This window comes from Fulvia fulva, chromosome 6 (genome assembly GCF_020509005.1).
Source record: "Fulvia fulva chromosome 6, complete sequence".
Classification (NCBI taxonomy): Eukaryota; Fungi; Ascomycota; class Dothideomycetes; order Mycosphaerellales; family Mycosphaerellaceae; genus Fulvia; species Fulvia fulva.
Genome location: NC_063017.1, coordinates 2,286,314 through 2,358,402, shown reverse-complemented (window position 1 = coordinate 2,358,402; position 72,089 = coordinate 2,286,314). Strand labels below are relative to the sequence as shown.

At 44.6% G+C, this 72,089-nt stretch overlaps 2 protein-coding genes across 2 annotated transcripts; both read right to left on the bottom strand.

Annotated features, from left to right (window-relative positions):
• Nucleotides 1-10,997: 10,997 nt before the first annotated feature.
• On the bottom strand, nucleotides 10,998-11,502 carry CLAFUR5_07043 (Ecp15; the record flags this gene model as incomplete). The annotated part of the gene is made up of 3 exons (XM_047906191.1): nucleotides 10,998-11,173; nucleotides 11,231-11,320; nucleotides 11,373-11,502. 3 exons carry the CDS (start codon nucleotides 11,500-11,502, stop codon nucleotides 10,998-11,000), a joined length of 396 nt encoding a protein of 131 aa, XP_047763163.1.
• A 53,467-nt stretch (nucleotides 11,503-64,969) lies between these two features.
• Nucleotides 64,970-65,173, bottom strand: CLAFUR5_20227 (uncharacterized protein; the record flags this gene model as incomplete). The annotated part of the gene is made up of 2 exons (XM_059463063.1): nucleotides 64,970-65,119; nucleotides 65,165-65,173. 2 exons carry the CDS (start codon nucleotides 65,171-65,173, stop codon nucleotides 64,970-64,972), a joined length of 159 nt encoding a protein of 52 aa, XP_059319031.1.
• Between the last annotated feature and the right edge of the window lie 6,916 nt (nucleotides 65,174-72,089).

Below are 72,089 nucleotides of genomic sequence, written 5' to 3'. Positions count from 1 at the left end.
TAAGGCGGTAGTAGATAAGCTTCGGGGGGTACTTAACCGCGGATTTCGTAGCTAACTATTCCTTAGGTTGTCCCGCTAGCTAAGGGCGTCTACTATACCCTACACCCTAGTTGTTCTACCTCTCTTTCTATAGTTGCTCTATAAACGACTTCTTACCTTCCTACCGTATTACTAGCTATTCGTCCCTTACCCGGTAGTTCGGCTCGTTTCCGGGTCGAATGCCCTTATACGCTAGTACTGATTCGCGGGCCCTTACGACTATACTAGCGATAACCTTCTATACTAGGTACTATACCGACTTGCCTAAGTAGGAGGTCCGTAGTCCCTAGATATATAGGTCGATCGGCGGTATAGCGGTCTTATACTTAAGCATCCTTATTAGCGTCGACTTATATACCCCGGTAACCTTCCTTAGGCATTAGTTTTAGATCTTCGCTAGCGGCGCGGCGAGTCCCTTCGATAGGTAGGCCCTCTCGCCTAAGGACTATACTTAGCTACTATAGGTAAGGACTAGCCGTATAATAGCCGTATATAGGAGTCGTAACTACCGGAAGTCCGCGCTCTATATAGACGTAGTAAGCCTCTAGTATAATGCTATATTCTGTTTAGCTTTCCGTAATATTGCCTATACGTACTTCCTCTACCGTAGCGCCGGGTCTACCTATAGTCCGAGGATCCTAAGCTGATCTACCGGGTTAGTCGTATGCCCCTATATCTAGATAGAAGCTTATATATTATAGAATCGTAGCCGGCGCGTAAAGTGTATTAGATTATACTTTTCTAGGGCAAACCGAGCCCCGTGCCTCCTAGCCTAGTCCTCGTAGATCTTATGCTTCTCTTCTAGTAGCCTATAGTTCTCCTTAGTCGAGGAAGACTACGCTAGGATGTTCGTGTCGTCTACGAAGCCGCTCGTAGCGGTGTTCTAAGATTCTAGGGCTAGGAGTAGCGTCGCTATAAAGAAGAGGAACAGAATAGGTACTAGCGTTAAGCCTTACGGGATTCTAGTGTAGACTACTTAAAATAGGCTTCTATACTAGCCGACTAGAATCGACGTACTACGGTTTTAGAGGTAGGACCGTACGAAGTTAATAAGCTACTTAGGGAGTCCTTTCGACCTTAGGATATAGAGTAGCCGCGGGTATAATACGTAGTCGAAGGCTCCTAATATGTCTAGGCTAAGTAAGGAAGCCACCTTGTCCCTATTCTTATACTAGATAGCCTTTACCTAAGAGGTGATAAGTTCTATCGCGGATAGTATCGATCGCTATAGGTGCGCACCTATCTAGGTGTCCGGGAGTAGGGAGTATTCCTCTACCGCCTCGGAGAGTCTCGTTATAACTAGCTTTTTAAGCGCCTTCCTAAGAGTATTAAGGAGCGTAATCGGGCGGTACGACTTTACCTACGTATAGTCTTCCTTTTACGGCTTACGTAGGACTACTATCGTCGATTGTTTAAATACTATCGGGTAGTATCCGGTCTATAGGTAGGCGTTAAAGATCGCTACGACTACTAGGGCTAGTTGATCTCTATACTTCTTTAGTAGCTCGTTTAGGATCCTATCCGGCCCCGGGGCTTACTTCGCCGGTAACTTCCTAAGTATAGCGGTAACTTCTCCCTCGGACACCTCCTATCGGACCGCGATACTAGGGGCTAGGGGAGTAGAGCTATTTATGTCGCTTAGATTAGCCTCGACTAGGGGCGGGAAGAACTTACTAGCTAGTAGACGCGCCTTGGCCTCGGGGTCGCTAACCGGGCTACTAGGCGATTGTAGCGCTAGGATAGAGAAGGAGGGGCTCTGTATAGGGTCCTATCGGGCCCATTTCGCTAGCTTCTATATCCTCGCTAGCTTGCCGGCGATTTCCTCTACTATAGCCCTCTAGCCGACTGCTTTCTCCCTCCGTATTATAGCTTTCTTCTATTAGTATGCCTCCCTATATACGTTCTAGGCCTCCTCGCTATAGCTGCTCGTCTATACCCGGCGGGCTCTCCTTACTTCTCTTACTACCGTAGTGTACTTTAGCATCTAGTATAGTTTAGACTATATCGTTAGTTAGGTAAGCGGAACGTAAAGTAAGGTCGCTTTTCTTATCTCGTCTATTAACCCTTAGACTATCTCGTCTATCTCGTCTTTACTAATATATTGCTACTACGCGATCTAGACTAGCCTCTCGGAGTTATCGAGGTACGCCTAGATGTTAGCCTAGTGGGCCTTTCCCTAGTTTAGCTTAGGGGTTCTCGCTAGTGTACGTTGTATCTATGTCGTAATAGCGGTCCTGACTAGTATATAGTCTAATAACGCCTCGAGTATATATTCGATCCTATAGGAGGTTACTATATAGTAGTAGCTATCTAAGATCTAGGAGAGGTCGATCGTGCCTTAGAGTCCCCCTCTCTTCTAGGTGCCTAGGTCCTTCGGGGTATTAAGGGCAATTACGTTGCTCGCTATCAAGTCGAGTACTTCGTCGGCTATAGGGCACGGCTATATAAGGCTTTCCTAGGAAGGGTAGTATACGTTAAAGTCTCCTACTACGATGTAGTATCCTTGTCTCTTAAGCGCACTGTCTAGGTGTCTATAGACCCCTAGGTCGCGGCTAGACCTCGAGGCTAGCGGTTATATATATAGGTTGTGTATCTAGGTGCTACCTACGTAGAGGGAGGTAATATCGCCCCCGCCTTCTTCGTCTACGTAGTACACTACCTCCTAGTCGGATTCTATTATGTCCTTACTAATATAGAAGCACGTACGGGGTCTGCCGTCGCCTCGTAGATATGTCGTATAGCCTAGTAACTTGTAGGTCGTTAGTCTCTTATAGTACGGGTTAATCTATAGCTCCTAGATTACTAGGACGTAGTAGACGTACGGGTCCGCCTCGTATAAGAAATGGTTCTAGACTATGTCCTTGCTATAGTTAACGTTATACTAGATAATACTAAGCGTGTCGAGGCTAGTTATCGGCATCGATAATTATTTCCTCTATAGCGTCTAATATCCTACTACCTTGTACGTCCTAGTCTATACCTATCGGCTATATACTAAAGGGGAGCCGGGCCTAGTTAGATTCCCTCGCTGTAGCTAGTAGGGCACGTGGCCTCCCGTACGCCCTAGGTTACGTATCCTTTATATCGTTCTCGGCCCTAGGGCGCTTATACCCGACCGCCGCTAACTAGTTCCGGTATAGGCTAGCCTTACGGTCGCCGTAGAATCTTAGGGCGACGGTTCTGTTTGTAATTGCCTTGTTTTTCGCTAGTTTCCGCTATAGGTATTCCGCGCTATACGATAGGTAGTACCCCGGACAGTTCGCGTACCGTCTCGTAGCCGATATATAGTCCCTAGATATATAGTCTCCTATATAGTTCGAGTAGGCCTACTTGTTTATATACGTGTAGGTTTAGTGTCTATACTATTGGCATTTAAAGCATTAGAGGACACGAAAGGATAAGGAGTACTTTTCTACTATCTTAAGGCTATATTACTAGATCAGGCCTTGTTCTATCGCTAGATCCGCCGCTTTCGCGTCTTATAGCTATACTATTAGCGCCGAGGCCTTCTTACCTTCTAGCTATTTCCTATAGAGCCAAGTCGCCTTCTAGATTAGAGAGTTAAGAGTGACCGGGTTGTCCTCTTAGAGAGTACGTAGGTGGCCTTAGTTAGTTAGGTCGAACTCCTTAGGTATGTCGTAGACTAGGATCGTGAATTGCTTTATTAAGACCTTCGCTAATACCGTAACCTTAGATACCTACTATAGCTATACCTCTAGGTGCCTCCTAGTAGTAGTAGAGCTAGTATAGATCTATAGAGTGCCGTTAGACTATTAGTTCACTACGACTACCCCTAGTTAGTTAATTCGTTAGGCGAGCTCCTTGTTCGATAGCTTTATAACTTCGGCCTAGTCTTCCTTTACTACAATACGGATCGTGACTATATTATACGTTAGGCGGGGGCCTAGTACCGATACCTCGACCGATGCCTAGCTATAGGGGTGTTAATTCCGGGTGGCCTTACTAATCGCCTAGGACGTCGTTCTTATTTCTTATTCCCCTCGCTAATACGATAGTATAAGCGCCGTACGTAGCTAAGTAATCATTACCTATAGAGACCGGTATAGGAGCTAATCGTTAGTTCCTATACTTTTTACGTCCTCTATAAGTTGCTACTAGTTGTCTTAGGAGAGCTTCGCCTATAGAGCCGTAGGCGCCGTCCGTACCGTAGCCTAGGCTACTATTACCTAGGAGCTACCTAATATAGCTAGGCACCTCCGCGGCGTTTAGAGCTAAAGAAACAGGGTGAAGAAAACTTTAAGCTGTCTACCCTAATAGTAGGATATGGCCTCGAAGATAGGTACCTTCGGTAGTAGAATAGGCGACTTCCTCGGTCGCGCCGTCGTCGTCTAACATTAGTAAATATATTAGGGGCGGAGTGTTCTAATAATCAAAGACATATATTACCTTTCCGGATATAATATTACGTTCCTTCTTTATATCGGCGTACTTACGCTATATAACCTTGTTAGCCTTCTTTAGGGACTCGACCTAGTTAAAAAGTATAATAAAGTCTACCTATATCTAGCGAACGAGGTGAAACATTATCTCCGGGTATACTATAGTACGAGTCGCGAACTCGGCTAGGCTCTTAATAGTAGTATACTCTAAGGCGATTACCTACTCCTTAGGTTAGCGTATATTATTAGTTCTACTATCTTATATAGATATATTATCTCTCAACTCTATAATCTTATATACCTTAATTCCTCCTTCTTCTAAGATCTATTCTTCGTCGAGAAATTGTATAAAGTTAATAGGATCGGAGGTTAAGGTAAACTACTGTTCTTTAGGTAGTAGATCCTTCTCGATCTCTTATTATTCGGCGGCGAATACGTTCGAGTCGTCGTCGGAAGGGAAGGTACCTAGGGCGGTATTGATACCTAGGTTTTCGAGTATCTACGTTTTAGTAGAGCGGGTAGGAAAAGTTTAGCGCGTATAAGCAACTAACGCTTATACTTACTAAGATCTAGATAAAGAGGTTGCTTAGGTAAGAGCACGCCGTTACTAGTAATACCGGGTGTAGCTATATTATACTATTACGTAGTAGATACGACTGCTCTCTTAGTAGGTATATAAGGGCCCTATAAGAGTAGGGAGGCGCGCGTTTTACGCGAAGGAGAGAGGTAATCTACTGACTTAACTAATACGCTTATTTACGCGACTATAGTTATTATTAGTACACCTATACGCGCGACTCGACGGTTAGTAACTATAGTGAACTTGACCTACCTTAACGCGTACTTTACTAGTACGATTTGGTTATAACTACTAGCCTGACTAGATAGGCCGCTTATAAGACCGAATAAACTATTACGGGTAGTAATCTATAAGACGATAGTATAGGGTTACCGTAAAATAAGCGTTATTCGGTAAGGCTACGAAAGAGAAGCGCAAAGCGCGCGAGATATATAACGAAGCGCTAAGGCGCGCGACGTCACGGTAGTAGTAAATCGTAATACGACTAACCTAGTAACTATAGGAGGGCTACGCAAATTAATTACGTAGGTGCCTATAGCTCTTCTATAAGTTAATAACTACGAGCCTAAAACTAGTACTTATAAAGACCCGTAGGCGGCTACTTTAAGAAAGATAACCGACGGTTAGTAAGACACCGGTTATATAAAGGAGACGGATAAGATAGAAGATATAGAGGACGATATAGAAGATAATATCGTATTCGTAGTAGCAATAATACGAGCTTAAGGGACTAAGCGCAATTTGAGAGGAGGAGTAGTATTACGGCCCTAGGCCTAGTAAATAGACAGCTAGTACGTAGGTCACGTGACCGCGCGTACTAGCGTGACACCTCGGCTTATTTATAGCCTCGGCGTACCTCGCGCTCCTCTTTCCTACGTACCTAGCTACTTTATATTAATACGACTATAAACCGTTATAGCAGTCCTAAGAACCCTAATTTAAATAGCTCTTATAGCGGTCTAAAATAAGTACCCTATAGCTATCTATAGAAGGCGCCTCTATATACGCGTTAAAGTACTTCAACTACTCGAGGCTAAGTACGTTGTTTATCTATCTATTCTCGGAGACCGTAAGCTTCTAACTCCGCGGTATATCTACCTCTTCGTACTATACTAAAATATAGACGCGCCCTTTATAGATAATAAAGGGCGGGGCTCGAGTAGCTAGCGGTATAGATACTCTAAATAACTATAACCTACTCTCTATTACTAGGCTAAGTAGCCGTAGGGCGAGAGCGTTGTTCTAAGCTAGTAACGACTTTTATAGAGCTAATTACGCCTATCTAAAAGCCCGTCTTATCGAAGTTATAGATATCCTTATTATATACGCTATACTTAGTAATTGTCTCTTATATAAGCTTTAACTAGGCGCTTATAACTTCTAGATCTTCCCAGAGTATTCTCTAATAGTCCGTCGCTCGGTTAAAGGCCGTTTTAAGCTTAGTAGAGCGCGAAACGAATCTCTCTACCTAGTTCTTACCTACCGGATCCGCGTCGCGTTTATTAAGTAGCTTATCCGCTATATCTACTACCTCGCTAAGGGTAGGCGCGAATCCTCGCGAATCGAGGTCGAGGATTTCTCGAATAATTGTCTATTCTTTAGTTAACGTAAGTTTATACTAGATAGGGCGAGTATCGACGCGAGGAGTAATTTCGTAGTACCGGCTCGATAGCGTCGAATAAGGTACGTAATATACTATAGCTACGCGTTAGAGACTCGGAAATTAGCCCTAATAATAGGTAAAGTAGGTAAGAGTAATTCTGCCTTCGTTATTAGACGATTATATATTATACTATTAAGATATAGCACGATAATTAAGAAGTTGGTTATACTAAGACAAACTTCCTAGCTTACTAGTATTCCTAGCTTACTAGTATTCCTAGCTTACTAGTACTTTACATTATAGTTAGAAGTAATAATATAAAGGAACTTCTTACCTTACTAAAGTAGTAGGAGAAAGAGTTTAGTATCTAGGTAGACACGACTAATACCTATAACTCTCTTTAAAATAGAGTTATAGAGACGTTAATTTAAGCCTCTAAGAATATAGTATAAGCAATACTTAAGGACTTAAAGATACCGGATAAATTCTAGCTAGAAGCCCTCGCTACTTAAACTATAGTTAGGAATAGGCTCCTAAATAGGCTAATTGTTAATAGTATCGCTCTTCTACCTAAAGAAGTCTTTACTAGCTAGGTACTATTAATAGACTGTTTTAGAGTCTAGGGATATAAAGTAGTAGTCTATATTAACGTGCTTTACTACCGAGCGGGCTATACTACCTAGCGGGCCACTTTTACTAAGAACTGTACTACTTCTATAGATATAGCTATATAACTACTATTATAGCGTATAGTGTCTTTAAACGAGGCCAAACTGACCTTAGCTGTCTAGGCTACGAAACGCGACGCGACAATCACGAATCGACTTACTATAAAGGTATACGACGCGTCTCGAACTATACTAGGGTATCGATTGAATAGACGACCTCCTCGAGGTGACTACGAGCCTAATTAGAAGAAGCTTATAGAGCTAGAAGAGAGGGTAATACTTAAGTATATACTCGAGCTAGATCTTAGAGGTTTCCCGCTATTAAAGGCTAGTATACGAGTAATAGCCGATTCATTACTATAAGAGAAGGGTCTTAAGCCCGCTAGTCTTAATTAGATAGATAGGTTTATTAGGCGGTATCGTGAGCTAAAGGTTCGTATAACACGTAGATATAATCGTTAGCGAGCCCTAATAGAAGATCTAGACGTTATCGAGAAGTGGTTCTTACTTATACGTAATATAAAGGAGAAGTATAGTATCCTTAACTAGGATACCTATAACTTCGACGAGATAGGGTTTATAATAGGTATCATTACGTCTTAGAGCGTCGTTACGGGTTCAGAAAGGCGTAGTAGAAAGAGGAAGGTCGTTTAATAGGGTAATAGAGAGGGAGTAGAGAGATAGCGCATTAGATAGCTCTTATACGAAGCGAGATTAGTAAGCTACGCAAGTCTAACGAGACCCTTATATAGCGGAAAGCACGAAAGCGTAAGTATATTTAGTCTAGAGGGTCTCTGAACTTCTATAAGGCGTCGTAATTAATACCTCTAGAGGATACTAGGAGGCAGGAAGTGAGTAGAGAGTCGCTAGATAGTGTTCGGCTAGTACTAAGGCTATAACGCTATAAGCGATATAGCGAGTCGGAGTATAATATACGTACCTATTAAGTAGACTTACTAGATAGCGAAGAATCTAAAGAGGAATTGTCCTCCTAGTAACGATTCTATAGGATGTCGTTATATTAAGATACCGTCGCAATTAAATTAGAAGTAGTATAGTTCTTAGTAAAAGTAGCCCGCTCGGTAGTATAGCCCGCTCGGTAGTAAAGCACGTTATGCCTAGGTCCTAACCTAAAGGCTTTAGAAAAGATAAATTAATAAACAGGGGAAAGGAAGTTGTTTTTGTAGGATATACTAATTCTATAAAGCGAGGCCCGACAATACCGGGTCCGGACTCGGGCGCAGCGTCCCTCGTCCGATCGGGGCAGGCGTGGCGCCTGAATTTGGGGAAAGGTTAGTGTGCGAGACCCAGTTTTGCGACGGACCTCTCGATAATGCGGAGATGTTTAATATCGTAGAAGCTTTGTTGCGGCAAATGCTTCGATGTAAGATCATCTTCGGGTGCCTATGTTGCCTTCATCAAGTAGTATCGAAGTGTCGCAGCATTCTACGGAGGGCAAGTCTTCCAGACCCAATATTGAATAGTTATTGCTAACGCCTCAACAACTAGGTCCAATAACGCAGTACTAACGCCAGAAGCAGTATCATGTTTTTGTAGTACTTTAAGTGGAAGAAAGACGTGATTGACAAGGTCCAAAAAAGCATCGCGAGAAAGCATAATGACGGTCGGTATTGACAAGTTTTCTATAGGTTGCTATATAATTGAAGTCTTAGAAAGTGCCGTGTCATTTGAACGAGGTAGCACGAAGTAATCGATGTTAAGCAGTAGCAAAGTCAGCGATCTGCAAATACGCTCTATATCTACTAGCCGTGTCGGTCCCTATGCACCCGCGAAGCGGGTGTTGGACAACCCAGTGATATTGGACACCTCAATAAAACCACGCTTTTCAACACGCGTATCTTCGATTCAACACGCGTTATCTCGTCAATATGGTTGCTTCCATCTATCGTGAAGAAGAGGAGCTCATCAGTGAGGCCGTGCAGTGGTACTACGACGCGTCAAATCCAGGTCCTGTTAAGCAGGTAGCCGCCAACTGGGGTGTCGATTACCAACGCTTCAGAAGACGACTTCTCGGTCACAACTCACGCAGCACACGGCCGCGTACGCACACGGTGTTGACAGACGATCAAGAAGCTGTTCTTGCAACCTACTTAAGGAGGTGTGACAAGATAGGCGTATCCGCGCGACTCCGGATAGTCCAGATCAGCGCAAATTCGATCCTTAAGCGATACTATACTGGACCTAGATCACCTCCAATTGTGAGCTCGAAGTGGCCACAACGATGGCTTAATCGACATCCAGAATAGAAGAAGGTGAAGCAACAACCATTGGAAGCAGCAAGAGCAGCGGCATGGGATATTAGTGACCTTGAATGGTGGTACAGCAAGCTGTGGGAGACCTGTCAAGAGCATAGCATATTGCCTAAGGACATGTAGAATATGGACGAGACTAGCTTCCGCATTGGTGTTGCGAAGAACCAGTACGTTCTTACGCAATATCCGAAGAGGAAGAACTTCCTACTGCCAACAACCGTAAGAGCTGTACGGATGTTGTTGCTGTCTTAGCAGCTGGGCATGTGATTCCAGCCTTCCTCATCTTGATAGGGAAGATGCACCTGAATACGTGGTACCAACACCTTGAAGACGACACGGTTGTAGGTGTTAGTGATTCTGGATACACGAATGACCTGCTTACACTAGAATGGCTGCGACATTTTAACGAGCACTCTGCGAAGACATAGCGAGGTGCATACAGGCTGCTGTTGATGGATAGGTACGGCTCTCACTTCACGATTGAATTCATTGAATATTGTGACGAGCATCTGATGATCCCCTTTGCACTACCAGCCCATACAACACACTTTCTACAGCCCTTAGATGTGGTCCAAGCACTGGTACGCAGAGGCTGTGGATTCAGGTTCTCGCTATAGTTGTAGCGACTACAACAAGCTCGAGTTCTTGCATGACTTCGAGGCCTTCAGAAGGCAAGCAATGAAGCCAACAACCATTATAAGCGGCTTCGAGAAGTGTGGTATCTACCCCTTCAATCCGGAGCCAATATTGGCTCGTGCAAGGCAAGACCTAGCTGCTCTTCGATCGAATAAACGAGTCTCAACACCGGAGCCGATTGTCAACGATAAGCAGCTTCCAACAACAGCGAGGACCTTCGGTCGATACACTGCTGCGCTTATAGCTGATCCATTGATAGATGAGTCTATTAAGCAGCGACTGGAGCCACTCTTCCGTAGAGCCTAGATTGCTATCGTTAAGGGCGCCGAAGCAGTAGCTAAATTGAACAACACCACGGTCCGCCAGAACGCTCGTAATGCTCGCAACACTCCGAAGAGACGACACCTTCAGCGTGGAGGTGTCATAAAGGCTATCAACGCAAGAGCTGCTATACAAGAACGTGAAGAGAACACAGTAAAGCAGCTTGAAGCCCAGCTAGCACGTGCAAGAACAGGTGAATTGAGACACCGGATAAGCAAGATTATGAGCTATATCAAGGGGACATACAACAGACCTGCTTATCCAGTGGAGAGACGGAAGATTATGCCAATATGGCTTGCCTGTATGGACGATATAGCCAATAGATAGTTGAATACACCTCATTGATATCGTTGAGGTGTCCAATATCACTGGGTTGTCCAACACCCGCTTCGCGGTTGCATGGGGACCGACACGGCTACCTAACGGTATAAAATGGGACTTCGGATGTTTGATGCCTACGGCTAAATGGTAGATACCTCAGCATGTTCCCCTGGCCTGAGAACTGACGGTACCATGATCAACACCGGGGTGCCGTTCAAAGAAGGCGCAAGGAGCAGTATCCTGAGCGCATTCTGCCTTTGAATTGATATCACCATGATAACGAGTGTTGTAGTAGCAAGCTGAAATCCCATGGTCCCAAAGACAGCAGTAACCTTGTAGAAGAAATCGTAAGTACGCTAATATATGTAGAAAAGAAAAGACATTCTTACTATTGTACGTGATGAGCGGCTGGCTGGGGCTGTGAACGCCTACGTCGTATGGCCCGGCGTCGAAAGCGAGCCACGCACACCGATTGTCATCTGCCGGATATTTAGCTCCATGGTCGACGAAAAGTGTCGATCTATAACGTACCTGGAAGCCACGTGCGGCCAACGCCATCCGTAGTACCAGGGCAGCGGGAGAATGTAGCGGCGTACTCGGCTGCTCCTAAAACGGATGCTGGAAGCATAGTAGCGGCAATGAAGAACCGGAGATAAGCCATTGAGATAGGGTGTAATTTGTAGCGAAGGATACTGAGCTAGGGAAATAGGGGTAAGAGTAAGAGTCGCTAGTAGTTCGAAGAGTATAGGAGTAAGAAAAGAGGAGGGAGCGTATGTATAGGACATGTTTCTATTTCGCGCTAAAAGTTTTGCTAGCTATACGGTATTACAGGTTATGTCCTAGCTTGAACCCTTTTCGCTATTTCTAGCGCTTTCTAGTTGCGCCAAACTCCAGTGCTTCCGGGCTAGGTTACGATATTGAAGCTTGATCAAAATATACTACGAGGTAGCGGTACTATGCCATAAGCTTCGCCGCACCCTAGCAATCGCCGCACCCCAGTGACTTTTTATCATCAACACCACCAATAACGTGCTTCACTACCGAGCAGGCCACACCACCGAGCGGGCCACTTTTGCCAAGAACTGTACCACTTCCACAGATACAGCTATGCAACCACCATTACAGCGTTTATTGTCTTCAAACGAGGCCAAACTGACCTTAGCTGTCCAGGCCACGAAACGCGACGCGACAATCACGAATCGACTTGCTGTAAAGGTATACGACGCGTCTCGAACTACACTAGGGTATCGATTGAATAGACGACCTCCTCGGGGTGACTGCGAGCCCAATTCGAAGAAGCTTACAGAGCTAGAAGAGAGGGTGATACTTGAGTACATACTCGAGCTGGATCTTAGAGGTTTCCCGCTATCAAAGGCTAGTGTACGAGCAATAGCCGATTCATTACTGCAAGAGAAGGGTCTCAAGCCCGCTAGTCTCAATTGGACAGACAGGTTCATTAGGCGGCATCGCGAGCTAAAGGTTCGTATAACACGTAGATACGATCGTTAGCGAGCCCTAATAGAAGATCTAGACGTTATCGAGAGGTAGTTCTTGCTTATACGTAATATAAAGGAGAAGTATAGTATCCTTAACTAGGACACCTATAACTTCGACGAGACAGGGTTTATAATAGGTGTTATTACGTCTGAGAGCGTCGTTACGGGTTTAGACAGGCGTAGTAGAAAGAGGAAGGTCGTTTAAGAGGGCAATAGAGAGGGAGTAGAGAGATAGCGTATTAGATAGCTCTTATACGAAGCGAGATTAGTAAGCTACGGAAGTCTAACGAGGCCCTTATATAGCGGAAAGCACGAAAGCGTAAGTATATTTAGTCTAGAGGGTCTCTGAACTTCTATAAGGCGTCGTAATTAATACCTCTAGAGGATACTAGGAGGCAGGAAGTAAGTAGAGAGTCGCTAGATAGTATTCGGCTAGTACTAAGGCTACGACGCTATAAGCAATATAGCGAGTCGGGGCATAACGTACGTATCTATTAAGTAGACTCGCTAGATAGCGAAGAATCTAAAGAGAAATTGTCCTCCTAGTAACGATTCTATAGGATGTCGTCCTATTAAGATACCGTCGCAATTAAAGTAGAAGTAGTATAGTTCTTAGTAAAAGTAGCCTGCTCGGTAGTAAAGTACGTTAGCTTATATTAATTGCTATATACGCTTAAAATATACGATATATAGCTTAAATTACTTAGAATAGTATCGTAAATATAGAATTTAAGAGACTATAGGCACTATAGTAGGCTTTATAGTATATTGTTATATATAGTAAGGTAGTAAGAAAGTAAGAAACGCGTAAATCTCGATACGGGCGTAAAAAGCTTTAGTAGGGCTTTTACTAAAATCCTATACCGAAGCGTTAATACTAACCTCTTAGTAATATAACGTGTTTTTATATAATATAACTATATAGAATATAGAATCAGATAGCTACAAATATATTAGGAAAAGAATCAAGTTGATATAAGCAATATTAATAGTATTAATAATAAAAAGTTACTAGGGTACGGCGATTACTAGGGTACGGCGAAGCTTATACTATAGTTAAGTAAGAATTATAACGAGGTACCTAGTAGCGGACGCCTAAATGTTAAAGTATCTCCTAAGTACCTCTTTACCTCCTAGCCTACGAGCCGGTTATTAGCCTACGAGCCTATTAGCCTTCGAGCCTATTAGCCTAGCCTTCGAGCCTATTAGCCTAGCCTTCGAGCCTATTAGCCTCCGAGCCTATCAGCCTATATATCGTATACTTACTCGTAGCGCCTATTTTAAGCTACTCCGAGTAAGTACTACGTATCCTAACGAGTTTATATTACCTAGAGTAGAGCTAAATTAGTACTATACTTACTCGGAGTACGGCTAAAGGTAAATAGACCCTTATATTACGTTATTTATATAGGAAGTTATTATACGGGCTTATATAGGGTGTTTTAAAAGTAGGTTATATATTATATATATCTATCTAGAATAGATAAGTATTACTCCTAAAGAGGCTATAGGTAACTAATTAGTTTTCTTATTCTTAGCGTATATAGCTTTAAGTTTTAATAATAGGCTATTACCTATATATACGCTTAGATCGCGATATACCCCCTTAGCTCGTACGCTAGAGTAAATAATCTAATCCTATATAATTACGTATACTCTATTATAACTACCTATTACGGCGGTACTTAGGGTAGTCTCTTATCCGAAGTAAGCCTAGATAAGGCTCCGCTAGTATAAAGCTTACGAGCTTTACGACCTCGTCTTTTGCCTATTTAGGTAAGCCGGTAGCGCGGGTATAAGCGGGCTGCTTACGTAGCCGTAATACTACCTCCCTATCTATAGTAATAACGTTAGGCCCTCGGTATTACTACTACTATAGTAAGGGTAAGCTAGTTATTTTAGGTAAAGTAAGCTAAGATAAGTAAGGTAAGCTTTATACCCCTTCTTTATTCCTTTATATCTTACTTTTACTACTACTATTATCACGTATATAATAAGGTATAGATTATAAAACTTTTACCGGTAAGATAGCTTAGGTAATAGTCCTGTTATACTGTTAAACAGGTACGAGTTGCGCAGCAGTGGAAGACGGCGGATCACACCAAAGACGAAGAAGGACCCAATGGGATAGCGTGTATCTACATACAGTATCGCCGGTGTTGGTGTAGGTAGATGCTAGGTGTCCGGATGTTGGCCAGCCTATAGGCTGGCAAACCCTAGTCACGTGATCTATCACATGACACACCCACACCTACATGCTTGTCCTGCGGCCTGTATGTTCTCAACACTCCCACTCAGGCCACATGGTCTCCTACAATCCCTTTACGCAAGCTGGAGCTGCCTTACAAAGTTTTGGAACTGCTGGCCATTGAGGGGCTTTGTTAACCCATCAGCAGCCATGTCCTTTGTATGGCAGTAGTCCACTGCAATCTTCTTCTGCCACCAGAGATGTCTGACATAGTTATATGCAACATCAATATGCTTTGACCTTTCATGCACATGGGCATCTTTGACAAGTGTCAAAGCGGCTTGGTTGTCACCCATGAGCTTGACTGGCCTTAGCTCGTCAACAGTGCCCTTGCTTGCCCTTACACTCGGCTGGAAAGAGCTCTTTCCCACCAGTTCTGGGCACCCCATTTCCCTGAGGACAGCAGCAAGAAATTGTGACTGCTTTGCGGCTGCGTTCATAGCCATGAACTCAGCTTCCATTGTTGATGTTGCAACAGACTTCTGCTTCCTACTCATCCAGGACACAGGTGATCCACAAAGGAACCACACGTATCCCAGAATTGAGACTCTATCCACTTTGTCCATAGCGTAGTCAGAGTCCGAGTATCCCTGGAGATTGCCCCCTCCCTTTCTATACATAAGACCTAGGTCTGGGTACGACCGCAGGTATCGGGAGAGCTTCTTCAAAGCCTTCATATGCTGCTGCGAGGGATCAGCAACAAATGAGCTAATTCTTCCAAGGGGGAATGCTAAGTCTGGCCTTGTCATTGTCATTGGCCACATCCAGGTACCATTGTGGCTCTGGTAATCCTGTTTGTTGCACCTCTCATCCATAGGTGCCGTAGGCACTAAATGCTCGTAGCTCTCCATAGGTGAGTGGGTTGGCGTAGCCTTCTCTCTAGCCATGTTCATCTTGGCTAAGTTAGCGTGGACATAGTGTCCTTGATCAAGCTTCAAAGTGCCTTGGGACCTGTCTCTTGTAATCCTCATTCCAAGGATCTTCGTAGGTTCACCAAGATCTTTAATCTTAAACACTTTTCCAAGCTCAGCCTTAAACCACTGAACATCTGACAGCTTCGGAGCTGCAATGGGTATGTCATCCACATGGGTAAGGACCATAAGGTCTCTATCCGTATGGATAAGTAGGCATGGATCTACCTGGGACTGGGTAAATCCAATCTTCTCTAGCTTCGCAACACAGAGCTTGTTCCAGTCTCTAGCTGCTTGCTTAAGCCCATAAAGGCTTCGTAGGACCTTGAACACCATGTTTGGAGGTGCTTCAACTCCTGGGGGTGGGATCATATAGATGTCTTCAAGAAGGCTGCTTTGGGTAAAAGCATTATTCACATCCACTAGGTGCATCTCGAGATCTCTCTCACATACTACTGCCATGAATACTCGGAGAGTATCATGTCTAACAGTAGGTGCAAAGGTCTCTTCGAAGTCAACCCCATATTTCTGTGAAAACCCTCTTGCAACTAGTCTTGCCTTGAACTTCTCAATGGCTCCACTAATCATTCTTTTCACATCAAAGACCCACCTAGAAGTAATTAGATTCGCACCCTTTGGCGGTACAACTGCTTCCCAGGTGTTGTTGCTTGCTAAGGCAATAAGTTCGTTCTCGATTGCCTCTCTCCACATATGTCCCCATTCGGGGTCTCCTACGGCTGCCTTATAGGACTTTGGGATTGGCACTTCCTGCTGATAGGCTATGGCCTGCCCAACAGCAGCAAATGCATGTTCTTCCACGTCGTTCAGAATCTCCTCTACCCAGCTCATTGTAGGGTCTAGATGGAACATCTGGGCGATAAGAGCCTTATGGTGTTTAGCCTCATGCTCTTCAGAGTTATCATCTCCGTCCCCCCTTGACCTCTTGTTGCCTGCAACCTGAGGTGGCGCTGGGTGTTCGGATGGGTCGAACTGAACGACATCTTCTTTTTCTTTCATTGGAGTACCCTGATCTCCAAACTTCTGGTATTCCCCAATGTCCTTTGGGGGAGGGGGAAGTTGCACAAACAGCGGTTGCTGTGGTGTTGATGACTTGGGTAGGTTCTGTATAGATCCACCGTTATCGGCCTTCGACAGTGTTGAAACCGCCTCAATATTTTCTCCTGGCCTTCGTAACGGTGTCTCTGATAATCCCCTATCGGAAAATTTCGCCCCAAAGGGCTTCCTCCCAACAGGATTGCGCTGTGGCGCTCGACTCGGCTGGTTAGTGAAGGTGATACCAAGATCCATATCTCCCCCCTTCTCATTCTCAAACCAGTCGACGTGACTATGCGCTTTTATTGCTTTCATGTCGGGATCCCAGAACAGCCATTGTTTTGTGGTGTTTTCTGAGTAGCCCACAAACACGGCTTCTTTTCCTCGGTTCATCAACTTGTCTCTCCTCAAGCCTTGAGGTTGGGCTCTTGGGTCTACATAGACCACAGCTTTGCATCCCCAGACGCGGAAATGGTCGACTGACGGTACTTGGCTAGTAAAGGCTTCTTCTGGTGAAAGAGCAATACCATCAATGATCGGACCATTAGGCAGTCTGTTTCTGATCACAGTCTGTGCTTGCAAAGCTTCTGGCCAGAACTCAACTGGCATGCCAGAGTCTTCAAGCATAGCCCGGACTGTGTTCTCAGAGGCTTGAATTGACCTTTCCACAGGTCCATTTTGAAGAGAGTTGTAGGCATCAGTTGTGTCCATCTGAGTGCCAAACTCCTTCTCCCACTCTTTTAGCAAGGCGAGAATTTCCTTTGCACCATCACTGCGGATCGCAGACAGAAAGCACCTTGACTGCCGTTCTGCCTGGACCTTCCAATCCCGTAGGGCTGCAGGAGCGTCGCTCCTGGCCTTCAAAGGGATTACCCACTTCTTCCTAGAGAAGTTGTCTACAATCTCAAGCCAATATTTGTATCCTAGCCTAGAGACTGCGCCCTGAAAAGGCCCACAGATGTCAATGGAGATGAGGGCCAGCCTCTCCCCTTTCCTCTCTGTGGCAGGTCCTTTGAACTTCCTCATGTTTGCAAGGGAGCAGACCTTGCAATTCTGGTGTTCAGAAGGAACAGGAATGGGATCTTTCTTGTCAGTGACTCTATGCAGGTTTCTTAGCAGTCCCTTGCCAAGGTGTGCACATCTTCTATGCCATAGCTCCCACTGATCTTCGGACTCAGTGTTAGCCATAGCGGTACCGTCACGTTCTTGAGAGAGTATGCCAGCATGCTGTGGCTCAAGAATTTCCGAGATCGAGTGGATAAACGGTACTCCTCCTCGAAGTTTGGTCTGGACAACGGGTTTACCAGACAAGGATTTTAGGGTGAAACTGGGTGGTTGGACAGCAAACTGTTGGCTGAACTGATTCCACGAAACAAGACTAACTCCAAGGCCAGGAACAAACAGGACATTTTCTAAGACAATTTGCTTTCCAGAAGGACCACCCATTACTGCACTTCCCATATGTGTAGCTTGTAGATAGCCACCCCCAACCTTGATCCACTTCCTCTTTTGAAGAGGCTTCAGTGTCCTGAATAGTGAATCTTGGTCAGTCATATGTGATGATGCACAAGAGTCAAGCAACCACTCGGACGAGGGGTACTTGCCTTTGGCTTCCACAGTGGAATGGGCAACCTCATCAACATCATCATCTTCTGATGGTATCTCAGGGTCTGATGCGTCTTCCTGGGTCGCATGGGCCCTTGCAGGCTTACTAGAGGAGGCCTTTGGCTTGCGGCTCTCCTTCATCTGCTTTGCAAGGTCCGTCATCACCTTGAGGACATCACGAAGGTTTGGTGATGATGACCTCCTACGAGGTGGTGACGGTTGTCTCTTAGCAGGGTAGGTAACCCTAGCTAGTTTGTCCTTGTTCCTAACAGCCTGCTGAGCTGCAGAAAGGTGTGGGCACTTGCTCATAAAATGGTCACCACCGCAGAGATGGCACGTGAGCTTGCCCTGGAAACCCTTCTTAGCGAACATGGCTGTCCCTTGATGAATCATTGATTCTTGCTTCTCCCTAAGAATTGCAAGAATGTCTTGTGGTGAGAGATTCACCTGGGCATCAATTGCATCGCGAATTGAGCCAAATGAGTCTGGCAGAGCTGCTAAGAGTTGCTGGATCTTTCTGTCCTCAGTCTTGATGTCTTGGAACTGAGGCGAGATTGAAACAGCCCTCCTTGCAATTGAGCTAAGCTCCTGCCAGGCGTCATCTATAGACTGGTCTTCTGTCATCACGAAATTGGTGTATTGCTGAAGCAAACTTCTTCCAGTAGCGAGAAGTCTTCTCTTATATTTAGCTTCAGCCCATTCCCACAACTCCTTCGCATGCCGGATCTCGTATGTCATCTCTTGGTCATCTGTCGACAGACAGATGTACATCTCATACAGGGCCGTTGCATTGTGCCGTCTGTACGATGCCTTCCTTATCGCTTGATCCAAAGGAAGGGATGACTCCGATGATGCAGAGGGTGTCGCTATAGATGGGGTTGCAGCGGGAATGTCCGTGATGATGTCTTCGAGGACCCAGTCAACCTGCTTTGATACCAGGTGTATTCTCATCAGCTTGAACCATGTTTCGTGGTTCTCTCTTGTCAGAAGAGGTGCTGCTCTCTTTCTTATGAACCCAGTCTCGTTCTCCATTTTTTGTAAGTTGAGGGACAGGTTGGCTGCCCTCAGGTAAAAGGATGTATTCGGTCGTACGCGATCGGATCGAAATGGGATAAACCGAACGCGAGGTTGATAGCGGAGAGGATGGCTATCCGCCGGGAAGAGGAGGAAAGTCGGTCGGTAAGGATCGTGTTAGTGCTGAGACACTGTAGCGTAACTCTCTCAGCAGAGGGGGTTTCTGAGACACTGCGGCTCTCTCAGATGGAACAGTTAGTCGATGCGAACGCGATGTCCGGAGAGCGACTCTTCTCAGTAAGCTCGCCCACTTGTCTGAGGTATTGGCACAGGCTCCCTGACTCGGAGTCTGACAGTGCCTCACTAGGCTCTTTCACGTCTTATATGCACCTACAGCGCGGCTGTAGCTTCCTGTGCAATGCGGGTGCGGCCTCCAGTCTGCCTTCCTTTTGTTCTGAAGAGGAATAACTCCAATACGACTTTGTCGAGGGTGAAACACCGAGTTGCTAACCCGGGCTCATAACCTGTTAAACAGGTACGAGTTGCGTAGCAGTGGAAGACGGCGGATCACACCAAAGACGAAGAAGGACCCAATGGGATAGCGTGTATCTACATACAGTATCGCCGGTGTTGGTGTAGGTAGATGCTAGGTGTCCGGATGTTGGCCAGCCTATAGGCTGGCAAACCCTAGTCACGTGATCTATCACATGACACACCCACACCTACATGCTTGTCCTGCGGCCTGTATGTTCTCAACATATACGAACTTTTACTTAAGCGTATAATTATCTTACCGACCGGCAAATATTAGAGGTCCTAAGTTTAATCTAGGGGTAGCTATTACGGTTTTAAAAGAACGAGAGAGAGAGTCTCGTAGGATATATACTAGAAATATAGGAAACGGAAGACAAGGACTAATCGCTTTGGCCTCGGACGCGGATAGATTACGTATACGACTACGTTAGGCTTATATAGTCGAATACGTAAGGCTAGGCAACTAGATAACTAGACGACCGGTCGGTTAGTCAAACGGTCGATTATAGAGCTAAGATATAGTAACGTTTCCTTTAAATTTAGGAACGCTAAGAATCCCTTATATATTCGAGGCGTTTAACTTATATTACTATCTTACTAATTAGAATACGACCTCTACTCTAATTATTGTACTTTACTCTTAGCCCGCCTTAGCCTCTCTAAAGAATACCGCTACGTAACTCGACTCTTCTCTCCTTTAAGATTAGGCCTAGAACGAGACTTTAATACTTTAAACGCCCTTAGGATAAGTACTACTTAGGTAGCTAGAAGGAGAACACCTGCCCCTAGTAAAGTAGGAAGTATCCGCCGTACGCTACTATAGATAACTACTATAAATAACGATAAGTCTAATAAGGATAACGAACCCCTTCCTAGGAAGAAGGACGTTAAGCCTACTAAGCCTAACCTCTTCTATAGAGATAGGGCCAAGTTCGATAATTAGATTAATTAGATAGATATATATCTTATATTTAACCTAGTCGATTACGATAAGAGAACTATTTTCGCTATTACGTTCCTTCGTAGAAGTACGTAGAACTAGGTCAAACCTTACCTTAAGGACTGTTAAATAGGTACGAGTTACGTAGTAGTAGAAGACGGGGGATCACACAAAAGACGAAGAAGGACCTAATAGGATAGCGTATATCTATATATAGTATCGCCGGTATTAGTATAGGTAGATGCTAGGTGTCCGGATGTTTACTAGCCTATAGGCTAGCAAACCCTAATTACGTAATCTAGTCACATAACACACCTACACCTATATACTTGTCCTACGGCCTATATGTTCTTAATAAGGACTATCTCGATAGTATAGGACGACGAGACCCTACCGGAATATTTAGGAACTATATACTCTTTAAGGACAAGATAAAATCTATCTTTAGAATCTCGAACGAAACCTAATAGGCTATACGAATCATTTAACACCTAAAGTAGAAGACGTCTACTTTAGAATATATAGCTAAGTTTAAAGAGTACGGACAGATTACCGGATAGGACTAGACGGTATTAATAATAATGTTCCGACGTAGACTTAAGGACTCCGTTAAGGACGAGCTTATAAGATACGGGGATAGATTAGTAACCTTAAACAGCTAATAAAGGCGTCGATCGACATCGATAACTAGCTATAGGAACGATACTAGGAGAAGAAATATAACTCTAAAGTAGGAGGTATAGTAGGATATATTCCGGATCGTAAACCTTCTATAGGTTACGTAGCGAAGGGGAACTTTCTACAATAAAGCTAGCCCTACTATAGACTATAACTAATAGAACTGGATGTTACCTAACGAGGAAACAAGTTAATAGAGGTAAGGGCCGGGGAAAGCCCTTTAAAGGAAAAGGAAAACTAATATACTATACCTATAGTAAAGAAGGCTATATAGTAAGGGATTGTCGCGGTAAAAATATAGTACGCCGCGAACAGTTCAACATAATATCAAAAGGAACTTACAAACCTAGGAGTAGCGTTAGATCTCTAGGAGATACCGACTATACTTAGGGAGTAGAAGGAAGACTTATTAGAGAACCTTCCTTAGACCCCTTATAAGGACGAGGAGGATACTAGGGTTAAGAGGACTAGCTATAATAGTTTATAGGAACATACTAGAAAGGACTCGACGAACTTTAATAAGAGACGAAAAACCTCGATAATATATTCGACCTAATCGATACCTAGATACACCTTTACGAGGATTATATAGATCTTACGGCAATATAACAATACGATAACCTATATAGATAGTAGTAGGAAGTAATAGACGAGATCGAACGAAAGGAGAAACGAGAATTCGGTATAATAATACGACGAGTCGACTACGAGGCCGATACGAGTATTCGAAATAATTATAGAACCCTTTATTAGAGAGACCTAGGATAGAACGGATCGTAGTTACTACTACCTTCGGATAAATAAGAAGAATAAAATCCTGAACCCCCTACTAAAGGAATATAAAGAGGAAATCGCCCCGAGCCTAGCTAAGCTCTTTACTACTTGTCTACGGAAAGGCTACTATCCGAAGCCGTATAGAGACTTCCTAATAGTAGTTATCCGGAAGCTATAGAAGGAAGACTATAGTAGGCTCAAGTTATATAGACCGATTGCGCTCCTAAATATAGTAGGGAAGATCCTAGAGAAGGTAGTAGCCTAGAGACTTATAAAACTAGTCGAGGAGAACAATATTCTCCCGGAGATATAGATAGGAGGGAGAAGTAACCGCTTAACCCTTACGGTAATAGAACTAATAACCGAACAGATCTAAACCCTCTAGTACTATAGACGGAATAGAATAGTATCGCTACTCTCCCTAGATATTTCCGGAGTATTCGATAACGTCTCCTACGAAAGACTACTCTATATACTCCGATAGAAGGGAGTCCCCGTATAGGCCACGAAATTTATATACTCCTTCCTTAAAGAGAGGACTACGAGAATAGTCCTTAGGAGGTATAAATCCGGAAGGGTATATATAGAGACCGGAATTCCCTAAGGATCTACGCTATCCCCGATCCTATTCCTAATCTTTATAGCCGACCTTATCCCCTTACTTACGTCCCCTTAGACTTCGGCGTTAGGCTTCGTAGACAATATAAACATCCTAGCCTAGTCCGCGATAACGGAGGAAAACTATAGACTACTTATAGAGAGATATAGAGTATACGAGGACTAGGCTAGACGCTACGGCGTCCGTTTTGCCCTAGAGAAATACTAGCTAATCCACTTTAGTAAAACGAGGACCTACTATAATATATAGGCAACTATAATTATCTAGGGATACGAGACGAAGCCCTAGCCCGAACTCTGAGTACTAGGAATCTAGTTAGACCCGAAGCTAAGCTAGAACCTATAGATTAAGAAGGCCTAGAATAGGGCATAAGTAAACGAGGTATTAATAACACGTCTTACTAAGTCAACGTAGGGGGCGACCTTCGATAAAGTAAGAATAATATATAAAGTAATCGTTTGACTAGCGATACTTTACAGGGTATAAATCTAGGGTACGGGGGGAGTTAATAAGCTAGTACTACGACGGATCGAACAGCCTCTTAATCGAACCTAAGTAGGCAACTTAAGGAGAATTTTGGAGCGTATAAGACTAGACCGACGAGAGTAGCCGAGATAGAGACCGGGATACTACCTATCGTTACTATACCTAAGGGATAAGGATCTAATATACGGCGAAGACGATAGAGTACCTAGTATAGTAAACTATCTATAATAAGACAGTACGAATTATATAGAGATATAGCCAGCTATACATAGGACCGTACGTAAGGAGGAGTTAGAGGCGGGACGACCTACGGGTTTTTAGGAAAGTATAAGGAACGCCGGAGTAGCTAGCGAGGGAGGAGGAAGAACGAAGAACCCGGGAAAAGAAGGGGAGTAAGAGAAAGTCCTAGAGCCTCGTAGAGTAGGTAGCTAGCTACCTATAGGAATAGGAATATAATAGTAACCCGCTAGCGAGAATAGGCCCCCTAGCCCTACGAACCTTCTAGAGATATAACTACCTCCTATACCGCGACCTTATAAGGGTAGAAATAAGCGTAATAATCTAAATCCGGTCCGAATATATCGGGCTTAGGGCTTACTTATATAGGAGGAACATCCTAGATATAGATAACTTAGCGTATAAGTATAGCTACCCGTTATAGAACCCGGAATATATAGTCGTACGGTATCTATAGTAGATAGAAGGGCGGTATATATAGAGAGCGAGAGCAGCTAGACGCGACTACTAGTCGATCGTTATGAATAAGAGCGACGTATAGAGGATAGTACGTTAGGTCCTAAGACAAGGATACCTTACCTAGTTTAAACTAGCTAACGGGACGGAGGAGTAGATAGAGAAGAGGAGGGAGACTAAGGGGATATAGATAAGGTAGTTATTAGGGCAGGTCTATAATACTAGTACACCCTCTATAAGGAAAGCGGGAAGGTAAATAACGGACAATAGTAGTATAGGAGAGGAGAGGGGTTTTCACCGTAAGCGGTTTCCCCTTCGTAAGACAGAAGTACGTAGAATAGCTATATAGGCTATAAGGCACTATTAGAGCTTAAGAAACAATATAACGTGCTTTACTACCGAGCGGGCTATACTACCGAGCGGGCTACTTTTACTAAGAACTATACCACTTCTATAATTATAGCTATATAACTACTATTATAGCGTATATTGTCTTTAAACGAGGCCAAACTGACCTTAGCTATCTAGGCTACGAAACGCGACGCGACAATTACGAATCGACTTACTATAAAGGTATACGACGCGTCTTAAACTATACTAGGGTATCGATTGAATAGACGACCTCCTCGAGGTGACTACGAGCCTAATTAGAAGAAGCTTATAGAGCTAGAAGAGAGGGTAATACTTAAGTATATACTCGAGCTAGATCTTAGAGGTTTCCCGCTATTAAAGGCTAGTATACGAGTAATAGCCGATTCATTACTATAAGAGAAGGGTCTTAAGCCCGCTAGTCTTAATTAGACAGACAGGTTTATTAGGCGGTATCGTAAGCTAAAGGTTTGTATAACACGTAGATACGATCGTTAGCGAGCCCTAATAGAAGATCTAGACGTTATTAAGAAGTGGTTCTTACTTATACGTAATATAAAGGAGAAGTATAGTATCCTTAACTAGGACACCTATAACTTCGACGAGACAGGGTTTATAATAGGTATTATTACATCTTAGAGCGTCGTTACGGGTGTAGAAAGGCGTAGTAGAAAGAGGAAGGTCGTTTAATAGGGTAATAGAGAGGGAGTAGAGAGATAGCGTATTAGATAGCTCTTATACGAAGCGAGATTAGTAAGCTACGCAAGTCTAACGAGACCCTTATATAGCGGAAAGCACGAAAGCGTAAGTATATTTAGTCTAGAGGGTCTCTGAACTTCTATAAGGCGTCGTAATTAATACCTCTAGAGGATACTAGGAGGCAGGAAGTAAGTAGAGAGTCGCTAGATAGTATTCGGCTAGTACTAAGGCTACGACGCTATAAGCAATATAGCGAGTCGGGGCATAACGTACGTATCTATTAAGTAGACTCGCTAGATAGCGAAGAATCTAAAGAGAAATTGTCCTCCTAGTAACGATTCTATAGGATGTCGTCCTATTAAGATACCGTCGTAATCAAAGTAGAAGTAGTATAGTTCTTAGTAAAAGTAGCCCGCTCGGAGTATAGCCCGCTCGGTAGTAAAGTACGTTATATTTATATAAGAAGAACCTAGCCTAGATACTATCGAAGAAGATCCGTACCCGGAAGAGTTAGACGAGGACTTGTTCGAAGGAGAAGAGAGCGAAACTAACGACGATATTATAATCAGTACGTTTATAGTAGATACGCTAAGGAAGCTCTACGAGCTTATTATCTACCTATAACGGAGATACGGAGAATTCCTACCTAAGATTTCTAGTAAAAGATACTTATACCTAATCGAGTTCGATAGAACACTCGATACGATACGGAATATAGTATAGAACTATATAAAGGTAATAGTTACGGAAAACCTAGCTACGACGGTATATAAACGACTACCGATTAGAAGTAAGATAACTAGTACCGGATACCTTATACCGTTAGGAATATTCGTATCGGACGAATTACGAAGAATAGTATAGTACGTACGGGCTCTCTACTTAGAAACGTAGAAGATCTAGGAACGTAATAGACTATAAGTATAGATATAGAGTAACGGGCTATAGGTTCTAGCCGAAGTATCTAGGTACGAAGTATAGCGAACTATATACTATTCGGGAAAAGGATTAACTCCCTAGGAATAAGCGACTAAAGGGAGTTATTATTACGAGACTATAGTGCGAGAGTATAAGGGTATAGTATTAACAAAGTCGATAGCTAAAGAGAGAAGAGAGTCTAAGAACAAGGCCTATACTTAAAGGCCGAGGTGTCGGGCGTCGGCATCGGGCCGAGCTTAGTCATCCGGGTCACGTGACCAAGGGTCACGTGATCAGATTCGAATCCTTCACTTGCGGAGCGGCCGTGACACTACCCCCCCTCTAAAACACCTTCGTCTCGAAGCGTATATCCTTAAATCTCTCTTAGCGTAAACGCGAAAGCTTTATTATCCTCTATATCGTTCGTTTTGTCTATTAGCTCTAATAACTTACTAGAGGTAGGCACTAAAACTCCTTTAATATAGCTATCGTTAGTATTAGGCGTATAGTTATCCTTAGCTAGAGCTATAGGGCTATTACCTTTTCGTAGAGGCTATACCGTTACGGTTAACTAAGATACTAGATCTATTACGTTCGCGTTTAGTCTTATATCGACTAAGGTCTTATTCGGAATCTAATCTTCTAGCGGATAAAAGTTGATCGGTATAGACTTAGTTAGGTTATTATACTTAAAGTCTATAACTACCTTCGGTATATCCTTATATACTACGCTCGCGGGCTCCTAGGTAGACTTACTACCTAAATAGCCCTTCTATTTCACTAGTATAGTGTTGACTCTACCCTTCGGCTTAGAATCTAGGACGCGTTTAACCTCCTAGGTTTTAAACGTGTTACTAGTTTTATTAGTAACCTCGATCGGCGGCGGTCGTACGTTATCTTCTAGATCTACCGGTCGGAGAAGATTTGAATAGAAGGAGTTATATATACGAATCGTCTCTAGTAGGGCAATACTATACGCATTCTTACCGAGCGCGGTAGTGATTATTACCGGTCCAAACTATTTGATATTAAGCTTCTTAGCTAGGCGTAATAACTTCTAGTTCTTAGTATTAATATAGACACGGTCGTCTAGGCTATATCGCGGTAGTATAGTACGGTATATATTAGCGTTATCTACTTATAGGGCTTAATCGTAACGTAAGTATTCGTATAGGTACGCACGGAAGTCCTTTATCTATTAAGTAAAACGCTCTACCTTTTCGGCGGATAGGCGTTACTTAGTAGGTATTAGACGCTTATGGAGGCTATCTCTATTAAAGTTACTAGTACGAGGATTGCGACCTCGTTCGGCGAAGAATAGCAATATACCTATTACTTCTATAATATAGTTGTTCTTTACGAATTCTGCTAGCGGAAGCTACTATACCTAATCTCCTTATATATAGTCGATAAAGATACGGAGGTACTTCTCTATCTCCTTATTCGTATTCTTAGACTGTCTATTAGTCTTAGGATAGAAGGCTATAGACAACTTATAGACTATCCCTACTAGTTCGTAGAAGCGTTACTAAAAAGCTAATAGCTACTAACTACCTCGATCTATAACGATAGACAGAGGGGCACTATATAAGCGGTAGTAGTCCCGGACGAAGACCTCGGCGACATATTCGGCCGTTATCTCCTTTACTAGGATTATATAGCATCCCTTACCCGTACGGTTAGTAATCGTAAGGGCATTAGTGTATATAACGCTATTATAATCAGTACTCTTTAGTAGTCCTACTACGAAATCTATAGCAATTTCGTCCTATAGTTTAAACGGGATTAGTAGGGGTTTTAGTAGCCCTAGGTATTACGTCTACGAGGGTTTTAACGAGCGGTATTTGTAGTACTTAAAGATCTTATTACGTATATACTACGAAAGGCCGGGCTAGACGAAGTCGCGAGTAATAAGCTCGTAGGTCTTCGTACGACCTAGGTAACTAGTAGAAGGGGTACTATAATATACTTAGAAGACCTTAAAGCGTAAACCCGGTACGTCTAGTACGAAGACGTTATAGCCGCCGTATCTATTCTTAATATAGATAAGGCCGCCTATAGCTACCGCCTCGCTATTATCTATACGGTACTAGCGTAGTAGCGTATAAGGCTCTCCTACGTCTAACTAGCGTAACGCTTACTATAGCTCCGCTTCTCCGTATATAACGCGGATCTTAGTTATAAGTTCATTGTCCCGTCGGCCTAGACGGATCTCTATCGGCGAGATGTTAAGGAATTGGTACTTAGGTAGTAACGCCTATTCTTAATACTATCTTTATAGGTCGTTATCGTTTATAGGGACGTCCTATAGCCGCCGTATTAGAGTATTAGGTTTGATATTCGTCTTACTAGGTATATAGACAATCTTAAAGTAGAACTACGATAAGAACTCGGACTAACGTACCTAACGTCTATTTAGGACCTTAGTACTCGTGAACTATTTAAGGTTCTTATAATCGGAGTATACTAGGATTAGCTTACCGCTTTCGTCGGTAAGGTTTTCGAAGTCGGCCTTATCTCTATTAATGTCTCTAGATATAAGCTCTAGCTTCTATTCCTTAAAGGCTTTTACGATAGCGAGTAGTTCCTTATTATAGATGTCGTAGTTACATTCTTACGGCGATATCTTCTTAGACATAAAAGCTACTAGGCGCTATATATCGTCTTCTCCTCGCTACGACATTACTATAGTAGTGACGAAGTCTAACGTATCCGTTTCGAGCTTCGTGTCTCGCCCGGGTACAAAATGTACGAGTATAATATCGTCCTTAGTAAACGCTTGTTTTATACGTTCGAAAGCGTCCTAACATTCGTTACCCTATACCTATAGTACGTCTTTCTTAGTAAGCTATATTATCGGGTAGGCGATACTTAAGTAGTTACGAATGAACCGTCTATAGAAGTTATAAAAGCTAAGGAAGGACAGAATATCTATTAGGTTACGAGGGGTCTCCTATTCTTAGATTACGGCGATCTTATCCTTATCTATCTTAATGCCGTCCGCGCCTATAATTAAGCTAAGGTACTTCGTCTCTTAGACGTAAAACTCGTACTTATCGATATCGAGTTAAAGTCCTACCTCCTATAGCTTCGCTATAACCTTCTTAACGTAAACAATATACTCCTCTAGGGTATCGCTAAATATAAGTACGTTATTAAGGTACGCGGAGGTAAAATCGTCTAGGTACTCTCGGAGCGCGTTATTAATATATAACTAGAAGGTGCCGGGTATATTATAGAGACTAAAGGGTATTACTAGACATTCGAATTGACCGTAGTACGTAGTAAATACCGTTTTCTACTCGTCCCCTTCCGCGATACGTAAACGATTAAAGGTAGCGATTATATCGAGCTTAGTAAAGTACTTCTTACTACTAATCCGGTTAAGGGTATCTTAAATAAGTAGGATAGGGTACCTCGATTTTATAGTAATAGCGTTTAGGGCGCGGTAGTCGATATGGACGCGTAGTCTACTACCTAGTTTACGTACGATAATTACCGGTAATGCTATAGGTAAGTTACTACGTTAGATATTACCTTTCTAAAGTTAGTTATCTACCTAAGCTTTTACTACTTCTAACTCTCTATTCGAAATTGTATAGAGCCGCTTAAACGGTAGCCGAGTATCCTTCTTTAGCTTAAGCTTATAATCTAGGCTAGGGCGATAAGGTAGTAGCTTATCTAACTCTAACTTCGAGAATAGAGCTTGCCGATAATAGTATATAGCCGGTAGCTTACCGAGTACGTCGGGGTCCTTCTACTTCCGGTATAGCTTTTCTATAAACACGTTATAATCAGTTACGTTTATTACGTAGGCCTCTACCTAGTGCTCCTATCGATAACGGAGCGTCCTATAGTAGCTATCTTTAATGTATATAGCGTACGCGAATATAGCGTTACTACCTATAACCTTTCGTACTACTATAGCGTAAAGCCCTAACGCTTATACTATAACTAGATCGGCCGCGCTCTTAGCCGTATATACTTTGCGTAGGTTAATCTATATAGTATATACTTCCGTAGGCATAACTATATATATCTTTGCCTGACGACAATCTAGGGGAGGTGACACGATGATAGCGATCGCAGGAAACGACCAGGAGCAGGAGAGTAACGAGTAGAAGGAGGTCTGCAGGAAGGCAGAAACAATGGCAATGGCAGGAGATGGCGAGCACCCAGAAAGAGCACTTAAGGGGATGATTTTGGAGCTCCTTGGAGGGCTAAAGGCACTAAGGAGCCAAACAGGACAGACCATTAATAGGACAGTAGCAGCAGCAGCAAAGAAGAGGACACAGGAAGGCCAGAAACTAAGCCAACCAACCTGGGCAGCAGTTGCATCCCAAAACCCTCCCCCCCAGAAAACAGCTATCAAGGTCTACATTTCCGACCAGCAAGAGCAGAAAGAGATTGAGGGCCTGTCAGGCAAGGAGATCATACAGAAGATTGGGATACAAGGCATCATTGGAGCCAGGAAAGAGAAGGGAGGTGTCCTTAAGCTGTTCACAGCACAGGAGCAAGACAGGAAGAGGCTAGAGACACAGAAGGAGTGGACAGTCAAACTAGGCAAGACGGCTAAGGTCTCACACCAACAAAATATGGTTATTGCCCATGGGATGACCACAAAGTTTGACATTGAAGGAGACCTTAAGAGGCTGCAGGACCAGAACCAGGCTGTATGCCCAGGGCTACAGATCACAAAAGCAGCATGGGTCAACAGAAAGACAAAGGACACAAAGAGAGAGTCTTCTCTAGTGCTCTGGATAGGCACTGTAGAACAGGCAAACACCGTGCTTGATAAGGGCATCTTCTGGGAATGCGAAAGAATGGACACAGAAATCCATAGAAGCACCCACAGACTACTGCAATGCTTCAAGTGCCAACAGTATGGTCATATCTCTACTAGATGCCCAAGCCAAAAGGACACTTGTTCCCACTGTGCTGGTAGCCACAAAGTACAGAATTGCACAGCCCCAAAGAGTGAAGCCAGATGTGCATGCTGTGGAAAGAAACACCCTTCCTGGTCCCAAGACTGCACAGCTAGGATTGAGGCAAAGAGGAGGGCAAGAGAAGCCAGGATCAACACCCCTATCAGATTCCAGACAGGGACAATCACCCAAGAACCCCTAAGGACTGTCTACAACCCTCTGAAAAGAGGCAGAACAGAAGAGACCACACAGGCCCAAGGCCACCCTGCTATGGGTAGACCAAAATCAATTGTGGTTGCAGGAAGAGACCCGTCACAAAGCAGGCTCAACCTTACCACAATCCCAAATAGCAGCCAGCAGCAGGAAGCACGAGAAGACCAGCAGGAGACCAGCATGGATGAGTCATGATTGAGACACCTAATCTTACCACTATCCAGTACAATGTCAACAAAAGCCAGCACAAGGTCCAGAGAAGCTTTCTCCAAGCACTGGACCCAAAGAAACACCTAGTCATTGCAGTCCAGGAACCTTGGATCAACAGCAAATCTAACAGACCATCTACTGCTAACGACCCAAGGTATCACACACTCCTAGCCAAACAAGGCACCCCTAGAACATGCATGTACATCAGCAAAGAGATGGCAACAGACAGCTGGGAACAAATCCAACAGGAAGGGGGAGACATCACCTCAGTCAGACTCAACACCAACCAAGGCAGCATCCACATCCACAGTGTATACAACCCATCCCCCAGCTCCAGAAGCAGCACCCAGCTGGGCACACTACAACAGCTGCCAGACATCCTGCAGAGTGACTCCCAACACATCGTGCTGGGAGACTTCAACTTGCACCATCCTACATGGGGATCAGACTTTGCACCTGCCCATCACTTCCTAGCTAACAGACTCCTCTCCACTACCCAAAGCAACAACATGCACCTAGTTACCCCAAAGGGCCTAACTACCTGGTCACAGAGAGCAAGCTCAAGCACCATTGACCTGTGCTTTGCATCACATGACCTGCAGCAGAAGGTCACCAGATGCTGGGTTAACCAGGACTTGGAGTCCTCATCAGATCACCTCCCAATTCAGGTGGAGTTTGAAACACAGACACAGCAGGAAGGAGACCTAGAACCTCAGCTGGCCTGGAAGGCAGCCAACTGGGAACAGATCAGACAAGACCTGGAACAGAAGCTAGCTGGACTAGAGACCAGGAGACTGGAAACAGCCTTAGACATAGACCAAGCAGTGGCAGAACTGGTTAGAACAATGCAGGAAACTGCGGCAGCCCACACTAGAGAAAAGAAACAGTCACTGTACCAGAAGCCATTCTGGACAAAGGAATGCTCAGAGAAGGTCAAGGCAGCCAGGCAGGCCAGGAGAGCCCTTACCCAGAGTCACTCCCAGGAAGCATGGGACAGATACAACCAGGCAACCAGAGACAAGAAGGCCCAGATCAAGAGGGACAAGATGCTGGAGTGGAGGTCAACAGTTGGATCCATTACCCAGAATCCTGAGAAGATGTGGAAACTAGCAAAGTGGGCAAGACAACCCACACAGGACAGAAACATGCTGCCCCAGTTTCCAAACATTGAAGACCAGGAAGGAGTAATCCAACACACTCTCCCAGGAAAGGCACAGGCATTAGGGAAACATTTCTTTGGCACACAGGTAGAAGCTGACCTGCAGGATCTAGAAGGCAGTGTGTATCCAACACCACTAGAGCAATCCTGCACAGTGGGAGAGGGAGAGATCAAGAGCATCATTAAGACACTCTCAGGAAACAAGGCCCCAGGACCAGATGGGATTCCAAACTTGTTCATCAAGACATGCAAGGACCAGATCTCCCCTGCACTGTCAAACATCTTTTCACAGTGCATGGCCCAAGGACACTGCCCTAAACACTTCAAGGAGTCACTGACTGTGGTCTTGAGAAAACCACAGAAAGAGGACTACACAAAGCTAAAGGCATACAGACCTATTGCCTTGCTCAACACACTAGGCAAACTCCTGGAAAAGATCATAGCAGAAAGGCTGACAAACCTAGCTGAAGAACATGGAATCCTTCCTGAAGAACAGATGGGAGGCAGGAAACAAAGATCAACACTAACAGCTGTGGAACTTATCACAGAGCAGATCAAGACCCTGTGGCACTTTGGGAACAACAAAGCAGCCACACTCCTCTCACTGGACATATCAGGAGCCTTTGACAATGTCTCACACCAGAGGCTGATCCACATCCTGAAACAGAAGGCTATCCCTAACTGGACAGTCCAGTTCATCCAGTCGTTCCTCAAAGGCAGAACCACAAGACTAAGACTGGGCAGATACAAATCTGACAGCATGCCTACAGAGACAGGAATCCCACAGGGATCAACAATGTCTCCAATCCTGTTTCTCCTCTTTATGGCAGACCTGCCAGCAAAGCTAAACTCCAGAAACTCATCAGCCTCAGGGTTTGTGGATGACACAAACATCCTAGCCTGGTCAGACAGCACAGAAGAGAACTGCAGAATCTTGCAGAAGAAACACAAGGAATGTGAGGAATGGGCCAGGAAACATGGAGCCAGATTTGCCCCAGAGAAATATCAACTCATCCACTTCAGTAGAGCCAGAAACAGACACAATATGCAAGCCCCAATCACTATTCAGGGACACACAACAGAACCCTCAAGTGAATTAAGGGTGCTAGGAATATGGATGGATCCAAAGCTTAGCTGGGGACCACAGGTCAAGAAAGCACAGGCAAGAGCAGACAACAACAGGCAATCAATTGACAGGCTTACAGCCTCCACATGGGGAGCCACATTTGCGAAAGCAAAGGTTATGTACAAGGCCATTGTGAAGCCAGCCATGCTATATGGAGCCCAGATCTGGTCAGCCCAAGACAAGATCCCAAAGAGAATTGCAGATCCCATCAGCAGAGCCCAAGCCTCCTGTCTGAAAAAGGTGCTTGGAGCATACAAGTCAACTCCAACAAGGGTGGTCGAAATGGAGTCTGGCTCCCCACCAGCCAAGCTCTACCTTCAAGGGTTGAGATACCAGTATGCAGGAAAGACGTCTGCATACCCAGCCCAGCTAGTAATCCAGAAGGCAGTCAACAAAATCAGGAGCCAGTGCACAAGAAGGCACAGACAAGCAAGACCCAATCCAGCCCCACAGAAGCAGCGGGACCTGCAGAAGTTCAACGAGCTAACAGAACAGCTGCACCTAGCCCAGCAGGAACAGGACAGAAGGGCTCAAGGGAGAGGATCAGCAGCCAGCCAAGGGAAGAGGCAACAGTCTCTAGCTGAAAGGATGGCAGGACTCCTCTGGAAGACTGAATGGACAAGAACCCCACAGAGGCCAGGAACCCCAAAGGCACTCCAACAGTTTGGTAGCCACAACTACCTACTGTACTCAGACCTAACCAGGTCAGAAGCAAGCATAGCAATACAAATCCGCTCTGAACACATCGGAGTCAGGGCATACCTGCATCAGAGAAAAGTCCCAGGTATCGAAGACAAGAGTTGCCCATGCGGCTACCTGTCCCAGAATGTCGAACATAGACTTCTGGTTTGCAAAGAATGGAGTACAGGGAGAGGTGAATGGAGGGCAAGGGCAAGGAACAGAAACTTCCAAGCCATGATCAGCAATAAGGGAGACCTCCAGAGAATTACAAGGTGGATCATCCACCAAGGATTTTTGGGGCAGTTCTCTCTTACTAGGGAAACAGAGAGATGGATTGAGGAGAGAAAGAAGGAGGAGGAGAGCAGGAAGAGGGGGACAACTCCAGGGTTGCAGACAAGGTAGTCAGAGGCTAACCACCATGACACTAGTGCACCCTAATGGAAGGAAAACTGAGAACTCATGGCAAGGAAGCTATTAGAGAAGGAGAGGAGGTTTTTACCTAGGAATAGGTTTCCTACCTTATGCAGTAACATATATAGACAGAAACCCGCATGGGCCGGAGGGCACCACAACGGGTAAATGAATCATCTATCTATCTATCTATATACTTCCGTACCTCTCGTACGATAGAGTCTCCGGAGTTCGTATAAGTTGATCCGCTTAATGTCGTCTCTATACCTAGCCCTATCTCTTTTAGCGCCGACTTTAAAGGGCTAAGGGACCGGTATGTTACGGATGTCGGGTCGCTTAAGGATATCGTAGTCGGGTACCGGCGTTAGTAGTAACTCGGGGATAGGTAACATTACTAGTAGGCTAACGTTCTTATAGAGAGAGTGATTCTAATAGTCAACGTCGTAAAAGGTAAGCACGCTTCGCTTCTAGTCTTTATAAGGGCTATACTTTACGTACTATCTAGGGCTAAGGACTATATTATAGTAGGTATTAGTAACTAGGTATTTAACTATCTCGACATAGCCTTAAATGTTTAGTTTAATGTTTATAGCTTTAGTAATACTTATTAGTACTTAGGAGCTATCACCTAGGCCTAGCGTAAAGGGCTTAATATCGTAGAGCGGGAATTTGTGTTTTTACGTAAAGGAAGTGTTTACGAGTTTAGAGTTAGTACCATTATTAAGGAAGGTATATATATATATTCTATTTGCCCTACCCTCTACTACAAAGTAATACGAGACTTCGGGTCCTTTATCTACTTCTATAGAAGACGGCGTACTCGCTCGGGCTTATAAGGAAAACACCTATACGGTACGGGTATATTTATAAGGTTCGTAAGTATATAAGACTTCCTAAGGCGGACTATTATCTATTACGCTCAAATGATAGCTTAGGCATTTCCCGCCGGTGCTTTAGTAACCGTAAGGCCGTTATTGTTAGCCTTCTTCTTAGGACGCTCGTATAGGTTAAGTAGGTAGCCGGCGGCGCCTAAGACGTAGCCGGTACCCCGGTAGCGTAGGTAGCTACCGCTAGTAATAATCTAAGTACGCTAATCTTAAGTAAGGTATATAAGGTTCTTATACTAATTAGGGCGGTCCTTCTATAGAAGAAGCGGCTAATTAGTATAAGGAGAGCGGCTGAGAGGTGTACCGTTATCTAAAGGGAGTATCGGTAGTATAATCTACCCTACTATAGGAGGTACTAATACCGTACCGTTACCCTTAGGTATAGTCGTCTTTTTGTCCTTCTTCTCGTCGGTCTTAGTACGTAGTAGGTCGTGTTTAAGGTGAGCTAGCTCGCTCTCTAGGCGGTAGTATTACCGAGTAAGATCCTTAACCGACTTCGCGTTAGGTAGTACGCCTAGTCGATTACGGTACTTAAAGCTTAGCTTCTTCTTAAGCTCGATAACCTCGTACTTACGGCTCGCGCCTTATAGGAGCCAAAGGCGCTTACGTTAGAACTTAGTATAGAACTCGGAGAACTTGTTATTCTCTACTATCTTAAGCGCGTCTATTTATTACGCGCGGTGCCCTCGGGATTATAGTCGCCGAAGTTCTTATCTAGGAAACGTAGGCATCTCTTTACGCTCTTAAGTAGCCGGCTCGCGGAGGGAACCTTAGAAAAGACGATCTTCTAGGGAATATAGTTACGGAGTATAGAGTATACTAACCCTATAGTAGTTTCTTATACGAAACGTAGGGCGGATAGCACGTCCTTAAAGATAGAAGCGGTAAGCTTATTACCGAGTTAAGTAGTCTACTTATTAAGTATCGGCGAGTCTTTACTACCTATATTCTCTCCTAAGAATTTGGGCTTAGGTACTTCGATATAAGAACTCGTCTTAAAGTCTTCTACTATAGTTTAGTTATAGCGTACGATATCTACGCTACTATCTATAATCTCGAAGTCGTCGTCGTTGACGATAACGGTCTCTTATCTCTTTCTCGATCTCTTGTCCTTACCCTTACTCTTACGGCGCGGACGCTCTTCGAAATCGAAATTAGAGTCTAAGGACGAGTCGGAGGAATCGGGGTCGGAGGAGTTATTAGCGAATCGCTCCTTACGTTACTTCCGCGTAGGCTTCGTAGCGGGTTGTTCGGCGTACTTTTTAGCTAGTTTATCGCCGCGTCGACGTCGTAACTCGGAGAGGGAGCGGGCGCTACGCTCCTTAGGTTTCTCGGTAGTACGGCTACGCTTAGCTTCCTCGAGATCCAGTTTAAGCGTAGCGATAGTCTACTATAGCCCTACTACGTCGGTAGCCGTAGAGGCGGAGTCGTCCGGTACGAGTGTTTCTAGGTTAGCGACTTTAACTTTAAATATATCGACCTCCTTTTCGGCTCTCTTAGTAGAGCTGTACTAGTTATTAGCCTACTTCCTATACTTAGTAACGTCCTAGTTAGCCTTTGTAAGGTCCTTATTAGCCTGTTCTAGGTCCTACTTATATTCCTACTTTTACTTTTCTATATATTATAGTTTAGTATATACTTCCTCGAACTTCTTCTTATTTAGCTCGTTAGCTTAATATAGCGCCGCCCTATCTAGGATAGCTTAGCGGTGATCAGCCTCGAGTTTACGAAGGGCGTAGGCAATTACCTCTAGTTAGTTCTAGACGTAGTCGTAAAACTAAGTCCCGTTAAGTAACCGTAGTTAGTCGAGTAGGATACGGTATATCCCGATACGACCGCGGTCGTCTATATAGTTAATAGCAAAGTCCTTACGAGTATTGTCGGTTGACCTATTCTTATTAAGATAGTCTATAATATCGCCCTCGTAGAGTAATACTACGAGGTTAAAAGTATCTATAATTTCGGGTTAGGTATCCTCTCCTTCCTCCTCTTCTAGGAGCCTATCGAGAACCGCGCGTTCCTTATTAGCGTGCTTAGTAAAGGGATCTAGTAGGACGGTATCGTCGGACTAGGTATACTGATCGGATTGCGTAAAAAGTTCTAAGTTTTGAGTTAGTCGCGCGCGGCGCTCGATACGTTAAGTATTCGCGCTACCGCCGCCGCTAGGGTAACCGGTACCCTATAGCCTAGCTATAATATAGTAATACGCCTTCTTAGCGTCTTGATCTAGGGCAAAAGAGAGAGCACTACGCTACTTTTACGCTAGTACGAGTCGGGGATTTTAAGGAGTCGTAATACCGTAATTTCTAGAGTCTTAAGCGGCGCTAAATATAGTAGCGTCCTTAATATAAGCTATCGAAGTGTTACGAGACTATAGTACGAGAGTATAAGGGTATAGTATTAACGAAGACGAGAGCTAAAGAGAGAAGAGAGTCTAAGAACAAGGCCTATACTTAAAGGCCGAGGTGTCGGGCGTCGGCATCGGGCCGAGCTTAGTCATCTGGGTCACGTGACCAAGGGTCACGTGATCAGATTCGAATCCTTCACTTGCGGAGCGGCCGTAACAGTTATATAATATAGAAGCTCGAGCATCGACACTACTAATAGTTTTCTAAACTAAAGTAATCGTTAATAGATATAGGACTAGTATTATAATCGACTCGGGAGTAGCGGAGAATTTAATCTCCGAGTCTTTCGTAAGAAGAAACGGGTTAGCTACCCTAAAGAAGAAATAGAGTTACGAATTGATCGCGGTAGACGAATTATCGTTACCTAACGTAGAATAGGAGACAATACTATTACTACTAGCTATCTAACGGTACTACGAGGAAAATATCTTAGATATTACTAATATAGCTAGTTATAATATAGTATTAGGTATACCTTAGTTAAGAAAGTATAACCTAGTAATAGACTAGAAGAGAGGAGTACTTATATTTAGGGAATATAATTACGTTATTAGTATTTAGCCTATATATCGATAGCGGTTAATAGTAGATAAGGTAAGGAAATAGCTTAACGTATTCGAGCTTACGCCGAATAGAAGGACAGAAGAACTACCTTTGACCGGGATAGATACTAGCGTAGGGCCGCCGGATTATAAAGTCACTAGAACGGATAGACGTAACGTACTATCGAAGGATACTAGTATATTAGAACTAGTTATCCCTAAGGAGTACCTTAAGTAGAAGAGGCTCTTTAAAGAGGAAAAAGGTAAGGACGTACTTCCTAAACACTAACTATAGGATTATAAGATAAACATTTAGCTAGGGAAAGAGCCTCTATAGGGACCCCTATATTAGATATTCGAGGAAGAGCTAGAAACCCTATAAGAATAGCTAAAGGAGAAGCTTACTAAAGGATAGATACGACGATCTACCTCTAGCGCGGGAACTCTATATATATTTGTTCTAAAACAAAACGGGAAACTACGACTTGTCTTAGACTACCGAAAGTTAAACGAGATTATAATTAAGAACCGATACCTACTACCGAAAATTAAAGAAGCGTAAGATAGACTTACCGGATTAGACTAGTTTACGAAGATCGACTTACGAGACGCCTTCTATACTATATAAATAGTAGAAGGAGAAGAATAGAAAACCGTATTTAGGACATAATACGGACTCTATGAATTTCTAGTTATATCTATAGGACTGACTAATATACCCGTATCCTATTAAGACCTAGTTAATAAGATACTAAGAGATCTTCTCGATATATACGTTATTACCTATATAGACGACATCCTCGTTTATACTAAAGGATTACTGTAGGATCATATTATAAAAGCCTAGGACGTCTTTAAACGACGTACCCGAGTAGGGTTTAAAACGGTACTAGAAAAATACGAGTTTAATAAGAAACAAGTCAAGTTCTTAGGATTTATTATTATTATAATAGGAATCTAGATCGACCTAACGAAGACATAATCTATTCGAGAATAGCTAGAACCGGCTAATATTAAGGACGTATAATTATTCTTAGGACTAGCGAACTATAACCGGAAGTTTATTAGAGATTACTCTAAGACAGCCGTAGCTATAACCGCGCTTATACGAAAAGACACTAAATAGATATAGGGTAATAGAGAATAATAGGCGTTTAAACTACTTAGAGAACAATACGCCTCTATACCTAAGGCTTCGACTATTCGACGGTACGAAAGAAGTCTAGATTAAGACGGACGTATCGGATATAGCTATAGGAGTATACCTTATATAAGAGTATAATAGGAAACGATACCTAGTGGCCTACTACTTAAGGAAAATAATACCCGCGGAACAAAACTACGATATCTATAATAAGGAACTTCTCGCTATAATTACTACTATATAGTACTAGAGGTCGACGACGAGAATTACCTATACGTAGTGTCGGCTACGAACCTCTCGTCTTACTATAAGAGAGCCAAGTATTCTTACGCTAGAGCGTCGTAGGCGCGACGGGCGCGTAACGTAGGCGAAGCCGCGGCGAATAGAGGACTACTAGCAAAACGGGTATAAAAACTATCCGACGAGCGTATACTCGTATCGGGAGCAAGTCCCTCTTCTTTCTACGTATAAGAAGGGCGCGGAACCGTGGCCTATACGCTTGATAGGACACCTCTAGTATAAGTATAGAATTTTCACCTCCGGAGACCGTAAACCGAGCGGGCCGAGCGACGAATATTAGACGAGCGGACTATAGAACAACAACTAAGCGGACTATACGACGGCGTCGAGCGGACTACGAAATAATCTAGTGTTTACTAGCGGGTAATACGGAGGGTAGGTAGACACGCGACGAAGCCTATAAGGGCCTATTAAGTACCCGGTATAGGAACGAGGGTTTTACCTAAGGTACTATCTATTCCGCTACATAACGTACTTAGTCTAATATAGTAGATTATAACGAGGAAAAGACAATAGCCTAAGTAGGGAAAAGACGGCTATTAGGACGGGGAAAAGACGTATAATACGAGTAGATTAGTTCTATAATCGGGGAGGATCGAGGGTAGGGTAATAAGGAACTTTATATTAGTTAGTAGGAAGAAACGTAAGGAGTACGCTACCCGGCGTAGTATATGCCCTAAGCAAACCTACGAGGTATAGACGGCCGCTTTCTAGAGATAGGCTACGGTAACGTAAAGGGCGTCAAAACCTAGGGCGTAGTATATACTAGTAGCGACGGCTAATACTATCTATATAGCCCGAGAATATATATATACTACTTTATTACTTAGTAAAGGTGATACCTATAGCGGACGAGGACTATTTATTCGACAGCCCTTATTAAGACGAGCAATCTACTCAAGTAGTAGCGACCCGCCTACGCTAGCGGCGGCGTAATCGTAGTATAAAGAACCCTAAAACTGAGGTTCCGTTCCCCTAAAGGCAGACCCTAGAGTTACGGAGTTACGGAGGACAACTGCCTAATTAGGAAGCGCGACCCCGAATAGTAGCGAAGGATAGTAACTAACGAGAGCCATAACCTTACGAACACTCTATACTAAGAGTCAAACCGGGGAACAGACTAAGGAAAAACCTAGGACATAAGCTAAGGCCTACTATATAGAAAGCAGAGGCTAACGATAAACAATATAGCGTGGACGACCCTATATACGGAGGCGGAAGACTTACTAGGGGATAGCGAATACCTAGCCTAGATATATAAGAACACTATAGCACAGCTACTAGGAGCGCTAAAAGCGCTATTATACTAAATCCCGAAAACAATCTAATAAGTAATACAGAAGGTAGCCTAGAGACTAACTATATAGGCAATAGTAGTAGTAGGTAAGAATTAACCCCCTCCGAAGGTAAGTAAGGCGGTACGCCTATACATTACTAATCCGGCGGAAAAACAAGAAATCGTAGCCCTAATAAGCAAGGAGATTGTCGACAGAATCGGCCAAAAGGAGGTAGTTAGAGCGAGGGTAGAGGCAATAGGCGTAGTAAGACTCTTTACCGTATAAGAGTCTAATAGACGAAAGCTAGAGACCTATAAGGAGTGGACTACTAAAGTCGCGAAGTCGGTACGAGTCTCCTACTAATAGTATACCGTCATCGCCTACGGGGTCCCTAGGACATTTAAGGTCGAAGACCTTCCCTACCTCTAAGTATAGAACTAGAACACCTCCCTAGGAGTACGACTAACGAAGGCGGTATAGCTATACAAGACACTAGACCGAGAAAAGACGCACTTATCACTTATTCTCTAGGTAGAGACAGCAGAACAAGCTAACTAGATACTAGATAATAGGCTATTCTAGAACTACGAGAGAATAGACACGGAGATCTATTAGAGTAGCTATAGGGTACTATAATACTTCTAATACTAATAGTACGGTCATATAGCCCTAAAATACGGGGAGAAGACCCTAAGGTGTCCTTACTACGTAGGCCTATACTAGGGAAGGGAATGCCTAAAAAAGGAGAGTAGGTATATATACTACGGTAGAAGGCACCTAGCGTATTTAAGCTAATGCCTAACTAGAATAGTAGTATAAGAACGAGCGAAACAAGTAAGGATTTCTATACTAGCTAGGTACCCCTAACGGTAGTAGGAGGGACCTACCGTATATAAGGGCTTCGAGCCGAGCAAAAGGAAGAGAGTAGAAGAGACGAATAAGGGAACCTAACCGTAAACGTATCTACCTCCCGGTAGGCCTCGACACCTTAACCGGGCCGCTAACGAACTAGGCCAAATACGAATCTTTAGGGCGCCCTAGCGGCCCTAGGGCTAGCCGGATAGCGAGATATAGGCTTAGGAGACATAGTAGGTTAGTACGGAAATAGACCTTACGGATAACGAATAATACTATACGACGACATTACTATCGTATAGTATAACGTAAACAAAAGTAGGGACAAGGTCCAGCGCCACTTTCTATAAGAGCTAGACCCGCTACGGTACTACGTTATCGCGGTACAGGAACTATAGGTCAACCCCTACGAAGGACCCCTAGCCACTTGTAATAACTAGAGATACTATACCGTAATCGCGGGCTAACGAGGTGTCATCCCGAGGACATATATATACGTAAGTAAGACTATAGAACTTAAGTCGTAGAAGGTTATACTACCGTAGTAGGGCAACCTAGGAGATATAACATCAATCTAGATCGATACGACACAAGGCCCTATCTAGATCTATAACGTTTATAACCCGCTACCGCGGGGTCGGACGAGTAGGGAACTAGGAACCCTTGCCTACCTAGAGCGGACACTAAGCCAAGACATAAAGTAAGTACTCCTCGGCGACTTTAACCTCTACTACCTACGGTAGGGACTCGAATTCACTCCCCCGTACGCGTTTCTAGGGGAAAAGCTACTAGATATAACCGTACGCTACGGAATGGCCTTAGTAATACTAAAGGGAATAGAGACGTAGAAGGCCCGTATAAGTATAAGTATAATCGACCTATACTTTCTATTACGAGAACTTGAAGAGAGACTAGTCTAATACCGACCGAACTACGCGCTAGAAGCCTCCTTAGACTATATCCCTATTTAAACGATACTAGGGGTAAAGGCGATAGAGGAGCTAGTAAGCGAACTACGCCGTGACTAGAAGAAGGCACGTTAGGACAATATAAGAGGCTTCCTAATAGCGAACCTACTATAGTATAGAGAACTCGAGACGACAGCTTAGCTAGATCAAGTAGCGGAATAATATACGCCGTTACTCCGGCCCTTAACGTAGTAGAAGGCCTTCTAGACCCCTAAATGCTCTATAAAGGGAAAGGAGGCTAGAAGGGCAAGGCGCTAGTAGACAAAGGAGCATACCTAAGAGACGTAGGAGCAATACTGTCGCGCGAAATAAGAGAAGAAGGCATAGATAAGACACGATAAGCTATAGGACTAGAGAGCGACGATCGGGCTCGTTATAGAAAACCCGGAATAGATATAGAGACTTACTAAATAGGCACGACTACCTAAAGAGTAACAAACCCCTTACTTCTCTCTAATCGTAGACCGTAAAGGGATTACCTAGGCTACGCCCCGGGGCAAGGCAAAAGTATTAGCCGACTATTTCTTTTCGATATAAGTAGAGGTAGACCTTACGGATATCGACCCGAGTATATACCCGGAACCCCTAGATATAGATTGGGCGGTTAGCTGTAAGGGCGCGCGTACCATAGGGTCCGAATGAGATAGTTGTTGTTCTACGAAGCTACGAAAGAGGAGCGCGAGGCGCGGCGAAGTTATAAAGCAAAGCCAAGCCGCGCTAACCCGATGCAGAAGGTCCGCGGTTCAGCCGGGCCGACGCAGCTACAGTGAGGGGTCGCGGGCTGCCCGTGACAGTACCCCCCCTCCCAAAACACGCCTCAGTCCTCTGAGCGTTATTCACCTTGTGAGGCCACTTGCCTGTCGAGCTCCATAATCGCGCGAACGCCGAATCATCCTCTAGTGCCCTGTCGTCATCCGATAACATCGCATTCGCTCTATTAAGACCATCCTCGACCGGCTTCCTTCGAGAAACATGTTGCCTAGTTAGCTGGCTTGCCCCAGATCTAAGTCTGTCTTCGGCTCGCACTCGCGTATGATCCTTATGACCAAAGTTGGGTATCATTGCAGGCTCTGTAGGCTCCACTCGAGTATCGAATATGTGCGGAGCAGATTCTATTAGAGGCAAGGCTCGAGGCGACTCATTCGTGACGGTGTCTTTCGGAATGACCCTGATCGAGTTGAGCCCGAGTATCTCAGTGGCTGGTAGGGACCAGTCAGATGGAGCTGCGAAGCCTACAGGCGTAGACAACTCCGGCCGGTTATGGTGAAAGTCTGCAACAGCGGCGGCTGCGTGTTCAAGCATGTCCTCTGCAGGTTGCCAGGTCTCACCATCCTCCTCGTTCTGATATCCAGCCCATTTCACCTTGTACCATGTATCTACTTTGCGCTTGTGCCCCTTCTTCACCTTGCCTGCCCGCTTACGGGTGTACATGTCAAGGATCTTTTCCACCTCGTACATGTGCGTGGGTGCTGCCACTACATCGGCTGCTGCATCAGCCTCGGTGGTGTCAGGTTCGATAGTTATCGGTGGTGGCGGCGCCAGATGCTGCCCTTCAAGTGGTGGGAAATCGGGGTGGTCGGCTCGTTGTAGTAGTGAGGTGTGGAAGCAGTTATCAAGTCCTACTAGAGCGTCTGATAGTTTCAGTCGATAAGAGAGTCTGGCCGGCATAACTTCCGTGATCTGGTAAGGGCCGGCATATCTCCTGTCCAGCTTCTTAGATGGTCGAGTCGTGCGGATGTTCTTGGTGCTAAGATACACCCAATCACCCACCTTGTAGTCTGGAGGAATGCTTCGGTGGCGGTTTGCTGCCTCTGCTTGGAGAGCTTGTGACATTCGCATATTCTCTTGAAGGTGTTTGTGAAGCTCGCAAATTCGACGCACAAAGGTTTCTGCTGATCGCGCATCCAGTCGCTGGAGAGTGGTCAGTCCTCCCTCCTTTCCAGCGTTCAGGTCAACTCGCTCTATGAATTCAGGGTTGTATCCTAAGGTGGCGTAGAACGGCGACACACCAGTAGTCTCAGACAGGTGATTGTTGATCGCGAACTGAGCAAGGCACAGCCATTCTGCCCAGTCATCCTGTGCCTCGTTAGTGAACATGCGGAGATACTGTTCCATCGCCTGGTTAGTGCGTTCTGACTGTCCATCAGTTTCTGGGTGATACGAAGAACTCAGCTTGCGATTTGTGCGGAGCATCTTGCAGAGTTTCTTCCAGAAGGTAGCAACCCACTGCTTGCCACGGTCTGATGTAATGGTGTCAGGAAACCCGCGCCGACAGAACACATGTTTGAGGAAAAGCCTTGCCGCATTCTGTGCTGTCATTGCGCCAATAGGGATCAGCTCGACTTCCTTAGTGAGCCTGTCAGTGACGGTCATAATGTTGTTGTAGACCATGCCGTCAAGAGTGCTGTCTGGGAGTCCGACAACGAAGTCGACTGCAATGTGTTTCCAAGGCCGATCTGGAACAGGAAGTGGCTGTAGTAATCCTAGTGGCTGGGAGTGCAGAGATTTTGTTGTGCGGCAGGTGCGGCAATTCGCGGTGTATCTGCGCACGGATCTCGCTAATCCAGGCCAGTAGAATTCACGTGCTACGAGTTCATAAGTGCGAGCTCGTCCTGGATGGCCTGCTGCTGGAGCGTCATGGTTTATCTTGATTATCCTGGTCTGTAAAGCTTGGTCATTTGGTACCCATAAGCTCCAGCCGTCGTATTGGTTTCGAACATATAGCAGGTCGCCATCCACTTTGCAGTGTGCTGGGTGAATCTTCGCTCTCTGTAGCAGTGTAGGAGTGCGGTCTTTCTGCAGGTCCTTAATCGCGGTCTTGAGCTCGTTATCGGTTACGTACGCCGTCGACATTCGATACTCGAGTTCGGCTTCCCGCTGACTTTCACGCGTCGCCGGTTGTTCAGTAGGCGCATCTCGTTCTGTAGGCATAAACTCTTCAGCTTCAGGGTTTAGCGGTACTGGTTCCTCTTCTTCCGGCGCATCTTCTACTGTTGCCTGTAGTGAGGCGATCTTAAGGAATCGCTTAGGAGGCAGCAATGTCTGATGCTGATGCTGGTTCCGAGGGTCGTCCACCCCCTGCGGAAGGTCCTGGCTGCGTCTCGTCAGGCTGTCTGGCTTTGTACCTTGAAGTCCTGGACGGTATATTATCTTGAAGTTGAACTGTGACAAGAACTCAGCCCAACGCGCTTGTCGCCGATTTAGCTGCTTTGTCGTCATGAAGTATTCCAGGTTCTTGTGGTCGGTGTAAATCTTGACTGGCTGTGAGTCCTCATCATCTGCCTCGCAGGCGAGCTCGGGTCTCCATTCCTCAAAAGCCTTGATGATGGCTAACAGTTCCTTATCATAGATTTCATAATTGCACTCCTGTGGACTCAACTTCTTCGAGTAGAAGGCCACAGGATGTAGCACACCATTCTCGTCATACTGCGAAAGCACGCCGGCGTTCACAAAATCTGAAGAATCTGTCTCTATTACTGTTTCCCTGCCTGGCACGTAATGTGCGAGCATGCCGGCTTTGCTGAACGCAGCTTTCAAATTGTCAAAGGCTCGTTGGCAATCTAGTGACCATTGAATCCTTCTGTTCTTGTGATTGCTTGGTCCGTCCGACTTGGTCAGGTTTGTGAGAGGAGCAGCTATGCGCGAAAATGCTTCGATGAACCGCCTGTAGAAGTTGGCAAATCCAAGGAAGGCCTGGACATCCTTCAGGTTCTCAGGAGCTTCCCATGTCTGAATACATTCGAGTTTCTCGGGGTCCATCTCGATGCCGTCAGGGGTTATGATTAGCCCAAGATACTTCACCTTCTGTTGGTGGAATTCGCTTTTGTCGATGTCCACTGTAAGTCCTGCATCGCGTAGCTTGGTGAGAACCTTCCGCACGTGTTCAATGTGCTCCTCCAAGGTGTCACTGAAGATAAGTACGTCATCCAGGTAGGCCGACACAAAGTCGTCTAGGTGTTCTTGCAAGACCTTGTTGATGTATGATTGGAACGATGCTGGTCCGTTGCACAAGCCGAATGGCAACACTAGACACTCGTAGATGCCGTATCGTGTCGCAAACGCTGTCAACCACTCGTGCCCTTCAGCTATCCGTAACTTGTTGAAGGCTGCTACAATGTCCAGCTTTGTGAAGTACTTCTTGCCGTGCATGCGGTTGAGCGTCTCTTGTATCAAGGGAATCGGATACCGGTTCTTGATAGTGATCGCATTCAACCCTCTGTAGTCGATGCAAACACGCAGCCCACCTCCAGGCTTACGTACCACTAGCACTGGTGCAGGAGACTGGTTCGTCTTTTGCCCTGCTTTCCGCACCTTCCCTTCAGATGTTTGCTCGTCTAGCCATTTCTTAACTGCCTCGTTCTCCTTCTCAGCTAGGCCGTAGGGCTTGCGGTATGGTGGCTCTTGTGGACCATCAGGCTTAATGTGAATCTCATGATCTACGCCTAGTCGGTGAGGTGGGAGTCCTTCATGATCCTTAGCTGAGAAAGCGTCCGCAATATCGTGGTACATTGGCGGCAACTTCTCCTTCGGGTTGTGATTGAACTGCTTGTTCAAGAATTGGTCCAGATCATCAGCAGCCATTGCACTCAGCTTAAGCTCTCCGCCGTCGCTCTCACGCCTAGTGGGCATGATGTAGAAGCACTCAGCCCCAGGCCGGTGCGCGTACATCCCCCACGCGCGTTGAGAAACGCCCTGGCAGTCCACTTCTTCATCGTCTATGTCTTCCAGGTCATATGATGAGACATTCAGCTCTGCCCCTCCTGCTGTGAAGCTCGCTGCATCTCCAGTGAAGGGCTCTGGTCCGTACCGTACTGGTGCCTGCTTCTTCTTCTCGCGGTGGTTCAGGGATTGCACTGTTGTCGGTGTCTTATTCTGTAGACAGTGACCAAAGCAGTAATCCGACCTGAATGCCACCTCGCCTGTCTCCCAGAAGATGTTTGGGTTGTGCGCTGTAAGCCACGGCAGGCCAAAGACGATGTCGTATTCGAGGTCGGTGACGTAGCATAACATTTGCTCGTGATGATCGCCTATGACTACGTCTACAGGGGCCGCGTGTGTAATCTGCCGCGCAGTGGCCGTTCCATCTCCCAGTGTTAGTCGTCGGCTTTGCGTCAAAGGGATCAGGGGTATTGTGTATTTGCGTGTGAATTTCCAGTCAAGAAAGAGAGAGGTGGAAGCAGAATCTACAAGGCCTCGAGCCTTTCTCTGTTGTATCATTACGGGTAACACTATGTGAGGGTGCACAGCTGGCTGTTGCTTATCCAGTGCGCATGCCGATATCTTAAGCTCCTCACTATAGTCTGTTACCGTCTCTTGCGTTCCGTGTCTCTCAATCTCATGCTCTTTCTGTCCTAGGAAGTTCGGGTGACCGCTGTCTGCCACGCTTAGGCAGCGGTCGTGCCATTTCCCTGCCGCGGATCGGCGGCTAGGGAACTGAGGTTCGCGTTCGGATTCGGCGTGGTATTGCGTGGACGCGGTGGGCGATAGTCGCCATCGTACCCATACATTGGGCATTCAGGGTTGGTCGACACGTGAGAACCTGTACGGCAGCGGTAGCACTTACCCTGCTTCTTAAGGTCTTCGCGCTGCTCACGGTTGAGCGCAGGCAGGTTCTGTAGATGTGTCGGCAGATCCTCCTTCTTCTTGGTACCAGCGTACTGTAGTGGGCGCTGTACCAAGGCACCTGCTACACCGGCAGCGGCACTAGCAACTGCGTTGCCGTTGTTCTGGTTGTTCTGGCCGCCATTGCTGTTCGAGTTGCCATTGCCCCGGGGGCGCTCCTTCTGCGGGTATAGTCGATCTGTCTCGTAGAAACTCTCGTCCAGTGCGGTGCACTCCTCGATAACGTCTTGCATGCTGTCCAGGCGGCGGTCGACTTCGCGGTCGCCGAAGGTCTTGATGAAGTACTTGCGGTTCAGTCGGTTGCGGAACAGCATGAGCTCGGTCTCATCGGTCCATGACATCCAGGCGCGCAACTTCGAGTAGCGGGCATGGAAGGCTACAAAGGTTTCGCCTTGTTCTTGCTTGCAGGTAGCAATGTCAACCATAGCCTTGGTTCCCTCATTGCGTGTGCCATATTGGCGTGTCATCCAGTCTAACAACTCTTCTCCAGTCTTGAACTCGTTGAAGGACTGCTGTCCAGGCACAGGGATCCTCGGCTTGATGCTTCGCTGAGGATCACCTTGTGTCCACCCATACACGAAGCGCAGACCATCTGCCTCAGTGCGGAAGGTTGCTACAGTCAGCTTTAGGAGAACACTGCTGTACCAGCTGTCGAAATTGGGGTCGTCATCGTTCTTGAAGTGCTTAGGGTCGGGCACACCCTTGCCGATCTCCATGCCGCGAGTGAGGGTGCGGTCAATGGTGAAGAGACGTTCTGGAAGGTCAACCAGTGGTGTCTGGGTGCGGGTGTTGCGCATTCTCGAGTCACGACTGTTGTTGGGTCCTGGTCGCGGACGGTCGTTGTCACGTCCTCGGCCATTGTCGCCACGGTCATCGTCGTCTCCATCGTTATCGTTATCACCACCACCGCCACCGCCCCCTCCACCAGCAGCTTCGCGATACCTACGCAACAGCTGCTCGAGTGAGGTCTCGCGTGGGCGGGAACGAGAGGGTCGGCGGCCTGAGCGGCCCCTGCCTCCGTTCTGTGTGGTGTCTCCTGCCTCAAGCCGAGCCTTCAGGTCATCGACTTCTTGTTGCAGGGCCTGGTTCTTCGCCTCAGCATCTTGTGCCTTCTTCTTCTCCTTCTCGCAGATCTCGCTGAACTGCTTGCACAGGTTGTTGGCTTCCTTGTATTTCTTCCCCAGCTCTTGCAACTTAGCTGGGTCGCAATCCTTCTTGCTCTTGAGATCTGCTGCCATTTTCTGTGTGACAAGCTCTTCACTTCGCAGCATCTTGTAGATGCGGTCGTATTCGGTGTACAGCGTGGTGTACTGGGTGTTCTGGAGGTCGTTGGCTCGCTCCATTACATCGAGTTGTCTGCCCTTAGTAATCGCCGTGTTGACTGCTTGTAGCACGAAGTCGTGGGTGGTCTTCGGGTGTTGGGATGCAAGGGTCGTGAGGTTGTCTGGGGTGACATTCTGGTATTCGGATGCGAGAATGTGTTCTGCCTCGTCGAGTGATAGATACACCTCGTCTGGGTCGCCGCCTGGGTTCTCTTCGAGCTTGAACTCGAACAGTTCTGTAAAGTCAATCTCACCACCTTCTTCTCGCTCGAAGGCCTTCTGGTAAGCTTTATCAATCTCTTGTTGTAGCGCGACACCGGTGTCTACTGTGACCCGCCGGTTGTCGTCCTGTGTCTGACTCTGAGGAAAAGAGGAGAGGTCGGGGAAAAGAGATGTGCGCTGCTTGCTTTTGCCCTTAGGCTTAGGTGGCGGTGGCATGCCGCCGTTCGCTGTTTGTGAAGTCATGTTGTCTGGGTTCGGGGGAGGCGTGACGGTGCCTGTATCCTGACTGTCTACGAGCGCGCGACCACCTGCTGATGGTGTCGCCGCGTTGCGTTCTCTAGGCATCTGCGCGCTGTGCGCCTTACCGTGTTCTGTGTTCTGATGCGGCTCTGCGCGGTCTCGAGTTCTGCGGTTCTGTCTGTTCCTGTTGTTACGCGTCCCTTACCTAGATCCGCGATCTGGGTAGTAAGGTAGAACAAACTGTAAGGGCGCGCGTACCATAGGGTCCGAATGAGATAGTTGTTGTTCTACGAAGCTACGAAAGAGGAGCGCGAGGCGCGGCGAAGTTATAAAGCAAAGCCAAGCCGCGCTAACCCGATGCAGAAGGTCCGCGGTTCAGCCGGGCCGACGCAGCTACAGTGAGGGGTCGCGGGCTGCCCGTGACATTAGCTCTAATATAGTAATAGGAGTTATAAGTAAGCTAAAAGGACGAAAAGCCGTAGGCCTAGATAGGGTACTAAATATACTACTAAAAGAGTATAGAGAAGAGATCGCGCCGAGCCTTATAAACCTATTTACCGCGTACCTACGGCTAGGGTATTACCCGAAGCCGTATAGAGAGTCTATAATAGTAGTGCTACGTAAGCTATAGAAGGAGGACTATACTTAGCCTAAGTCGTATAGACTAATCGTACTTCTAAATACGATAGGGAAGGTCCTAGAAAAGATAGTAGCCTAGAGACTTACGTAGCTAGCCGAGGATAACTACGTACTCCTAGTAATATAGATAGGGGGAAGAAGCTAGCGATCGATACTAATAGTAATAGAGCTAATTACGGAGCAAATTCAGACCTTCTAGTACTACGGTAGGAACCGAGCGGCGTCCTTACTATCCCTCGACATCGTAGGAGCCTTCGATAACGTCTTATACTAAAGGCTAATACATATCCTATAGTAGAAAGGCATCCCCTAGTAGGTAACGACGTTCGTCTACTCCTTTCTCTAGGAACGGACGACATACCTAGTCCTAGGAAGGTATAAGTCCGACCCGGTAAAGGTAAAACTAGAATACCTTAGGGATCTACTCTCTCCCCTATCCTATTTCTGATATTTATGTCTAATCTAATCCCCCTACTCACCTCTCCGTAAACCTTAGTATCGGGGTTCGTAGACGACACAAATATCCTAGCCTAGTCAGACTCGATAGAAGAGAACTGTCGCCTCCTCGAAGATAGGTACAAGAAATGCGAGGAGTTAGTAAAGAAGCATAGTGCCCGGTTCGCCCCTAAAAAGTACTAACTTATACACTTTAGTAAAGCGAGAACATACTATAATATAAAGGCGGCGGTAAGAATCTAAGGCTACGAGACAAAGCTATTAGCGGAGCTACGAGTACTAGGGATCTAGCTCGACCCGAAGCTAAACTAGAATGTATAGGTTAAGAAAGCCTAGAGTCGAGTACAAGTTAACGAAGCCTCGATAAAGAGACTTACGGTATCTATATAGGGAGCAACATTCCACAAGGTAAGAGTAATATATAAGGCGATCGTTAGACTAGCTATACTATACGGGGCACAGATTTAGGGAACAGGACGCGTAGGTAAGCCGATCCCGAAACGGATAGAGCAACCCCTAAACAGGACATAGGTAGGTAACCTACGTAGGGTACTAGGCGTATATAAGATAACGTTAATAAGCACGGTAGAAATAGAGACAGGAACACTACTAATCGGCCAGTATATCCGGGGAATAAGAATTCAATACGCGGTAAGGACGATAGGTTACTTAGTATAAACTATAATCTAGGAGGCAAAGAATAAGATAGAAAGCTACTACCGGAGAGGGGCCGGATATAGGACAAGCTAAAAAGAGGATGACATTACTACCTTTACGGCTATATAGACAAGCACCGAATGGCTAGCACGAAAAGAGGAGGAGCGTAGGACTCGCTAGGCCGGCGGGAGTAAGGCTAAGACCTAAAGCCTAGCGGAACAGATAGCGAGCTACCTATAGGAGCAGGACTAGAAAAGGAAGCCCCCTAAGACAATAGGCCCGATCGCGCTCCGAGCCTTCTAGAGACATAATTACTAGCTATATAGGGACCTAACAAGGGCCGAGGCAAGTATAGCGATCCAAATCAGGTCCGAACATATTAGGTTAAGGGCCTACCTATTTAGAAGACGCGTACTAGACATCTATAGCCTAGCCTACTAGTATGGCTACCTATCGTAAAACCTAGAACATATACTACTACGATGCCCGTAGTGGGCGAGAGGTAGGGGAAATTAGAGGCACTAAGCGGGAAGGAGAGACTACAAGTCAATTATTAGGGACAAAGGTAATATTCGCCGAATCTCTCGGTAGATACTATAGTAGGGATACCTCTAGTAGTTTAGCCTCGCTAGCGAGACGGAGCAGTAGATAGACAAGAGGCGGAAGCTAGGGGGTAGTAGATAGGGTAGTTATTAGGGCAGGCCTATGACACTAGCGTACCCCTAATAAGGGAAAATTAAGACAACAACTAGGAGGAAAAGACAGGCGGGAAGGAGGAGGGTTTTTACTAACACGGTTTCCCCTCTATATATACGAAAACAAGATAGTATAGCTATATAGGCCAAAGGGCACTATAACAGCTTAATGAAATCTCTATCTATCTATATAGCCCGAGAGAACGGATATATATATCGGTTAATAGAGAGTACTAAAGGGCCTAGGCCTATAGAGGTAGATATTAGCTTAAGGAGTAAATAGGGAGGGAGGGTATAGAGGGAAGCTTTTACTCCGGGCTAACCTCTCGAAACGAGGCTATACGGTAGTACTAGATAAGTAGGAAAGCGCGGTTAAGACTTGTTACCTTATCTCGTAGCTAGCTTACTAAATACGATTCCTTCCTTACTAGCTAGCGAGTATTAAGTAACTTATAAGGGAAACCTACGTCTACTAAAAACAGACATAAAGTATACTACTACTAAGCTAGTAACAATATAGCTAGTAACAATAGCTAAACTAGCAATAGCTATAGTAACCGCGACTATAAATATAGAGCAAGCCTCCCCTCCGGGTTAACTAAACCTCTATATAGAAGGACCTCTATAAAGAGGCTTAAGAGATACTCGAAGTAGATAAGCGCCTAGCTAGGGCGTATAAGAACACGATCGCTCAACTCCTCGGAGCCCTTAAGGCACTCGAACATTAGATCCCGAGAGCAATCTAGTAGATAATATAGAAAGCTACTACCTAGTATACTCCTATATAGGTAAACGTAGTAGCTAGCTCCCCTAACCTACGGACCTAAAGGACAAACAACGCTATTAGGGTATACGTTACGGACCCGAAGGAGAAGCGAGAGCTAGAGGGCCTAATAAGCAAGGAGCTAGTAGACAGGATTGTCTAGAAGGAGATAGTAGGAGCTAAAATCGAGCCTAGAGGAGTAATACGCCTCTTTATAGTATAGGAGACAGACCGACAAAAGCTCGAGACCCTTAAGGACTAGATAGTTAAGGTATCGAGGTCGGTAAAGGTCTCTTACTAGTAGTTTACGGTAATAGCCTATAGGGTACTAAGGACCTTTAGGGTAGAGAACGACCTCACCCTACTCTAGATTTAGAACTAGAACACCTTACCGGGAGTACGCTTTACTAAAGTAGCGTAGCTAAATAAGAACGTCGAAGCTACTAAGACGTACTCCTCTCTAATCGTCTAGATAGCTACCGCGGAACAAGCGAACTAGGTCCTAGAAGGAGGACTATTCTAGTAATATAAACGCCTCGACACGGAGATATATAAGAGTAGCTACAGAGTGCTCTAATGCTTTAACTACTAACAATACGGCCATATCGCGCTAAAGTATACCGAGAAGACCCCTAAGTACCTATACTACGTAGGACCGTATTAGGGGAAATAGTACCTACGGGAGGAATCGAGGTGCGCGTACTACGGCCGTAAACACCCGGTATACTCAAACTAATGCCCTATAAGGATAGTAGCGTAAGAAAAGGCCCGCTAGGCTAGGGTAATAACTCCGGCGAGATACTCTATACTAACGCCCGGTAATTCCTAGTATAGAGGATTCGAGGCCGTAAAGAGGAAAAGGATAGACGAAGTAATATAAAATATATAGTAGAGTACTTATTTACCGCCGGGACGCCTAAGGGGGCTGTAGAGGGCGGCAAATAAAGCTAGATAGATACGAATCTTCGGGTACCCTCTAACGACCGAACGCTAACTAACCTTATAGGATAGCGCGATAAACGAAGGAGCTATATAGCTAACGAGCACCCTAATAGAATAATCCTAGCTAGTCCGTAATACTAACACAAGCCAACCTCACTATTATATAGTATAACGTTAACAAAAGTAAGGACAAGGTTTAACTCTACTTCCTCTAGGAACTCGACGGCTAAAAGTATTATATCGTAGCGATATAAGAGCTATAGCTAAACCTATACACTCGAAGACCTGCTACCTATACCGACCTACGGTACTATATAGCTATCGAGGGAGGCATAGGCTATACCCTAAGGATATATATATACGTTAGTAAAGTATTACGTACGGACGCCTAGAAGGTAATCTCGTACCTAGAAGGGAGTTAAGGAGACATTACGACTATCTAAATCACTACGAGTTAAGGACCTATCTAGATATATAACGTCTAAAACCCTCCTCCTAAGGGAAGAACGAGTAGAGACCTCGGTACGCTAGTACGACTTAACTAGGTACTCGACTAAGGGAATATAAACTATATCCTCCTAGGTAACTTTAACCTCTACTACCTAACGTAGGGGCTAGAATTTACCCCCCCCCCTTACGTATATCTAGGTAGTAAGCTCCTAGAGATCACGGAAAGTAGGGATATAGAGCTCGTAACCCTAAAGGGTATAGAGACGTAGAAGGTAAGAATAAGCGCGAGTACTATCGACCTATACTTTCTATCGAGGGACGTAGTAATAAGGCTAGTAGAGTATAGACCTAACCTTACCCTAGAGGTAGGGTTAGACCACATCCCTATCTAGATAACGATAGCGACGGGGATAGAAGAGGAGCTTCGGGGTAAAAAGCGCCTTAACTAGAAAAAAGCTCCCTAGGAGGAGATCCGGAATCTACTTAAACAGTACCTAAATAATACTAGTATCGGGGAGACGGAAGCCGAGCTTAATAGTACGGTAGAATAGATAATAATGACGATATAGTAGGCGGCCGAGCAATATATACTAGAACTAAGGCCCTCGAAGTACTAGAAGCCCTTCTAGACCCTAGAGTACTTAGCTAAAGTTAAGGACGTAAGGAGGGCAAGGCAAAAATAGACGAAGGAGCAAAGCTAAGAAGCGTAGGACGAGTACTAGGAAGCAAACTAGGTAAGGAAGGCCTAAATACGACGAGACAAGCGATAAGACTAGAGGGTAACTATAGGTCTTATAATAGAGAACCCGGAGTAGATATAGCGGCTTATAAAGTAGGTAAGGGCCGGAGACGGGGATAGGACACTACACTTCCCCCTAATCTAGGATACGATAGGCATAATATAGATAACGCCGGAAGGAAAGGCGAAGGCGTTCGCCGACTACTTCTTTACGATATAGTTAACGACCGACCTAATAGATATAGAGGGAACGATCTACCCGGAGCTACTCGATATATACTAGACAGTAGGCGAGGAGGAGATAAATGAGATTATAGGAATGCTAAAGGGCCGTAAGGCCCCGGGACCCGACGGAATCCCAAACCTCCTCCTTAAAGAATATAAAGAAGAAGTCGCCCTATACCTCGCCGAACTATTTACGGCTTGCCTACGTAAGGGGTACTACCTACGGCCATTTAGGCGGTCCCTTATAGTCGTCCTTAAGAAGCTATAGAAGGAAGACTATATAAAGCTAAAGTCCTATAGGCCGATCGTACTCCTAAATATAATTAGAAAGATACTAGAGAAGGTCGTAGTAAGAAGAATTATATAGCTCGTCGAGGATAACAACCTACTCCTAGAGATATAGATAGGTAGTAGGAGTAAACGATCTACCCTAACGGCTATAGGGCTTATTACCGAACAGATTTATACTCTCTAGTACTATAGACGGAATAGGGTTACATTACTATTGTCTCTTGATATCTTAGGAGCATTCGATAACGTCTCCTACGAGCGACTCCTCTATATCCTACGGCAAAAAGGAATTCCGCGGTAGGTAATAAGTTTCGTAAACTCCTTACTTAAGGAGAGAATAACGTAGATTGTCCTTAGGAAGCGTAAGGAGGGCAACCTTATATATATAGAATACGGGATCCCCTAGGGCTTAATACTATTACCGATCCTCTTCTTAATCTTTATAGCGGACCTAATCCTACTACTTACCTTACTATAAACGTCGGCCTCGGGGTTCGTCGACGATACGAACATCCTAGCCTAGTTAACGACGACCGAAGAAAACTACCGGCTACTTATAGAAAGATATGAGGTATACGAGGAATAGGCACGTCGACACGGCGCCCGTTTCGCCCCGGAAAAGTACTAGCTTATCTACTTTAGTAAGGTAAGAACCTACTATAATATATAAGTAACGGTAACTATCTAGGGTTACGTAACGAAGCCCTCTCCCGAATTACGGGTCCTAGGAATCTAGCTAGACCCTAAGCTTAGCTAGAACCTCTAGATTAGGAAAGCCTAGAACAGAGCCTAGGTTAACGAGGCTATAGTAACTAGACTCACAACGTTAATATAGATAGATAGATTATTTATTCGCCTACTTTAGTGCCCTATAGCCTATATAGGTCTCTCGCTATTTAGGTCTATTTATATAGGTAGGAAACCCGATTAACGGATAAAAACCTCCTCGTCTTTGCCCTCCTCGTTCTTTCCTGTCTTGTCCTTTCGTTCTCCTTCCTTTAGGGTATGCTAGTATTATAGTTATTACCCTATAACTACCTTCCCCGTAACCCTAGTAATGTCCTCCTCTCGATTCCCTTTCTCCCTTCTGTTTCCCCGGCTCTTCTCTCTCTCTCCCTCCTCTCTATCTACCTTTCCGTTTCTACTACTAGGGAGAATTGCTCTAGGTAGTCCTCGTTAAGGATCTATCTTATCACTCTCCTTATATCTTGTCTATTCTAGATAATGGCCTAGTATTACCTGTCTCTTGCCTTCGCCCTCTACTAGCTTCTCCCTTTTACCTACTTAGTACAGTTTAGTACTATATGCTCCGGGTTTTAGGATAGGTAGCTATAGGGGTAACGTTTAGAATCGTATCCTAGGACTCTTCTTTAGTATAAGTATACTCTTAGCCTAATGTGCTTAGAGCGAATCTAGATAGCTATACTTGCTTCCGCCCTCTTTAGGTCTTTATAGATAAGGTAGTTATACCTCCCGAAGGTCCTAGCCGCTAGTAGGGCTCCTGGCCTTACCGGTTTTTAGTTCTAACGCGTTTCCTATAGGTGACCTACGATCCTTTCTACTTAGCTTTACTTCTTTTTCCCTTTGTCCCCTATATTAGCTTGCTCCCTTAGAGTTTCTCTCTGTTCAAGGGCTACTAGGATTTCCTGTGATATTTTTAGGTCTACTTCCTTCTAGAGGATTATGTATAGCCGGTTAGGTCTTCTCCTCCTCTCCTACTAGGTTCTTATCCTTTAAGTAGCTACTTAGATAGTTCTCTAGGCTAGGTATACTGATGTCTTCTCTACGTATTAACACCTTATACCCTAGAGGTACTCCCTAATAGGGGCTGTACCTGATCCCATTTCCATTGTCCTATAAGGGGTTGACTTATATGCCCCTAGTACTCTCTTTAGGCAAGCTACCTACGCTCTATTAAGGGGGTCCTCAATTCTCTTCGGGATGTGTTTTTCCGCTACCTAAATTGCTACTCTATATAGCATTACGGGCTTAACAATAGCCTTATATATAGTCTAGGCCTTTGTAAAGGTCGCCCCCTAGGTTGACGTAGTAAGTCTCTCGATTAATTGTCTATTAGTATCCGCTCTCGCTTACGCCTTCTTTACTTATAGTCCCTAGCTAAGTTTCGGGTCTAGCTATATCCTAAGGACTATAAGTTCCCTTATAGGATAGGTCTCGAACCCCTAGATTTTTACTAGTACTACTAAGTTGCGTTTTGTCTTTACCTTACTAAAATAGATAAGTTAGTACTTGTCCGGTACGAATTTTGCCCTATACTCTCTTACCTACTTTTCGTATTATCTATGTCTCTCCTCTAGGAGTACGTAGTTTTCCTCTATAGACCCCGACTACGCTAGGATACTTATGTTATCTACGAACCCCGATACTAAGGTAGTTACTATTTCTAGGAGTAGGGTCAGGTCGGCTATAAAGAGGAGAAACAGAATTGGGGAGAGTATAGAGCCCTATAGGATACCCGTGTTTATAATTAGGGTCTACGGGGCTTTAAAGGACCCTAGGAGGATCTAGGTTGTTCTGTCCTTAAGGAATGACTATATAAAGTGTACTATCTAGGCTAGGATGCTTTTTATTCTAAGGATATATAGGAGCCTTACGTAGGACACGTTGTCGAAAGCCCCTAATATATCTAGTAAAAGTAGTAAGGCTACCTTATTATTGCTATAGTACTAGATATGTCTGATTTGCTCTATAATCAGTTCGACTACTATAAGGGTAGATCTCTTTTGTCTCCCCCCTATTTACGTTACCGGGAGGAGGTTATGTTCTTCTACTATTCCGGTAAGCCTTATAGCTACGACCTTCTCTAGGAGCTTCCCTAGTATATTTAGTAACGCAATTAGTCTATATAACTTCAACTTAGTATAGTCTTCCTTTGAGGGTTTCCTTAGGACGTAAGTTAGTAATTACCTAAAGGCCTTTAGGCAATACCCCTACTTTATATACTAGGTGAAGATTAGCGTAAGCACTAGAGTAATAAGGCTACTACTAGCTTTTAGGTAATAGTTAGGGATCTTGTCTAGGCCTAGGGCTTTATTGCCCTTTAGTTTCTTAATAATGTTTCCGATCTCTATAGTAGACACTTACTAGTTAGCCTCCCTTAGCGGAGGAATGTGTGTTCCTAGGATGTTACTTAGGTCTACCTCTACCTAAGTCCCGAAGAAGTAGTCTACGAATACTTTCGCTTTCCCTATCGGAGTGGTTTGCGTTTCCCCGTCTTAGTCCTATATTAAGGGAAACTAGGGCGGGGAGTTTCGTTCCTCGTCTAGTTTCCTAGCCTATTCTACTAGTCTCTAGATTTGTTCCGGGTGTTCTATAATTATCCCTATAGTTAACCTCTACTCCTACGTCTTGTCTCTTCTAATCTGTGCCTTCTTTGCTTTATACGCGTTGTTATATACTTCCTAGTTTGCTTAGGTACGTCGTTACTCCTATCTCCTTCTTGCTCTCCTTACCTCCTTAACTTTAGCTATGTACTCTAGTGTCTAGTATAGCTTCTAGTATAGCGACCATCTCTTCTTAGGTATATAGGCCTAGGCTACCCGTTATATAGCTTGTATTAGCTGCTCTACTACTTAGTCGATCCCCTCCGTTATATATATGTCGTTAATATTCACCTATTCTAGTTCGCCTTCTAGCCGCTACTATACTAGTGTCTACTCGGCCTACTTCTAGTAGAGCTTCCTCTTAGGTTCCCTCTCCTCCTTAACTATAAGTTAGATATCGATTTGGATTAGATAGTGGTCTAATAAGGACTCTAGTTAGTCATTGACTATATAGCTTTCTACCCGTCTTATTAAGGCGTAGGACATAAAGTATAGGTCTAGCGTGCTAGAACTATTGTTTCTAGCCTAAGTTCCTGTTCCCTTTGGCGTGATTAAGTCCATTTAGGCTGTTTCTATCTGACTAATAAGCCTCCCTACTAAGAAGTAGTATGCTAGGGTAAAGTCCGATCCCTACTTTAGGTAGTAGAGGTTGAAATCTCCTGTTACAATGTTGTAGTTTTGTTAGTCTATTACTTCCGGGAGCCTTCCTAGCGTGTATAGTTATGTGCTGCTTCTAGACTCTAGAGGTAGGTTGTGTACGCTATAGATTAGGACCTAGCCTTAAGTTGTTTTAAGCTGTACTATAGTAATATCCCTATCGGTTCTCGGCTAGGCCTACTAGTCCTCTACTAGTACCTTCTTACTGACATAGATATATGTTCGTAGGACTCCCTCGGTTCTGTTTATTACTACGTAGTATCTCGGGTCTCGTATAGTTAATAGAATCCTAGAGTGTAGGTTGATCTATAGTTCCTATATTACTATAATATAGTGTTCCTCCGGGTCTAAGGCTTATAGAAAGCTCCTTTAGACCTTGTCTTTACTTCTGTTCACATTATACTGAATGATTGATAGTCTACTAGTATAAGGCATTAGGACATGTTTGTGTATAGGTCCGTTTAGTCTTACTATTAGTCTTACTATTAGTGTTCCCGTCCCTCCTCCTATTCTTCCCTTTAGGGTTAGCTCCCTATCATTTGGTTGATTCTTATTTATCTATTGCTCTGCGCTACCTTATATAAGAACGTTAGTCTCCCTATTACTAGCACTATTTATAGCTCCTCTTATAGCCGGGGTCTCTTATTCGGGTAGGTAGTTCTCTCTAGTTGTTTCTGTTTACCTACTAGGAACCTAGTTAGTGTTATTACCCTTACTTCCCGCGCTCTCTACTAGGCTAATAGTCTAACTAGGCATTAGTTTGACTATACCGGGTATTTTCTCCTATACTACGTATCTTATATCCTCCTTCCGTTTTTAGTACTCTTAGGTCGCGTGATCACTAGTATAGTAGGAGTAGACTAGTATAGCTTTGCTATACTTTAGGGCAATATGTCCGTACTGTTAATAGTTAAAACATTAAAGGATTCTATAGCTACTCTAATAGATTTCTACATCTAGCCTCTTAAAGTCCTAGTACAACTCTTAGTCTAAGACCTTGTTCGCTTGCTCTAGTATTACAACCTATAAGATTAGCGAGGAGGCCCTCTTGCCCTCCTCTATCTTCTTCTTAACCTACGCTGTCTTTATGATCTATAGTCCTAGTACTATTACCTAGTTTTACCTCTAGAGGTTTAGTATATCCCTTTATATATTAAAGGTTCGTAGGACCCTATACGTAATTACTATATACTGTTAATAGGAGACTTTCGCTATGCTCCCGATCTTTAATATCTACTCCTTATTGATTTCGAAGGCCTTCTTATCCTATACGTATACTATAAACAGCTTGACCCCTTTATTGTCTACCCTTGCCCCTACTATTCCCTTTACTCCGATCTTCTCGACTATCTCCCTCCCGGTTATCTTTCCTATCTCTTCCTTCTCTTTCTAGTCCGTAATATAGACTCGTAGTACTATACTATAGGGGGGAGGGTAGGTTAGCTCGTAATTATTACCTAGGTTGTTAGGCCCTAGGTCTGTCTCGGGTCTCTTTAAGGGTTATTTCTTACGTTTCGTGTTACTACCTCGATTACTATATTGATCGTAGTGCTTGTTTGTCGTTTAAGCGCCTTTAGTCCCCCGAGTAGTTCGCTTATTACTCCTTTTAGTACTCTCTCCGGAAATCTCCCTTCTTCTACCGCTACTATCTCTTCCGCCTTCTTATAGAGCGTCCTCTACTCGTCTCCCCCTTACTCTCGGTCGTCTACTACCGTCGTCGTCGCCATTTTTCCCCTCCTTATATATAACTAATAATAAGTCTCTTATATATAATATATAGGGCGTCTATCGATAGTACTAGGATTAGGTCTATAACGTTAATATAGGGAGCTACGTTTAGTAAGATAAGGATTATATACAAGACGATCGTAAAACTAGTAATACTCTACGGGGCCTAGATATAGGGGATAGGAGGAGTAAGTAAACCGATCCCGAAGCGGATAGAGGGACCCCTAAACCGGACGTAGGCCGCGAACCTTAGACGGATACTAGGAGCCTATAAGACGACGCTAACGAGAGTAGCGGAGGTAGAGATAGGGTCCCCCCTAATTAAACATTATATTAAGGGAATGAGGATCTAATACGCTAGGAAGACGGCGGATTATCTAGTATAATAAGCTATTCGGGACTCTACGGAGAAGATCGCTAGGAGGTACGACCGACTACCTAGCCTTAGGGTACGTTAAAGCTAAAAGTAAGACGACCTACGTACGTTTGAAGTCGTTAAGCGAACCTAGGAGTGGCTAGAGAGGAAGGAGGAGGAGGAAAAGGTACGGAGGAAAAAGGGTAATAAGGTAAAGACGTAAAGCCTCGTAGAGTAGGTAGCGGGCTACCTTTAGGAATAGGAATAGAAAGAGAATCCCCTACCAAATCGAGGACCCCTAGCCTTACGCCCCTTCTAGAGACACAACTACCTACTCTACCGTGACCTAACAAGGGCCGAAGTAAGTATCGCGATATAGATTAGGTCCGAACATATCGGGTTAAGGGCCTACCTATATAGAAGGAAAGTCCCGGACGTATATAGCCTAGTATACTAGTATAAATACCCGTTATAGAACCCGGAGCACATAATACTACGGTGCCCGTAATAGGTAGGAGAACGAGGCTAGTAGAGAGCTAAGGTAGTAAGACGCGACTACTAGTTAATCGTAATAGATAAGCGAGACGTAAAACGGATAGTATAGTAGGTACTATAGTAGGGCTTTCTTAAACAGTTCGCGCTAGCTAGCGAGACGGAGGAGTAGATAGAGAAGAGGCGGGAGGTCAAGGGGGTGTAGACAGGGTGGTTATTAGGGCAGGCCTATAATACTAGTATACCCTTAATAAGGAAAATACGAAAGAAGGTAAGGTTAAGAACGTATAGGAGAGGAGAGGGGGTTTTTACTCTATAATACGAGTTTCCCCTTTATAACTAAAAGTAGGTAGTATAGCTATATAGGCCAATAGGCTCTATAATAGCACAGTAAACAATATATATATATATAGTACTAGAGAGTATACGCGGAAGGAGTACCTACGCTAACGATTCTTTCTAATTATAGGAATCTTACTTACTTCACTACGACAAAGGTACTAACCCGAAGACAGGCCCGCTAGTCGAAACTACTTGGATAGTACAAGTTTGAAATCCGCTATACCGTAGGAAAAGACAATAGTAGGGCCGACGTACTAAGCCGAAGAAGCGACTATATAGAAGGAAAGGAACTAGTATAATAACAAGTACTTGAGGCTAATCTAGATAGAAGCCTAAGCGCTAATATAAAAGAGTTCAAGAATATAGTACGTGTCCTTTAGGATATAGAAGAGCAATTCCTACTTATATAAGGGATGTACTAAGTACTACGAGAACGAGAAAAAGAATATATTTGATAACATTATAATAACCTAGAATATAGACATCCTAGAACTATAAAGACTCTCGAGATTATATAGCGAAGTTTCTTATTTCTATAGATAGGACAGAAAGTGCTATAATATATTAAGAGATATATATACTACTAATAGAATAAGGCCGCTAGACACGAGAAGTACGGACAAATATAGTTTAGGACGCTACCGACATAACTATAGGACGAGGTTACGATAGACTTTATTACGAAGCTCCCTACCTTAACGGATAAGGCGATAGGAACACTATACGATATAATACTAGTTATAGTCGACCGCCTAACAAAATATGTACACTTTATACCTACTAGCGAAATGTATACGGTAGAGCAACTCGGATACTTAGTACTTAATAACCTAGTACAATACTACGGATTCCCTAAGGTCTTTATAATAGCTAGGGACAAGCTATTTATATCGAACTACTAGAAGACCCTTATCGCGGAGATTAGTATATAACATAAGCTATTAATAGTATACTACCCGTAAACCGACGGACAGACGGAAAGAGCAAACTAAACCCTAGAACAATACCTCCGATACTACGTAAACTATACGTAAGACAATTAGGTATCACTCCTACCTATAAGTTAGTATAACTAGCCCTTAATAATCACAAATTAGAAATAACGGGCGAGATACTATTCTTTACTAACTTCGAGAAGCACCTAACATTATTTAGTAATAGAGGAGAGCATCCTTAAGTAGATAGAGCTAATATAGTAGTAGCGGACTTAAGATAACTCTACGAATCCGTATAGGGTATAATTATAAAGACATAGTAATAGCATACGCTTTTACGAGCGAAACGACAAATAGTACCTTAGCTTAAGAAAGGGGATAAGGTCTATCTTCTTACTAAGAATCTAAGAACGAGAAGAAAGACTAAAAAACTAGATTATATAAAAGTCGGACTATTTCTCGTTAAAGAACTACGAGGACTAGTCAACTATTGACTACGATTACTAAAGGACGTAAAAATCTACCTAGTATTCTACGTATTAAGATTAGAACTAGCTAACCCTAAGATGCTATACTAAGAAACCTCTACTTCTAACTAGAGGAGGAAGGCGAATTCGAAGTCGAAGAAATCCTATAAAAGAAAGGTCAGCGATACCTTATTGAATAGAAAGGATATAATAAATTAGAAAATACCGAGGAACTAGAAGAAAACCTATATAGCTATTAATAGAAGATCTAGGAATATACTAGAAGAAAAGAAAAAACATACCTAGGAACTAGAGGGACCCGGATCCGAGGTATAACGCGACGGCCTCCTCTAGAGTCAGATAGGCCTAGAGAGTATCGTTAGGAATTAACGATAACTCCTCCTACAAAGAGATCGGTATTGAGAAGACCGCTCCTAATTCTTCCGGAGTACCCTTAGGAACGAGAAGATACGACGAAGGAGTAGATAACGCTTCTATACCTTTAAGTAGAAGTTTCCGTAAATCCTCGAAGTCCTTCGCGATCGCCTTCTCCTCGCGCTCCTTAGTAACGCGTAATTGTTTTCGAAGACGATATACCTTCGACATCGCCTTAGTCACCTTCTCTTTAGTATCGTCAAGCTCCCGCTTAAGCTTTCGACGTTAATACCCTAACCTCTCCTATTTAGTCTAAGTAATAGTTACGTTATATTTTATACCTTTCCGAACGTACTCCGAGTAATACCTAAATTAGATATCTACTACGTATCGTAGGCGACCCTTCCCCTCGGGAACTCGCGCCCTCTAATAACTAGTATATAGAGATAGTGTTTCGCGACCCTCGGACTCGATACCTAGCGCTTAACGTTCTCGACGCTCTCGACTTAGCGGTTCCCTACTTATAATACGGGAAAGAAGAGATATATACTACGAAGATAAGACTCGGGACGAGCTTAGCTAAGAGGGGGATAGTATTACGGTTTTTAAAGAACGAGAGAGAGAGTCTCGTAGGATATATACTAGAAATATAGGAAACGGAAGACAAGGACTAATCGCTTTGGCCTCGGACGCGGATAGATTACGTATACGACTACGTTAGGCTTATATAGTCGAATACGTAAGGCTAGGCGACTAGACGACTAGACGACCGGTCGGTTAGTCGAACGGTCGATTATAGAGCTAAGATATAGTAACGTCTTCTTTATATTTAGGAACGCTAAGAAGCCCTTATATATTCGAGGTAATCCGGAATTAGCCCTTATTAAGACGAGCGGTCTTTAAATCTAATCTACTACCGAAGGTACCTATCTTCGAGGCTATATCCTACTATTAGGGTAGACAGCTTAAAGTTTTCTTCACCCTATTTCTTTAGCTCTAAACGCCGCGGAGGTGCCTAGCTATATTAGGCAGCTCCTAGGTAATAGTAGCCTAGGCTACGGTACGGACGGCGCCTACGGCTCTATAGGCGAAGCTCTCCTAAGACAACTAGTAGTAACTTATAGAGGACGTAAAAAGTATAGGAACTAACGATTAGCTCCTATACCGGTCTCTATAGGTAATGATTACTTAGCTACGTACGGCGCTTATACTATCGTATTAGCGAGGGGAATAAGAAATAAGAACGACGTCCTAGGCGATTAGCAAGGCCACCCGGAATTAACACCCCTATAGCTAGGCATCGGTTGCGGTATCGGTACTAGGCCCCCGCCTAACGTACGATATAGTTACGATCCGTATTATAGTAAAGGAAGACTAGGCTAAAGTTACGAAGCTATCGAACAAGGAGCTCGCCTAACGAATCAACTAACTAGGGGTAGTCGTAGTGAACTAATAGTCTAACGGTACTCTATAGATCTATACTAGCTCTACTACTACTAGGAGGCACCTAGAGGTATAGCTATAGTAGGTATCTAAGGTTACGGTATTAGCGAAGGTCTTAACGAAGTAATTTACGATCCTAGTCTACGATATACCTAAGGAGTTCGACCTACCTAACTAAGGTCACCTACGTACTCTCTAAGAGGACAACCCGGTCACTCTTAACTCTCTAATCTAGAAGGCGACTTGGCTCTATAGGAAATAGCTAGAAGGTAAGAAGGCCTCGGCGCTAATAGTATAGCTATAAGACGCGAAAGCGGCGGATCTAGCGATAGAATAAGGCCTAATCTAGCAATATAGCCTTAAGATAGTAGAAAAGCACTCCTTACTCTTTCGTGTCCTCTAATACTTCAAATGCTAATAGTATAGACACCAAACCTACACGTATATAAACAAGTAGGCCTACTCGAACTATATAGGAGACTATATGTCTAGGGACTATATATCGGCTACGAGACGGTACGCGAACTGTCCGGGGTACTACCTATCGTATAGCGCGGAATGCCTATAGCGGAAACTAGCGAAAAACAAGGCAATCACTAATAGAACCGTCGCCCTAAGATTCTACGGCGACCGTAAGGCTAGCCTATACCGGAACTAGGTAGCGGCGGTCGGGTATAAGCGCCCTAGGGCCGAGAACGATATAAAGGATACGTAACCTAGGGCGTACGGGAGGCCACGTGCCCTACTAGCTACGGCGAGGGAATCTAACTAGGCCCGGCTCCCCTTTAGTATATAGCCGATAGGCGTAGACTAGGACGTATAAGGTAGTAGGACATAGGACGCTATAGAGGAAATGATTATCGATACCGATAACTAGCCTCGATACGCTTAGTATTATCTAGTATAACGTTAACTATAGCAAGGATATAGTCTAGAACCATTTCCTATACGAGGCGGACCCGTACGTCTACTACGTCCTAGTAATCTAGGAGCTATAGATTAACCCGTACTATAAGAGACTAACGACCTATAAGTTACTAGGCTATACGACATGCCTACGAGGCGACGGTAGACCCCGTACGTGCTTCTATATTAGCAAGGACATAATAGAATCCGACTAGGAGGTAGTATACTACGTAGACGAAGAAGGCGGGGGCGATATTACCTCCCTCTACGTAGGTAGCACCTAGATATATAACCTATATATCTAACCGCTAGCCTCGAGGTCTAGCCGCGACCTAGAGATCTATAGACACCTAGACAGTACGCTTAAGAGACAAGGATACCATATCGTAGTAGGAGACTTTAACGTACACTACCCTTCCTAGGAAAGCCTTATATAGCCGCGCCCTATAGCCGACGAAGTACTCGACTTGATAGCGAGCAACCTAATTACCCTTAATTCCCCCGAAGGACCTAGGCACCTAGAAGAGAGGGGGACTCTAAGGCACGATCGACCTCTCCTAGATCTTAGATAGCTACTACTATATAGTAACCTACTATAGGATCGAACATATACTCGAGGCGTCATTAGACTATATACTAGTTAGGACCTCTATTACGACATAGATATAACGTATACTAGCGAGAACCCCTAAGCTAAACTAGGGAAAGGCCTACTAGGCTAATATCTAGGCGTACCTTAATAACTCCGAGAGGCTAGTCTAGATCGCGTAGTAGCAATACATTAGTAAAGACGAGATAGACGAGGCAGTCTAGGGGTTAATAGACGAGATAAGAAAAGCGACCTCACTTTACGTTCTACTTGCCTAACTAACGATATAGTCTAAACTATACTAGACGCCGAAGTATACTACGGTAGTAAGAGAAGTAAGGAGAGCCCGCCGGGTATAGACGAGCAGCTATAGCGAGGAGGCCTAGAACGTATATAGGGAGGCATACTAATAGAAGAAAGCTATAATACGGAGGGAGAAAGCAGTCGGCTAGAGGGCTATAGTAGAAGAAATCGCCGGCAAGCTAGCGAGGATATAGGAGCTAGCGAAATGGGCCCGACGGGACTCTATATAGGGCCCCTCCTTCTCTATCCTAGCGCTACAATCGCCTAGTAGCCCGGTTAGCGACCCCGAGGCCAAGGCGCGTCTACTAGCTAGCAAGTTCTTCCCGCCCCTAGTCGAGGCTAATCTAAGCGACATAAATAGCTCTACTCCCCTAGCCCCTAGTATCGCGGTCCGATAGGAGGTGTCCGAGGGAGAAGTTACCGCTATACTTAGGAAGTTACCGGCGAAGTAAGCCCCGGGGCCGGATAGGATCCTAAACGAGCTACTAAAGAAGTATAGAGATCAACTAGCCCTAGTAGTCGTAGCGATCTTTAACGCCTACCTATAGACCGGATACTACCCGATAGTATTTAAACAATCGACGATAGTAGTCCTACGTAAGCCGTAAAAGGAAGACTATACGTAGGTAAAGTCGTACCGCCCGATTACGCTCCTTAATACTCTTAGGAAGGCGCTTAAAAAGCTAGTTATAACGAGACTCTCCGAGGCGGTAGAGGAATACTCCCTACTCCCGGACACCTAGATAGGTGCGCACCTATAGCGATCGATACTATCCGCGATAGAACTTATCACCTCTTAGGTAAAGGCTATCTAGTATAAGAATAGGGACAAGGTGGCTTCCTTACTTAGCCTAGACATATTAGGAGCCTTCGACTACGTATTATACCCGCGGCTACTCTATATCCTAAGGTCGAAAGGACTCCCTAAGTAGCTTATTAACTTCGTACGGTCCTACCTCTAAAACCGTAGTACGTCGATTCTAGTCGGCTAGTATAGAAGCCTATTTTAAGTAGTCTACACTAGAATCCCGTAAGGCTTAACGCTAGTACCTATTCTGTTCCTCTTCTTTATAGCGACGCTACTCCTAGCCCTAGAATCTTAGAACACCGCTACGAGCGGCTTCGTAGACGACACGAACATCCTAGCGTAGTCTTCCTCGACTAAGGAGAACTATAGGCTACTAGAAGAGAAGCATAAGATCTACGAGGACTAGGCTAGGAGGCACGGGGCTCGGTTTGCCCTAGAAAAGTATAATCTAATACACTTTACGCGCCGGCTACGATTCTATAATATATAAGCTTCTATCTAGATATAGGGGCATACGACTAACCCGGTAGATCAGCTTAGGATCCTCGGACTATAGGTAGACCCGGCGCTACGGTAGAGGAAGTACGTATAGGCAATATTACGGAAAGCTAAACAGAATATAGTATTATACTAGAGGCTTACTACGTCTATATAGGGCGCGGACTTCCGGTAGTTACGACTCCTATATACGGCTATTATACGGCTAGTCCTTACCTATAGTAGCCAAGTATAGTCCTTAGGCGAGAGGGCCTACCTATCGAAGGGACTCGCCGCGCCGCTAGCGAAGATCTAAAACTAATACCTAAGGAAGGTCACCGGGGTATATAAGTCGACGCTAATAAGGATACGTAAGTACGAGACCGCTATACTACCGATCGACCTATATATCTAGGGACTACGGACCTCCTACTTAGGCAAGTCGGTATAGTACCTAGTATAGAAGGTCATCGCTAGTATAGTCGTAAGGGCCCGCGAATTAGTACTAGCGTATAAGGGCATTCGACCTAGAAACGAGCCGAACTACCGGGTAAGGGACGAATAGCTAGTAATACGGTAGGAAGGTAAGAAGTCGTTTATAGAGTAACTATAGAAAGAGAGGTAGAACAACTAGGGTGTAGGGTATAGTAGACGCCCTTAGCTAGCGGGACAACCTAAGGAATAGTTAGCTACGAAATCCGCGGTCAAGCACCCCCCGAAGCTTATCTACTACCGCCTTACGAGGGTATAGAGTAGTATAGTAACCTAACTACGAAGCAAACACACCGGCCTCTAGGGGTACCTATTATAGAGGAAGGTTCTAGGATACACGAATACTAGCTACCCCTACGGCTATCGCTCCTAGAACGTACGGTACGTACTCCTCGTCTATCCGAGGTAGTCGCTAGGAAGGGGGGAGTAGATAGTAAAGGCGAGGAACCGGACGATTAGGGCACTTCTAAACAACGCTAAGGACCTACGACGTATTACGAACTAGATACTAGAGAAGGGCTAGCTAGAACAGTACCGCCTAGTAGGAGTAGTATAGGAAGAGAGGGTACGACGTAGCGCGAGAAGACCGGCTAGGAGCGGGGGCTAACGGGGTAGTGACATAGACTACGCACGTTTAGGGGGAAAGCTAATCTAGATAAGGAGTAGTCGGGGGCGGGAAGGGTTTTCACCTATTCGGGTTTCCCTTTATATATAATAATAGATATATACCTATATAGGCCGGATAGGGTCCTAGAACAGGGGAATGACAAATCTATCTATCTATCTATATTCGAGGCGTTTAACTTATATTACTATCTTACTAATTAGAATACGACCTCTACTCTAATTATTATACTTTACTCTTAGCCCGTCTTAGCCTCTCTAAAGAATACTACTACGTAACTCGACTCTTCTCTCCTCTAAGATTAGCCCTAGAACGAGACTTTAATAGTAGCCTCTAGTCCTATTATATAAATATACTATTATCGTCCGCTTAACTTTATTTAATTGTATAGCGGTTTATAGTCGTATTGATATAGAGTAGCTAGGTACGTAGGAAAGAGGAGCGCGAGGTACGCCGAGGCTATATATAAGCCGAGGTATTACGCTAGTACGCGCGGTCACGTAACCCACGTACTAGCTGTCTATTTACTAGGCCTAGGGCCGTAATACTACCCCCCCTCTCAAATCGTACTTAGTCCCTTAAGCTCGTATTATTACCGCTACGAATACGAAATTATTTTCTATATCGTCCTCTATATCTTCTATCTTATCCGTCTCCTTCGTTAGTCCGGTATATAATTAATTCGCGTAGCCCTCCTATAGTTACTAGGTTAGTCGTAGTTATTAACGAAGCGTTTACTATATCTTCGGGTATATCCTTATTAGGAATCTACCCTAGTAGCGGCGTAAAGCCGGCTAGCCTATCCTTTGTAGGATATTTATAGTAGAAGTCTATATAGAGGCGGCGGTAGTATCTATTAACTCCTTAGCGGGCTCCTAAGTAGGCTTACTATAACCTACCTATTATACTAGGTATTTATATCTTCGCTCTTTCCTCCTACTACGAGGTACTAGGCCTAGCGGTAGCGAGCTCTTAACGTCTAGTACCTCGTCTAAGACCTATTACGCGCTCTTATTACTATTATCGTCCTCTACTTCGATTAGGGTAGGCGGTAGCTAAACTTGACTAGGGACTAGTTCGTAGGCTAGTTAGAGTAGATTAGTATAAAACCCGTTATAGAGATTACTGTTGAGAACATACAGGCCGCAGGACAAGCATGTAGGTGTGGGTGTGTCATGTGATAGATCACGTGACTAGGGTTTGCCAGCCCCTATAGGCTGGCAAACATCCGGACACCTAGCATCTACCTACACCAACACCGGCGATACTGTATGTAGATACACGCTATCCCATTGGGTCCTTCTTCGTCTTTGGTGTGATCCGCCGTCTTCCACTGCTGCGCAACTCGTACCTGTTTAACAGGTTATGAGCCCGGGTTAGCAACTCGGTGTTTCACCCTCGACAAAGTCGTATTGGAGTTATTCCTCTTCAGAACAAAAGGAAGGCAGACTGGAGGCCGCACCCGCATTGCACAGGAAGCTACAGCCGCGCTGTAGGTGCATAT